Source organism: Bidens hawaiensis, unplaced genomic scaffold, assembly GCF_021521415.1.
Source record: "Bidens hawaiensis isolate Kalapana, Puna unplaced genomic scaffold, B.hawaiensis_p1.1 tig00419568_1, whole genome shotgun sequence".
Classification (NCBI taxonomy): Eukaryota; Viridiplantae; Streptophyta; class Magnoliopsida; order Asterales; family Asteraceae; genus Bidens; species Bidens hawaiensis.
The window spans coordinates 109,089-172,781 of record NW_027504904.1 but is presented as its reverse complement, the minus strand read 5'-3'; the positions used below and the strand labels follow the sequence as shown (position 1 = coordinate 172,781).

General features: G+C 35.3%; 2 protein-coding genes across 3 annotated transcripts; both read right to left on the bottom strand.

Moving 5' to 3' along the window:
• Positions 1–18,082: 18,082 nt before the first annotated feature.
• LOC143609356 (14-3-3-like protein) lies at positions 18,083–20,364 on the bottom strand. 2 transcript variants are annotated; one of them, XM_077084126.1, is made up of 5 exons: positions 20,292–20,364; positions 19,007–19,503; positions 18,790–18,912; positions 18,449–18,565; positions 18,083–18,323 (listed from the first exon to the last, which is right to left on the bottom strand). In XM_077084126.1, exons 2-5 carry the CDS (start codon positions 19,490–19,492, stop codon positions 18,270–18,272), a joined length of 780 nt encoding a protein of 259 aa, XP_076940241.1. In that variant the 5' UTR covers positions 19,493–19,503; positions 20,292–20,364; the 3' UTR covers positions 18,083–18,269. The 2 variants fall into 2 exon arrangements, with proteins under 2 accessions (XP_076940241.1, XP_076940240.1); XM_077084125.1 differs by lacking the exon at positions 20,292–20,364 and having other exon boundaries at positions 19,007–19,537.
• Positions 20,365–22,290: 1,926 nt separating this feature from the next.
• LOC143609352 (T-complex protein 1 subunit zeta 1-like) lies at positions 22,291–27,043 on the bottom strand. The gene is made up of 15 exons (XM_077084123.1): positions 26,816–27,043; positions 26,683–26,746; positions 26,509–26,598; positions 25,098–25,280; positions 24,967–25,014; positions 24,790–24,882; positions 24,593–24,699; positions 24,372–24,486; positions 23,801–23,887; positions 23,396–23,600; positions 23,226–23,320; positions 23,084–23,152; positions 22,900–23,007; positions 22,702–22,820; positions 22,291–22,621 (listed from the first exon to the last, which is right to left on the bottom strand). Exons 1-15 carry the CDS (start codon positions 26,947–26,949, stop codon positions 22,546–22,548), a joined length of 1,593 nt encoding a protein of 530 aa, XP_076940238.1. The 5' UTR covers positions 26,950–27,043; the 3' UTR covers positions 22,291–22,545.
• Between the last annotated feature and the right edge of the window lie 36,650 nt (positions 27,044–63,693).

The window sequence follows — 63,693 nt, the reverse complement described above, 5'->3', positions numbered from 1 at the left end:
AAATGGATGTCAAGACGCTTTCCTAAATGGATATCTTGAGGAAGATGTCTATATGGTTCAGCCTGAAGGTTTTGTCGATCCGAAACATCCTAATAAAGTATGCAAGTTAAAGAAATCAATCTATGGATTGAAACAAGCATCTAGAACTTGGAATCATCGTTTTGATGAAGAAATCAAAAGTTTTGGGTTCATCAAAAACGCTGATGAGGCTTGTGTGTATAAGAAAGCTAGTGGGAGTATAATTACCTTCTTAGTATTGTATGTCGATGACATTCTACTATTTGGAAATGACATTCCAACCATGGAAAGCGTTAAGGCTTGGCTTGGAAGTAGATTTTCCATCAAGGATCTTGGTGAAGCTGCCTATATTTTGGGAATAAAGATCTATAGGGATAGGTCAAGGCGCTTGATAGGTTTGAACCAAAGTACATACATTGATAAAATCTTGAAAAGGTTCAAGATGGAAAACTCCAAGAAAGGTTTTGTACCTATTCAAAGAGGGACTATATTGAGTTCAGCTCAATGTCCAAACTCAAAGGGTGAGCAAGAGATAATGAAACAAATCCCATATGCTTCTGCTATAGGATCCATCATGTATGCGATGATATGTACTAGACCGGATGTGTCATGCGCTTTGAGCATGACAAGCAGATACCAACAGAATCCAGGAAACAGTCATTGGATGGCTGTTAAGAGCATATTGAAATACCTTAGGAGAACTAAGGATATGTTTCTGATATATGGATCTGGTGAGGAGGAACTCGCTATAAAAGGTTACACGGATGCGAGCTTCCAAACTGATCGAGATGATTCTCGATCACAATCTGGGTATGTGTTCACTCTTAATGGAGGAGCTGTCTCTTGGAAGAGCTCAAAACAGGAAGTGGTAGCATTGTCCACTACAGAATCAGAATACATCGCCGCTTCATTGGCAGCTCAGGAAGCTGCATGGTTGAAGAAATTCATTACTGATCTAGGGGTGGTCCCTACCATTCAAGACCCCCTAGAAATCTTTTGTGACAACGAGGGTGCGATTGCACAAATCAAGGAACCTCGTTCGCACCAAAAGACAAGGCACATAGAGCGGAGATTCAACTACATAAGGGATGAAGTTGAAAAAGGAAAGATATGTATTCGCAAAGTTGGAACTGATCAAAATCTTGCGGATCCATTCACGAAGCTCCTAGAAAGACCGAAACATGAGCGTCATGCGAGTGGCTTAGGACTTCGATATTCTAGTAATTGGATTTGATCTATTTTGTATTTACGTTTAAAAGACTTTTGTAATTTAACTCTTTTATATGATTATGGAATCTTGAGTTAAATTCTAATTTTGCATGTTTAATCCATGAATAAGTTATCTTATTCTAAAAGTCCGTAGTCGATCACATTTGTGGGAACAAATATGAAGCAAGACTATTATGAACTAGGATTGGTGGATATTCATAAGGAATGAATATGGAGCATAGGTTTGCTGCCAAGGTTCATAGATATTTGTGGGATACGAATATTGGACTGACCCGCTCTCAATATTACTACATGGAGTCAATGGACCTGATCATTAGTAATTTTGAGTAAAGGAGAATTTCATATTATCCTTAGACCTGAGATGTATACTGGGTCTTGATTTTCACCAAGTATTACACTTTGACTCTCCCCTTCGCTATTCGTAAAAGATGGTACATAAGGATGAGCTCAGGTGGAGTATAAAGTGATAGTGAGAGGCGTATACAGTCAAGATGGAATTTGTTCCTCTTATGTGTTGAGAGTTTAGATGTCTAAGGCCTGATAAAGTTGAATTGTAAAGAGAATGATCGCCTATGTCTCTTAGATCCAACATGACATCTAGTAACAAAGGGATATAATGATAGATTCACCTAAATCATATCAAGTAAGGGACTTGAAGGGATGATGTTATTGAATGGCACTTCGTCAAACACATTAGGGGTGGTGAACTGTTGTTAGGCGGTATTCACCACTTACATTAATTTTCTATGTATCTCGTGCAAGTGGGAGATTGTTGGAATTACGTATGCCCGAGACACATACTTATACTAATGTGGCTAACTGTGTTTGATCCAAGTCGGGTCATACCCAATAACAAGCTAGACGACACCAAATGTATTCTTTTAATGATTTGATCAATTAAACGAATACCGAACACTACATGTTTAGAAAATTGGTTTTCTAAACAAACACACTTGAGGATTTAAATAAATTATCTGGATAATTTGTTTATATAAATTAATTATTTAATTGGTTAAATAATTATATAAATGTATGTACATTTTATAAAAATGAGTTTTATAAAATGAATGGAGATGTTTTAAATGGTTAAAACAAAACAAAAAAAAAAATATATATATATATATAAAATAAATATAACCGGCCACCCCATGTGGGTGGAGGTTTTGGTCCAATCAAAAGTTTTGTCTTCTTGTGTTGACCATCTTATTTATCTCCATTCACATTACATGCATTTTGGTCTTGTCCCTTTTGAATTCTCAAGTAATTTTGAAGTTTTCTAAACTCTCTCTTCTCTCTCAAAACTCACGGCCATATTGGCCTCAAATTGGGAGTTTTGTGAGTCTAAAATTGGTGTTCAAATCCTAGCACAAATTGGTGTTGTTGCTACAAAAGCTTGGGGTATACAAAGCTTGAGGGTTTCTCCTTTGCAACCTTGCCATTTGAAGACATCATCTTCTTCATCCACCTACATCTTATTATAAGGTATAAGAAGGTACAACTTACATTATGTGAGCATTTTGTTCTTGTAATATTGATCCTTGTTCTTCGGGTTTTAGTTTTAACATAATGGTATGTTCATAACAAGTTTTAAAATCTAAGCTTCCGTTGCGTTTTCTTGTTAAATATGGTTAACTTGAACTTTGATAATCTTGTATAAAACCCAACAGATTCATCAAAGGTTTCTCCAAGATAGCCGCACCGTTGACCGGTATGACCCGAAGGTCGATAGTATTCAGTTGGGGTAAGTTTCAAGAAGAGGCTTTTCAGGAGTTAAAAAAGAGACTCACACAAGCTCCAATCCTTGCTTTACCCGATGGTGACGAGGATTTGGTTGTTTGTACTGATGCTTCGCATTGTGGGTTAGGTTGCGTGTTGATGCAACGAGGAAAGGTGATAGCTTACGCATCTAGACAGTTGAAAGTCCATGAGAGTACTTATCCGACACATGATTTGGAGCTAGAAGCAGTAGTGCATGCTCTCAAGATATGGAGAAACTATCTGTATGGTACTAAGTGTACCATTTACACAGATCATAAGAGTTTAAAGTACTTCTTCGAGCAGAAGGAATTGAACATGAGGCAGAGAAGATGGTTAGAATTGATAAAGGATTACGACTGTGATATTAAGTACTACCCTGGTAAGGCTAACGTAGTCGCTGACGGGCTAAGCCGTAAGAATGCGGAAGTCATTGCAACAGTAAAGTCATATCAGCTAATTATGAACTCAAGCTTATTTGAAGAAATCATCAAGGTGCGGTCAGAAGTGCTAGTAGATTAAGGGCTAGTAAAGAAAGAAATGATTTTTGGTCAGCAAGACGAGTTGATGGAAAACACGCATGGTGTTAAGACTAGGTTTGACCGTATGTGGATTCCACGCCATGGAGATCTCAGAGGTCGAATCTTAGATGAAGCTCATAAGTCAAGGTATTCGATTCATCCAGAAACTATGAAGATGTACCAAGATTTGAAAAGAGATTACTGGTGGCTAAGAATGAAGAATGATGTAGTAGATTATGTCAGTAAGTGCTTAACTTGTTTACAAGTCAAAGACGAACATCAGAAGCCTTATGGAAAGATGCAACCCTTGGAGATACCTGAATGGAAATGGGAACACATCACCATGGATTTCATAACTAAGCTACCTCGTACAACTAAGCATCATGATATCATATGGGTGATTGTGGACCGTTTGACCAAAAGTGCTCACTTTCTGCCTATATGAGAGGCTATCTCGTCAGAGACGTTAGCAAGCTTGTTCATTAAAGATGTTGTATCTAAGCATGGAGTACCGTTATCGATTGTGTCTGATAGAGATACTCGGTTTACTTCGAGGTTTTGGAAGAAGTTCCATGAAGCTATGGGAACAAGATTGAACATCAGTACGGCGTATCGTCCTCAAACAGATGGACAGTCTGAAAGGACGATCCAAACCCTTGAGGATATGCTACGTGCTTGTGTTTTAGACTTTGGTGGAAGTTGGGATGATCATCTACATCTAGCAGAATTCTCCTACAACAACAGCAACCATTCAAGTATTAGTATGCCACCATTCGAGATGTTATATGGAAGACGTTGTAGAACTTCGGTATGTTGGGGAGAGATTGGTTAAAAGGAGATGGGAAGTGTGGAAGTTGTTCAAGAAACTTCTTCAATGTTTGATCAGATTAAGGCAAGAATGAAAGCTGCTCAAGACAGACAGAAGTCGTATGTCGATAAGCGGCGACGACCGATTGAGTTTAACGTTGGTGACAATGTGATGATCAAGGTCTCACCTTGGAAAGGAATTATTCGTTTTAGGAAGAGGGGAAAGTTGAGTCCGAGGTACATTGGACCGTTCAAGATTTCAGATCGAGTAGGTGAAGTGGCTTACAAGTTAGATTTGCCAGAAGATTTAGAAGGAATTCACTCAACCTTCCATGTTTCTCATCTGAGAAAATGTCTGGCTGATGACACGTCGCACGTGCCATTAATGGACACTGAGGTTGATGAACGGTTGAATTACATTGAGCAACCAATCGAGATAGTTGATCGCAAGGAGAAGCAACTCCGACACAAGGTTATACCCTTAGTAAAAGTGATATGGAAGCATCGCAAAGGATCGGACGCCACTTGGGAAGCTGAGGATGAGATGCGCAAGTTTTACCCGAATTTGTTTATGTAATAGTTAGGTTTCGGGGACGAAACCTCTTGAAGGAGGGAAGACTTGTAACATCCTACTTGTGGTTATAATAATAAAATAAATTTCGTCTATTTTATAGTGGGTCGTTATCGGTTTTAGATAAATAGAATATGAGTTGGGCTATTGTTGGGTTAAATGGATATGGGTTATGGACTTGGGTTATGAAAGAAAGAAGGTAAGACCATGGGCTTAAGCCCATGATCCCACAATTATATAAACCATTAATCACCCATTTAATTCATTTTACACACATTCCATACATCTCCCAAAGCACACACTTGAGTTCTCTCTCTCTCTAGTCTCTCTCTAGCCGAAAGATAGAAGAAGAACCGATTCTGACCTATGTTAATGATACTATGACATTGTATGAGCTTAAACCGTTAGATATAGTGACTAAACGACGAACCGACACCGTTTAAACCGTTTATGTCACGAGATCCGGGTAGATTCGGGTATAAATAGAACCTAAGATGAGCTTAGGGATCACCCTAGCTCAGATCTGGATCGAACGGGGCGAAAAACGGTGAAAAACGAGTCAAAACTCGTTTTTTCCGGCGAAACCGCGTTTTTCCGGCGACGGCGCCGGAAAGTTAGGTACGAGGTAAGAGATGTCAGGGAATGTTCTGACATTCCCTGACCTAACCCTAGTTCGCTAACGGAAAGTTAACGAATCAGGGTTGATTCGCTAGCTGATTCGTCTAAGGGAGCGTAACGAACTAGCTCTAGTTCGCATCCATTTCGTTAAGGGAAAAAGGTAGAGATTTACCCTTGATTCGTTATAGCCAGTTCGTTAGAAGAGATAACGAATTAGATGGACCGATTTGTTACCTGGACTGGTTCGCTATGGACTGATTCGTTACAATAACTGATTCGTTATAAGAACCAGTTCGTTAAGAACCAAGTAACGAATTAAAAGTTTTGACAAAATGATAGAATGGTCCCTGGACTTAGAAAAAGAATGATTTAATTACAAAGAAGCCCTTGAACCTTTTTTTAAGTTAGCAAATTTTATGATGATTCAAAATTCTAATGGAAAATGTGTTAAGTCAGTTAATGGAAATAAAATTTTTCCAAGCTGACCTGGCAGCTCGACCCCAGCCAGGGGCTCTGCCCCTTGGACTCTGCTACGGGCTGCCGCCCCTAGACCCCGCTGCCAGGGGCGATGCCCCCGGACCCCCGTTCGTTGAGGGTTATAATTAGACTAGAAACGCGAGATGCGTAGTGATAGTTAATTGATGCATGTAATTATTATACAGTTAGCCGTGCCCAACTGAAGAAAGGAATAACTGTTAACGGTGAACGTAACCGACTTCAGGTGAGTTTCTAGCCCCACTTCCTTGTTATGTTTTCGGGGCTATGTGCATACTCGATGTGATAGTTAATACATTTACCTTAAGTGGTAAGTGTATGCCTTATATGAATTATGTATGATGATTGCTTGACGGTTCATGAACGATCTTCGAATATGGCATGGACCGTTAGGTGGTAGCTAAAGATATGAATGATATGTATGGTGTATGATTGATGTTTGAATGAAGTATGTATGAGGTATGAGTTATATATGTATGGTATATAAATAGTACATGAACGATCTTCGGATATTGCATGTACTGCTAGGTAAAGGTTATGATAAAATTATTATATATGAAGAATGAATGATGTATGTATGCATGAAACATGCAATTATGTATATAGAAAGGTATGGTATGAAGGTATGGAAGAAAGGGTGACCGGACCCTAATAATATCTGAGGATGAAGGGAGACCGGAACCTAATAATATCCGAGGATGAAGGGAGACCGGACCCTAATAATATCCGAGGATGGAGGGTAATAATATCCGAGGTATGTAGGGTGAAATGCCCTTTATAATGTAAGGTTAGCTATGAATTTATATGAACAGAAGATGAACAGATTATGTATGTAATGCGTACCTTCGGGCATGGAACCGAAGATACTGGCATCTCGAAGAAATGTTGTGATGTTTTAAAGACTATGTTTTGATTTAAATGACTATGAATGTTTTATAAGACAAGATTTGATGGTCATGTAAAATCTTATGGTTGAAGTTTTATTATTCCGCGAAAGTTTTAATTAACTCTGATATCTAGAACTGCGTTTATGAGTGAATCCAACGTCAAAGTGAGGCACCAGTAACGGGGCCTTACATTTATTAAGTGATTGAAGTTCAGGGTTTGTTTTGTTAAGTTTTATATTAATATTTGTTTAGTATGGTAAGAATATTATGGATTACTCTAGAATAAGTTTGTCTTGTTTTCAAGTTAGGTATGTTTGGATAACCAGTATAGTAGGTCTATAAATAGGGTCCAGATTATTAGTTTTATTTGAGAGAGTCAAGAGAGGTCTCTTCTCCTTGTATGTTCGTGAAGTTATGTTCGTTTGGTTATATGAAAAGAGTCGAGGGTTGTCACCCCGACATCTCGTGTTTGTTTGTTTGATAAGTTCGTTTGATTCGAGTGCTTGATCCGTTTGGGCCAACACTGATAGCCATATACGGATAAACCCCAATACTTTTATCACTTTCAACTTTGGTCTCATATACTTTTCATCTTTACAAATGTTTCGTTTTATGTTTCATTTTAAAATTTTGAGTTAACACGTTGCAGCGTGAGTATATGGTTGAACATATTTACTTTTATTATATTCTCTAATTATCGCGTTGTTTTTTACGTTTCGGTCTATTGTTTGTTCATTAACAGGCCCAATAGAGGTGCATTATTTAACACTTTTACATCCAAATGATGTTAGGTTTTATTTGTACGTTTTTTTTATTTCTTATGTTTTACGAGTTTTCCCGACGTTGATGGTCGCCGGCAACGGTGTGGCATTGATGCTACTTCGCCCAGTTTTACGCCCCGCCCGTAATGTTAGACGGGTAGAGGTGCGGCTTAATACTAGTATGTATTTATAAATAAACAAATGAACCTACAAAAGGGGATATATATATATATATATTATATATATATATATATAAGTACATGCATACGCAGGTATGAATGCATGCATGCATGTATACAAAGAGACCAAGTTTTAGGAATAATAGTTACGAGATACTCAAAGAAACCTCTATACTTAATTAACCAATCTCATCATCGATTTTTCTATATCATAAGACATAAATGGAGTTAATTATACTTAATTTTACTCTTGTAGAATTGTGTTTTTAATTTCTTAAATACCTTTAAGAATAAATATAAATATATATATATATGGCCATCATTATCATTTATATAATATTATATCAAATATTAATTATACCTTATTATATATTAGTTTGGTAATTGTTGATGGGCCACATTACCTTTAATTAACTAATAAAGGGTTTTCCATTGGGTGTATATAAATAGAGATAAATATTAAAATCATAACCTAATCTCGCACACACATACAATTTTATGTGCCTCTTCTCTACTAAACCGAGTTCCTCTCAAGAACACTAACACCATCCTTAACTATACTTCCTAAAGGGGAACTCGATCAAGCTGACAACTATGTCGTCTACATCCTTCTCCGATGCGGTTGCTACTCTCCATGCTATAACATGTACACATATAATTATAGATTTATCATATTATTCATTTTTTCCATTATCACCATGAGGAATTGATCAACATGTGGTATCAAGAGCAATGTTGTTTAATCGGTTCTTCATGGTTTTTCATTAAATCTGGATTTAAACCGGAAGACTTGAATCTAAAGTCTTGATAAACCCTAATTTTGATTTTTATTATACTTGTACTTATTGATACCGGTTAATATATAAACTGTTTAAAACTTTTAGAACCTGATTTCACATTAAAAACCTGTAAAAAATTTATGGTTTTTCGATAATGTTCTTCGTGTTCATCATGGGTTTTTTCGACAATAATACATATTGTGGTTAAAATTCGGATTTTGATTGCGTTTTTTCCTAAAGTAACTGGATAAACAAAACTCCAAAGATTTTTTGAAATTTGAATAATTATTAAGAATATAAATTTCAAAATTAAACAAATCTTGTAGATAAAATTAATCCCTAACAATTTGAACCAAAATATTATTACCTTAAATAATTTTTGGATTTTAATGCTTACCGAAATCTCAGTCAAACCGAGATCTCTTAAAACTGAAATCTCACAAAACTGAGATTTCATCAAAACCGAAATCTCGTTAAAACCAAGACCCCATTAAAAACCGAAAACTTATTAAAAATCGAAAACCCAATAAAAACCGAGAACTGAAGTGTTGGTCGAGAACTCATAAGTTGACCAAGAACTCATACGGGTTGACCGAGAACTCATAATTTGACCGAGAATTCATGACTAGAATCGAGAACTCATTACAAAAACCGAAAACCAAAACTGTTCTAAGCTAAACAGGTTATTGTTAACTAATTAAATGTTTTGTAAATACTTAAAATTTAAAAACCTTTTACAAAACATAAAATTTTTACTTGAATGAATTTTTATGTATCACTTCTGCCCAAATGTGTGTTACATCTACCCCTTATTCAAGTTTAATTAAAACATTTTGCTACTTTTGCCTAAATGATTTAAATGTATCATTTCTGCCCAAAGGTGATGTGTTACTATTGTTTTGCATACATATACTTAAATAAATTTTAATTCTATCCAAAGGTGATTTTTTTAAGTAGAACTTTTCATTATAGTTTATTACTTTGATGTTAATAATAAACATATCACACTTTCAACAAAATACAATGATCCTCACATTAATGATCATTCATTTATCTAATGATTATGAATTTTAATCTTTCTTACCTTGATATCCCATAGCATTACTCATTATCATTTCTTCCTTGAAATTACTATCTCATTCAAATCATCCACTCTAATCTCAAACCCAAATATGTTATGCTTCATAAAGAGTTTCATTAACTTTTAGCTCTTCTCGTTTTTTTATTATCCTCAAGACATGACCATCTTGTTGCTCCTTCTAATAATAGTAATAAAGAATAAACATAGAGCAAGAAAAATGGGATGAGTCAAACATAATGTCTCTTATGATGATCAATAAACTCATGCTATCAAATAGAGTTATTCTGGATTTAGTTTTTCCTAAAACTAATCTAATATCAATAAAATAATTAAAATAACTCCTAAGATGCATACGTTCCTTGAAAATTCTAACTATAAGGTTAAATGACATTACTGAATATATCATAATTTACAATATCATGACCCATAAAATTAAGGGCTCACACATGAAAATAAGTACAATTTTCTAGCACATTACATACTAAAATTTTCAATACAAGAATTTGGTGCCATAAGAATAAACTATAACACTCAGAACTACCAAAGCAAAATGAGTGTGTTGATCATCAACATATACAAGAAAAGAAATGTCTGATACCGGAAAATAAGATGTTATTCAACTCATTACCATTAAAGCCTAAAAGAGGATAATTCTAAGGTTCATAGACAAAATACAAGTATTACTTCCATCTTTAAGTTCTCTAAGGAGAAATCTCATTGCAAACATATGCAATTAGATTAGACATAAGCAACAAGACTATCCATAATTAAAAAAGAACAGTCGGCTAAAATTGATAGTTGTATAATATTAATGATATATAAGTTTGTTAATCCTAATATTCCCATTAACACATGATTGGTTGAGTCTACTTCTATATGTTTACCCGAAATCAACAAATAACTAACATGAGTGTTAGTGACAAATAAAAATGTTAAGGTTATTAGAAAGCATGAAAATTTGTCTTCTAATTACGCTTTATAATAACTTAAATATTCTGGAGATTAATCAGAATTTAGTATCAATACTTAAGCTACATTAAGACAGTTATGAGGTTTACATAGCCTACATAAAGTCACTCTTACCTTAAACTCTCATATTATTTGTTATCAATATCTGGATTGAAACATTTATAAAATAGAATTAGATGATACTATATACTTTCACGACTTTTGTTATCTTGTTGATGTGTTGTAAAACACACTTACTTTCCTTATCGTTTTATCATGATTTAATTGCTTTTTAGTTTAATTATTAAGAGGTATAGCTTGTTTTTGCTTAATTTTACAAAGATGGATGTTTACTTGTAGGTTATGAGTTTTAATGAAGAAAAGTGGCAAGTTTGAAGACTCTAGGGGCTTATTTGAGCAACTTTGAAGACTACAACTCAAGGCCCGACCCAAGCCCACAATTTAGAAGCCTTACATGCATAATATATTAATTAAAAAAGAAAAAAGAACCCTAACAGCCCAAAAAATCCCGAATTCAGCAGCCCCAAATCTGCCCAAAACTTGCGATCGGCCAGCAAGGAAGAAAGAAAGAAAAAAAAAGTGTGGCGGCTGAGTTGGTGGCTATAGTGACAGCTGGAGAAGAAGAATAACACCAAGGAGGGCTTGCTACAGCAGCTAAGGGCTATAATCATCATAATCTCAGCCATATAATCATAAGTATTCATCCATAAACTTTGTGTTTTTGTTCAAGAACCCTAACTAGTTAAACTTGATCTTTTTGTTGGATTGTTTTGCAAGTAATTTGAAGTTTGACTTGTGTTTGATTGTTCTTGATTATTGAATGAGTTTACTTATGTTTATGTTTATGTTTATGATGTTTAATTTGAATATTGGCTGCTGTCCAAAATTAATGTGTAGCTAAACTTGTTAGTTCTACCTAGGTTAGATGATTATTGTTAGGCTTTAGTAAGTAGTTTGGATTGTTGATGATCATGACTTGATTTGTTAATGTAAAGTTTGGTTTAACATTGAATTAGGTTGTGTTTAGTGGCTGTGTTTTGATTAATAATACTCAATTACCTCTTGCTTCGATTGATTGAATCGGTTTTAGTTGATTTTAGCTTGTTTGAACTCTTTACTTTGTGTTTAGAGATTGTTTGCGGGGTGTACAACCGTAGGGTAAGTTTGGGTATATTAATTAGTTAAAATCAGCGGGTAGACACCTTCCTTGAGACCGAGAGGTGATAGGAAGTAAACTCGTCTCATAGCTTTTACTTGTTAGGACGCGCGAGAGCGGGTTCGGTTCTTGTCGGGTTTGGGTTTGTGAGCGATTAGTTGACCTAGTTTAAGTTAAACTGAATTGTTCCTCTATCCTTGGTTGCGTAGTATTCGTCTCTATTAGGGTAGTGTGTCGGTGAGACCGAGAGGAGAGTCTGCATTAGAGCACGTTAACAATTTGTCACCCGGTTTGTTCTTAAAATCAACTAAGTGTAGGTGAGGGCTTGTTAGTGAGACCGAGAGGTAATCTAGCTTCCTGAGTGAACCTTAATTGTGTCATTCCTTAGGAGCCGGTGTCGTGAGATTCTAAAATCCAGTAGCTTATTATACCTTCAATAGGATTCTTATTTAGGTAGACGTTTTTCCCATTGATAAAACTTATTTTCACAGTTTCGTTTAGTCTTCTCAAAATAAGTCTTTTAAGTTAATTAAATTAAGTTAGGTTAAGTATTTAATAATATAATAATCAATTTAAAATATATTATTCTTAGGTGAGTCTTATTTAGGGTTAAGTATTAGATACGTGTTCACGTGTCCTTGTGTTCGACACTCGGACTTCCTTAGTGCTATGCTATTAGTGATCGGTACACTTGCCGGTTTTGTGTGGCTTCTTTAGGAATTCCGTTTAATAAATTTAAAGCTTAGTTGTGAGAGCATCGTTAGACACACATCACTTGTAAATAAAAATTTAACAAAAGACAAATGAGACCTATAAAATTCATCCATTAAAACCAAATTTCATGAGAAATCATGTTGATGAGGGTGATTTTTCATAATCTCATTCTTAGTGATTTTAAATCATGTGTTAGATTCCCGAAACATTACTTGGCTTAAGAAATAAATATGGGTAAATATGGGTCCACCAGAAGTTATATTTCACTTACATTCATGAAACTTATTCAAACAGAATATTCAGACATAACTCTTTATCATTTAAAAGGCTATTTACTTGTATCTAATCTGTCTTCTATGGTCCATGGTCTTAAAGAAATCCATTCATATATACTTAATACGATTTATTCTAAATATGTCCCTAAGTTTACTATGACATCTGGACGTTAATGACATCAAATCAAGTCTAACATATATATAACATATTCCCACGTCACGACATCAATGAAACTTCTCTTGTATTTTTCCTAGAGATATTAAAGATCTGTGGGATCCTTAAGTGTCTCAATCATAACTTACAAAATTTGCAAGAGGCGAGGGAGTGAAAACTTGATACTATCTCAATTACACCTATTGTACAAGACACATCTCCATAACAACACTATTCCATCAAAACTTATCTCTTTAGAGTTTACTACTACTCTTACAAAAGTTTCATTGTTGCTTAAACATGAGCAAATTCAGATTTCTTACTAAACTAATCCTCACCAAGAGAAACTGCAACAACTTATAGTATTGATTTGTTTCTCTGTTAGAATCTATTGGTCATTAAATATTGACCCTAAGCATGCTAATTTCCTAAAGGTTTCTAAGGTCAGTGGGAGCAATAAAAGTCCTTATAATGACTTGACAAAAGTACAAAAGGCGAGAGGAAGAGACTCATTAAATTTTACTCCAAATTTAACTCCAATTACACCTCTTGTACACCATGCTACACCAATTCTTACACACTTAGAATCCTAAAAATGATAGCAACCTAACCAAGAGCTAATCCATAAAACCGAGACTTTGAAAATTACCCAATAATCAACTTAGGGGGCCATCTAGATTTTTGAAACCTACTGACATTGATGATTATGTAATCTCCCTAACTAAAGTTAAAATAGATGTTGGAAAGTTTAATGATTCTACCCCTTCTAATTAAACCATTAATATCAGTCAGTCTTTTGAATGGAAAAAAGCTATTATTAGCAAAATTGACACCATAAGTCTAAATAACATTTGAGATTTGGTTGAATCACTTAAGAGTGTTCATAACTAAATAAATCCCAATAAAAAAAGGTTAAGACACTAAGAAGCACGATTGATTGTTAAAGGTTATATTCAAGGAGAAACCAATTATCAAAGAATCTTCTTACCAATATTACAAAAGATTTCTTTAAGGATCATTATTATTTTAGTAACGTATAATAGTTAAGAGCTACATTAGATGAACATTAAACTTTCCCTAACAACCGGCTTACATATTTATATATTCATAAAACAACCTAAAAGTTATACACTGAAGGTCAGAGAACATTTAGTCTATAAATCAATTAAATACGTATATAGGTTAATGCAAACATCAAAATGTGATGAAATCTTTATACAAATATTTTCATCAAAAACCAAGTGGATTAATGTACCTACCTCAAGATGAGTGAGAGCAACCAAAAACAAACTTGTCCTTTTATAAATGACATTCTTTTAACAAGTATATGTTACATAAGTCAAAGCATTGTTCGTACATACTTTGATATGATAGATCTCATGGATATCCCTTACGTAATAGATATCATAACATTCTGAGATAGACCTAGTTTTGTACTATAAGTTTTACCTTAAATGGGTCCTTACACATGTAACAAACAATGTTGCTCTATTTTAGAGGATAATAGGATCATTGAGATTATTATCTTATGCTTCATTAAGTAGAAGCCTTATGTATGTTCAAGTCTATACTCATTTAGATATTACTCAAAATTGCAACACACTAGATATGTTTAGGTTAATGTGAAGCATTTAAAAGAGTATTAAAATTTCTTTAAAAGAAACGAAAGACTATAATTTAAAAGAAGAAGTGAGAATTCAAACCGGTAAATTACTCTAAACTTTGTCATATTCAGATATAAGAAAATGTAATTTTCGGGATATATTCTTATGTCAGTAGATAGATCTATCTCATGGAGGAGTCATAATAAGCTGATAACAACAACCTAAGTCATAACGACATAATATGTTGATTAATTACGCTATATTGTCACTAAATGTTGTTGAATATTTATTAGTGGACTCATAAGTTTTATTAAACTTCATATAAATTAAATATTGAAGACTTATTGTGATAAAATCAGCTACCATGTTTTCTCAAACATTAACAGTTTGAGATGTGTTGCATTAAAGTTTGAAATGAAATTAATTATTCATTTATGAACGAATTGAGGAATCTAAATTTTCATATCGAATACATTCAAGATATGCTTAAGGATCCTATAACTAAAGGTCTATTACCCATAAGTATAATGAAAGCTCTTATAATCATGAGGGGTTTATTGATGACCATGTACAACTGCATATCGTACTATGAATGATTAACTATTAATTTTCCTCATCAATTTTGATTTTGTATGCCTCTTAATATGTTCTGCATGCATAATGACATATAGACAAATTATTATACAAATCAACGTTTGAAGGGCTTACTTGAAAATTTTGATCATAGTTAACTAGGTTTTAAATAAGGACTACAGTAAGATTAATGGGGTCTTGAGCTGATGTTCAATTCAATGATTGTATATATCTGCTCTAGTTGAGTTTAAAGCTAAAATGAGTATTAACTTGTGATCAGACTAAACTAATACTCACAATAAATGATTATTCGGCCAAATGGGAGAATATAAGTATAAATATAATATATATACATTTATTTATATGGCCATAATTATCATTTATATAATATTATATCAAAATATTAATTATACCTTATTATATATTAGTTTGGTAATTGTTGATGGGTCATATTACCTTTAATTAACTAATAAAGGGTTTCCCCTTGAGTGTATATAAAGAGAAATACATATTAAAATCATAACCTAATCTCGCACACACATACAATTTTATGTGCCTCTTCTCTACTAAACCGGATTCCTCTCAAAAACCCTAACATCATCCTTAACTATACATCCTAAAGGGAACTCGATCAAGCTGACAACTATGTCGTCTACATCCTTCTTTGATGCGGTTGCTACTCTCCATGTTATAACAAGTACACATATAATTATAGGTTTATCATATAATTCATGTTTTCCATTATCACCATGAGGAATTGATCAACAATACAATGAAGAAGCATTAGTCCATTAGCTGGTGTAATGCAATGATTAATTTATGGTGGATTACTAGGCGCCAGTCCCCTAACGGTCGTTTAGTAGCGGATTACTAGTTGTGAAAATGTTGATTTAATGGTGGTGGTGTGATATGATGCCGGTATCACGAGTCGAGGCAGAGTACACGATCAAATCTGAGAGATTTAAATTGATCGAGATGGAAGGGATGGATAATCAAACTTCAGATCTCGTGTTAATATATTGCTCGAAATAAGTCATTTAAGAGTGATTGCAAAGCAAGGGTGTGTGTCATGGGTCAATTACATAGGTTGGGTGATGATCCGCAAGTTTTATTTTCAACGTGCTTGTTTGTTATTATTAGATTTTTTTTCTAAATAACCATTCTTTTATATTTGTCTAATTATTTTTTTATCTGTATTGTATACTATTATATTTATTTGAATTTTAATTGTTGATAAATTCTGAGTATTACAACTCTACCTCCTTAGAAAAGTTCGACCTTGAAATTGTTAACTGTGGCCGGGTATAACCAAGGAGTTTGAAAAATAAGAGACGCAACCTAACTTCCAACTTCTCAACTTAGTTATGCGAAACTTTAAACATACTAGAATAAGAAGTTTATGATATATAAAAGATAAATGACAACTAATATGACACTAAAAATTAATACTTGATCTCTAAAAACAATTATTGATATGAATATTTCACAAGTATTCTAAAGATCATGTACTTAGTTTGAATCGACAGAAAATCATGTACTTAGGTTGAACCTTAATTAGGTATCTACCATAATACACGTAACAGTTGAAATTTAATCTAACCTACCCACATTAAAACTAGCATACACAAATATTTATATACGGCTTCAATTTCTTCTACAGTGGTTCATGTGTAGGCTGCTTAGTTCATGTGTAGGCTACTTAGTGTTAACCGGTGAGAATTCTTTCATTATATAAGACCTCTAATTGATCAAGAATTTTATAATTCTTCACCAACATCCCATCCACACTAGTATCCAAAGTTTCAGCTATCTCTATATTGAAATTACAAAACTGCATAAAACTTGTCTAAACATCATCATATAGTATATGCAAGGCAGCAATTGAGCAACTCTTAGTTGGATGGTGCGACCTATATATAAGTTTTAACATAGATTTGTTCTCTTTTTATCCACATCTTTGAAAATTAAAAAAAAAAAGAAAAAAAAAACTCTTTGAACCTCTTATATTTGTACCATAACCTAAAAACCGAAAACCAACTTTAACCAAACTGGCTAGTGCCGCTAGTTGGTAGTTCCCCATACTCGATACCTTCGTTTATGGTACAAATTAAAGGTAAAACCAACATGCACACTTCTAGATTACAATGATCACACCACACACCTAAGGTTGCAAAAATCGCTATGTGGACCCTATGCGGTCGACTGGGGAGTTGGATGTACTCAGAGTATTCGGGGAATAATTGGAGGGTACTCAGACATGGTAAATATAAAAATAAAATAAAAATTGGGTATTATATATATGTCAAGTATTATAGTTACTAATATTCATAATAAAATACGTGAATATCATATAAATAACATAAATACATTTTTAAATAATAAATTAATGTAAAAATTTCTAACAATTAATTAAAAAATTGATATATGTTCTTTAATATTATAGAAATACGAATTATATTTTATTTTTCTTAAGTCTAAATCGGCCCAAATTTGCCAACTAGATGCGATTTTTGCTGAGGGTGACCACATCGATTCTTAGTAACTATGCGGATTTATAGAAACTCGTCTTGGCGACATAACTTATAGCGAATACTCGGAGAGTACTCGGCCTTATAAACCTACTCTTACAACATTGCACACGCCTAATCTCTATCACTGTGAACCATATATAAACCTTCATGGATCCAAGAGATCTTAACCTAATTTGTGTTAACTCGCGGGTCAGGGTTCGTGAAGGGAGAGAAGACAGAGACGGTAGGATTAAAACAGTAGGAATAATTTCGTCTCTCATTCAGGGAACAAGTTATTTAAAATATTATAAAGAAAATAAATTTATTTTTGTATTAACAAAGCCCAGATACATGATACCTGGAAATTCAAATGACCAGTAACTTATTGGGTACAAGATTTTAAAAACCAACTCAAAACAGCTCAATGATCCAGAATCTTAATTAATTGAAAAGAACCAATTCAAAAGTCATACTCGGATAACAATCAACAAGCCACAATTACTTCAACACCCGACTATTGTGCAAATCATTCCGTCCGTTGATGAGAACAGAACACCTATAATAATAAAATACACGCAACTGTTTCCTACAAAGAAAACTCCCGTAGATCAATCACTGTGTTTCCTCGGCCTTTGATGATTCCTTGATCTCGTCCCCAGCCTCATCCTGCAACAAAAACCAGAAACATTAACCACACGTTCCCAATAAAATTGCAGATTCAGTTTGTCATGTGAAAGTGTGTATTTTCATAAAATATTAGGAGACAAAAAACTTGTAAGAAAAAGTCTAACCGCAATATCAGATGTCCACAAAGTGAGATTGTCACGGAGAAGTTGCATGATCAATGTGCTGTCCTTGTATGAATCCTCACCTAATGTATCCAGCTCAGCAATAGCTTCATCAAATGCCTGTCACACAGAACAGTGTTTTAGTGCAGGGCATTACCAAATCAACGCGTATGGCTAAAAGTTTAGTCGCTAAACACAGAAACACAAAAAAATAGTACGTCTATTTAACCATGTGTGTGTTTATACTAATATTCAAATACACATATAAACACATTACAAATGCATCTCTGCAAACACAATAGACAGTTTGTACAATGACATTGTACAAAAAGTAACAGCATTACCTGCTTGGCAAGGTTGCAAGCACGGTCAGGGGAGTTGAGAATCTCATAATAGAACACCGAGAAGTTAAGTGCAAGGCCAAGCCTTATCGGGTGAGTAGGTGCCAAGTCAGATAGAGCAATATCCTACAACAAAACACCATGGTCACAAGTCAACATAAATAATCAACTCAAGTTATAGCAATATTCAGCGCATATAAATTAAAAACAAATCACTCACTTGAGCAGACTTGTAAGCTAACAAAGTACTCTCAGCAGCCTCCTTCCTATCAGAACCAGTCTTAAATTCAGCCAAGTACCTAAAGTAATCACCCTTCATCTTCAAGTAAAAGATCTTCGACTCTGCAGATGATGCAGATGGAACCAGATGTGAATCCAGAAGTCCCAAAATACCATCACATATCTTGCTGAGTTCAGTCTCGATCGTAGCCCTGTAATCCTTGATCAGCTTAACATGATCTTCATTCCCACGGCTCTCTTCCTTCTGCTCAATAGAAGAAATGATTCTCCATGACGCCCTCCGGGCTCCAATCACGTTCTTGTAAGCAACAGAAAGAAGATTCCTTTCTTCCACGGTCAACTCCTCGTTGTCAACAATCTTCACAACCTTTTCCATAAACTCAACCATTTCTTCGTATCTCTCGGCCTGCTCTGCCAGCTTGGCCATGTACACATTTTCTTCGCGTGTAGCTTCAGTCGATGCCATTTCTGTTATATCTAGATTTACAAAAAGTTTGACGAAATCAGTCAAGATCGTCAAACTGCAGATCTAACACATCTAAGTTATCAATGTATGTTCTTTGTAGACCAAATTATACTAATTCAATAAATTCTCACAATAAACAACTGAATGCTTTAGTCAACTGCTACGTGCAGATAAGATTCATACACGATGACCAAAACTACACATTTTCCCCAAAATTTGACACCACATGCATCATGACTTGTACACGGTTGACAGATCTCTAAATCTATAACACTAGACATTTCACCCAATTTCAACATCGCATGCATCACGAATTGTACAGTACAAGCAACCAATGCACAGTTGACAAATTTCTAAATCTATTATCGCTAGACATTTTCCCCAAAACGTGACACAGAACGCATCACGACTTGTACAGTACAAGTAACGGAAGCACAGTTGACATATGTGTGACCAAATCAACTCATCGATCTACAAATCATCTCAGTGTTTCGTTCATAAACGAATCAACTTACTCTATGAATCAGTACATATAATCAAATACCTAAGCAGTTATTAGCTCAATAAGACAGTTACTACAGATCCTGAAGCTCCAGATTCACAGATCTTAACAGCTTACGATATAAACTCATTGTTAGAATCAGTTTACATGAATCTAATAGTAACAGATTCAGTTATGAACACATACATAGCAACAGATTAACAATCGACGGTGCAGATACAGCTACATTAGAGATAGAAATTAAAATAATAATAATAATAATAATAATAATAATAATAATAATCAGATGAAGAATACCTAAAGAGAGTAGCAGCGTTTGATTGATTCTGTGTGATCGTAAGGAGGAGGAGATGAGAAGAAGCGGATTCTAGGGGTTTATATAATAGAAAACGCGTGAAACAGAGGAGGTGCTGACCAATGAGAACGTGACACGTGTACTCTCTTAGTTTTTTAGGGCGGAGTTGGCTACAGGCGATATACACGAGTTTCACCCCACCCTTTGCTTGACGTTGACCGTCAAAAGTGAAAACTTTACTAGAAAAATAAATCAAATAATAAGTTATCTTAAATTCAAAAATCAAAATTAGGGATGATCGATATTGGGTTGGGAGAGGAGTCAGTTAAGCGGGATGTACGGGATCAGTATTTGATCGTTGATTGTTTATTTATGTTTGTTGTGGTTAAGCGATCTAAAAAATATATATTTCTTTTATCGTACACGATAATAACTCAGCTTTTTATATACTTTATAAGTCAACTGTTTATAAAACTTACCAATATTAATATTAAATATAGAAAATAATTTAAAGCACGTTCGTATTGACATTAAATGTTTGGATAAGATCTTTCTATTATGTCATCATCATCGTACTCAGTATATCCCACCAATAGCAAAGCTATAGTAGGGTCTGAGGAGGGTAAGATGTAGACAGCCTTACCTCTACCCCATAAGGATAGAGAGGCTGCTTCCGGTGAGACCCCCGGCTCGATAGTAGTTTTGCATCAAGCCTTGGACATAAGGCACATAGCACTCAATCATCGGGACACCGGCTGATCGGTGCATGTACCCTTGTCTTTCGGCTATCAACGCCACTACATGATGCCTAATTAACCGTCCGTCACTTTTAACGTTATTTTCACGAGATTAGTAAAATAACGTCAAAATTAGTGCAATTTCACTTTTGCCCACCCGAGGGTTCACACATATATACATCATATGGGCGCACCGCAAGCAGGGCTAGATCTTTCTATTATGTATTTTCCATAAATTGACTCAACTATTTACATTAATGTATATATACTACAACATACCTAACATATATATAACATGTCTGGGTAAGATCTTTCTATTATGTATTTTTCATAAATTGACTCAACTATTTACTTTTAGTCATTTACACATATAAAATGTACCTAACATATATGACAACTATAAAAAAATTCTAAATTATAAGAAAGGATATAAAACTATAACACAAAAAAAAAATTAAATCACAAAAGACTCGTGTAAGCCGCCTATAATGAACCAAACATCCACTGAATTGTTTTGGTTTGACTACATCTTTGTTTATTTAATAAACGAACGAATGAACATTAATAGAAAATGTTAGTTCATTTAGTTAAATGAAAAAAACATGAACACATCTCTTGATCGTCCATTTATGTTCAGGAGCATGTGTGTATGTTGGCTCACTTAAATTCGTTTACCTTTGTACATTTGCATTCATATATGCTTGTTAGTTTGCGTTAAGTTTGTTAATATGTTTATTTAAGTATTTTAGGTCCACTACATTTAGACTCTTTTTAGGTCCAACACTACACATTTACTCTAACTGATTTAGCTCTTTTATGTCCGTTTGTTCGTTAGACTGTTAATAAATGAAAATAAACAAACACGTTCAATTTCTTAGCGACAAACACGAACAAGAAAATCCCATTCATTTAGTTGTTTGTGTTTAGTCATCTGTTCAACTAAAGCTACAAGAATGAACACAAACACTCTATATTCATGTCCTTTTGGTTAGTTTGCAAGCCTAGACTCATGTTACAAAAAAATTACTGCTAAAGTCATTTTCGCCTGTTTTATGCCCCATTATTATGCTCCTTAAATGCATTCTCTACACTATCTCCTTTATCACCTTTCAGTTGCTTATTTTCAAATCCCATTCAGGAAACATACACCCGTGACAAAGTGGTGACTTCTTTCTAAATCACATTTTAAAAGTTGCTCAACTTGGTGATTCTCAACCTTTATAAAGTAGTCCAGCCATAAATACTGGATAACCATTAAAAAATAAGTTTAAAAAGAACTGTATTATCAATGCAGAACAGTACTTCCATAAAAACCATATTTGAAATAAAAATGTATATCCCCACTGCAAATTAAAATGCAACACCTCAAACTAGAGTTCACATCAAAAGAATGTGGCAGACAACCTAGGTTGGTCAAAATCTAGAAATTAGAAACAAATATGTCTAGTCCATTCACCACCAAAAACAAACCTTAATTCTCCACCTGCAACATCATAGGCTAAATGAAGTAACCAACCAACTAACTCGGCTTTCTCATGTTGCGGCCCGCACGAATCACTTCATCCACAAGCAGCAGCTGTGAAGCAATTACAGGTCTGCAAAAAACACAAAACCCAAACAATTTCACCCAATGATTATAAAAAAATCCAAATATATTTTCTAGCTATGTCCATACGCTGAGTTGATGATTTGGCGCTTGACCACGTAATTATCATAAATTCCCTCCATCTGAGGGTCAATCGGATCCCCCGTTTGTTGATTTAGTCCAACAACATTCCCTTTGTCATGCTCGCCCTAATCAAGTGATTTTAAGTGAGCATACTATATTAACATACTGTAAAAAAATAATAAAAAAAATTAATAAAGAAATTACAGTTAAAGTAATTATAACGTCTTGAGTGTCAAGCCCGGAATTTTCAGCAAGAGTCTTTGGTATAACGAGAAGTGCATCCGCGAAAGCTTGAACACCAAGTTGAGCACGCTGGTCGTAACAATAAGAACCAAAATATTAAATATATTAAAAAGTAATAATAAAAGTATAGAAAAGTTAAACTTACCCCTTTAACAGTTTTTTTCACTTCATTAACCAAATACTGTCGAGCAGCAATCTCAAAAGCACCCGCACCCTAATACATATAAAAATATACAGCTTATATAAAGTCAGAGTCAACAACATAATCAAATATATAACAAACTTACTCTAACAACTGCCTTGTCTTCAATTGTATTTTTGACTGCTCGCAGGCCATCTCTAATAGCATCCTTGATTTGTGCAATCGTGTGGTCGTTTGGTCCTTCAATAATATATAAAAAATAATGTAAACCGAAGCTAATTGATATCATAGAAAGCCAAAATATTTTAACTTTACCTTTGATTAAAATTGTGCACGAGTTTGGATGCTTTACATTCTCAACAAATGTATACTTATCCTCACCAAGAACATGCTCATAAACAAGTCCAGCCCATCCAAGGCAATCGGGGGTTAGATCATCCACAGAGTTCACAGCTTCCCCACCACATGCCAAAACTAAACGCTCCATATTTCTTCTTTTAGCTCTTCGAAGAGCAACTATCTGCAAGATTACCAATGTACAACTAAATAAGCTTTACTTACAACCAGAAGTTGCATCTGTCTCATATATTTTACATGTCAACTTTATATCGAGTAAACCTTTTATAACTGTCTTTGTTCTTTTGGTTGTTTATACATGTAAGCGGATAAGTCTCCTATAAACCCTACTTTTGACCAACTTTGACTGAAAATCAGACTTACCCCTGCCCTAGCAAGAAGATCCAATGATGGAGGGTCGATTCCTTTCTGATTTATAACTACAAAGTTGTCTTCAGTACCTTTACACACCTGCAAACCATGAGATCTATTAGAATTCAAACTTCGAACAAAAGCCACGTTAATTGAATAGAAATTATTAAGCCTGTAACTGAACCGGACATTCTATGAACAGTTCGAAACTGTTACGCGGGAAGTTCATTTATTTAACGAACATGAACGGAAAATTTTGTTCATTTAATTAAACGAACGAACATGAGCACATCTCTCGTTCATTCACTTATGTTCGTTAGTTTGCGTTTAACTAAGTTTCTGACTTTCTTCGCTAATATATTCATTAAATCTTTTTGTCTAATTAAAACATTGCATAGTTTTAATAACTTTTAGGCCCAACACATTCATTTTCATAACGAACGAACACGACATAATAAAACCCTGTTCTTTTTAATTGTTTGTGTTTGATCGTTTGTTCGGTTAAAGTTAAACGAACCAACACAAAGACACGCCGCTCAAGTTCATTCGGTTCGTTTACGGTTTACAAGCCTAAAAATAATACCTTATTTTTCAGATCAATGATTTTTTTCACTCTCTCATCAACAGAACTTCTCTCTGCAGCAACCATTGCCTCTCTCTGTTCAGCATTTGAGTAGAAAAATCCAGAATTTATTTCACTGAAAAGCAAATTAAATAAAATTAACATCAACTATTAAAGTTTAACATACTAACGATTGTACACAGCAAATTATAAAAATGTCAAAATTCAACATATAATTTTACCTTTTTTCATACTCCAAAGACACATTACAAGTCAAAATGTGACAATTCTCTGCTCGCCTCTTCATATCAGGATGTCGGGACCCGTGGTCAAGAACAAGACCCTCCACCTATTTTACAAAATAATAAAAAATAATAACAAATTAAATGATAATGTCAATCTTAATAAGTCGAGTAATCAGTTAAAACTTAAAACATACCAAACGCGTGTCTACATCAAACTTGTGGCGCATGTGCATAATCTCAACCATGAAAAGATCAAGAGCCTCTTCCGGCTTGCGGATACAAAGCACCTAGTAAACAAAAAAAAATGCTTTTTAGCTACAAAAGTTGGCATATTCATCTTTCTTGAATATTAAAAACAGTCGAAATCTCACCGCATTCACAACAATGTCAGTTAATTGATCTGCTAAACCTTCATACAACTGCACAACAATTAACAATAAAAATCAACCCAACAACAACTTAATGAAAGAAAGAATGTGTAAACAAAATTTAAAAAGAACACCTTAGTTCTCAATGTTGTTCTTGCTACCATCTTCAGAATCTCTATATCAGGCTGATCACCCATCACTACAGGAGTCTTAAACTTTTCAAGAAATTCCAGTAAGGCCATCTTGGCTATTCCAAGACCATCAGCCATGACCCTTGGATGCATCCCTGCATAAACAGCAATACAAACAAACATAATCTTTCACTTTCCATGATGTTCAAATGATGATGTCAGCTAAAACAACTCACTTAACTTCAGAATATTTAAATTAGACTACAATTTTGAACAATAAATACAATATTATGAGAGTTTGGATCTCTTCAGAACTCTGAACAACCGATCATTTTATCTATTTATTGATTTCTTTTGTATATTAAATATTATTTGAAGGTAGTTTTGTCACTTATTATATATGTAATTTTGTGATTACATGTATGTAATCACAAGTTTACAACTTTGCAAGTGTAATACGAATTTACATAAATGTAATTATAAAATTATATATAATAAATGACAAAATTAACATCAAATAATCATCTCATCTACCTAATAAAAGAATAAATTTACTGCCACATGTCATTCTCCGGAACCTCCTCGCCCTTATTTTCCAACCTAAAACACACTTAGCTATTTTAAGTGGCTAAATTGGTAAAAGGACAAAACTTTAATTCTGTAGTTAGTTTGGCTATTTAAGGTTAAAATTAAAATTATCATTAAAATTATTTATAGTAAATTATTTGGTAAATTATTAACTTAAATAATTTCATTTTTAAATTAAAATATTTTGACCAAAGTTTACCAATATAAAGCCTATCAAGAACCTACGTGTTGAATGACAGTGGATTCTTCAATAATAATGGCAAAAATACTAATTCTGCGATTCTGTCAATAAACTATTGTAGAAGAACGGCAAGCTATATGTCAAAATAGGAGTTTGTGAAACTGTCAACTGTGTCGATCATTGCAATGAAACTATAACCTAAATATTGCCTTTGTCTTGCTTATATATTGATCAAATGCATTCATATTTATAAACTTGGTAAACATCACATGTTTTGATCATACACGACATAAAAGTTATTCAGACACTTAAAAAGTATCTTATTAATTAACTATTTAGTCATCCCGTTCAATACGCGGGTTTATAACCCAGTATTAAACAAATAAAATGATCGGTTGTTAAGAGTTCTTAAAAGTGTTTAAATTATTTGATTAGAAAAGCCGAATTAACTAATAACACGGTAGAGAAATAAAAGACCTTCACAAACCGGAAGCAGCCTCTCTATCCCTATGGGATAGAGGTAAGACTGTCTACATCTTACCCTCCTCAGACCCTACCATAGCATTGCTATTGGTGGGATATACTGAGTACGATGATGATGATGATGACGACTAATATGAAGTTCAGACTGTTTCATGATCTCGCCAATAAAAATGACCATGGAAGTGGTTCCATGGTATCATCCTGTGCCACAGCTGTTCTCGCAATCATAATCACAGTAGGATTTTGAATTTGCTGCAACCATATCATAAATTAAAAATGAATCAGTGTAAATAAAACACAATGCAAAATATATTAATATTAATATTATGAGGTAACCATTTCTTTGAGTAAGGTGTTGCCGTCCTTGGTTAACTTGATATCTCCTGCTCCTCCAACAAGCCTGTTAAATGAATAACAACAATTAGTAACAGAAATATAAATAAAAATAAAAAAGGAAGGTAACTATTACATTTTAATGGTGCCTTTAGGACCAAGGTTGCTTTTGAGGACGTCCTGTAAGCCCTTGGCGGCATTGATGTTCATGTAAAGAGCAGCGGATTTGTTAAGGACTTCGGCATTAGGGTTGAGAACACGCACGGACATCTTAGATCCTGAAATTGAGGAACGAAATCACAATAATAATTGTTAGTGTGAGAAGGTGAAAATAACTTTGATTAGCGAAAAGCTAATTGGATCTTACAGGTGTGATGACGAAGAAGAATATTATTGGTTTTTATTATTTAGGGCTTTTTGCTTTATTAATAAAACTTTTGGGACCTATACGACGCCGTTTTTATCTAGCTCGTAACATTTACTATGTATGGGGTCACGAACCCGACCTCAACCTGCATTGAGGTTGTGCTTTCATCTTTAACCTTGGACTAGGATGTCAATACCGTTGTGTTCTCGAGTTTTATTAAAGGAGAGAAAATAAAGAAAATAAAATTATGATATAAAAGAAAATATTTATGTTCCTGAGTTTAATGATGAAAATGAAAGAAAAAAAAAGGGAGTTAAACATTTTATGTATTCTCAAGTTGGGAGGGGAAAAAAAAGTTAAAATTATACTTTTATAGCCCTAAGTAAAACATACACTGTGATTGTCTAATCGTTTCATTCAAACCTCTATTTAAAGAACAATAGAGCAAACAAACATTTTCTTTAGGAAGATCGGCACTGGTAGTTTGCAACATATGAAGGTGTTCGAGTGTCTTGTTCTCTTGAGTCAACACTCACACCATTTCATCCATTTAACTCTGGGCTTTTATCAACACTAAACTCACCACATAATAAGTTGCCAAACAATAATGAGCATGCATACTCCGCAACATATCTAACTTATCCTTGCTTGTCACAACCAAAGCAACAAAAAAAACTTACTGTAAAGTAACTAAACTTATTATTATAACCATTTTGAACCTGCTTATATAAACATCAAACATTACTATATACAACTGCAGTTTCAAAACACACACTCAATACCACACTATAAAATTGTTGTAGGATCCACTGTACATCATCATTTTTTTAGTTATGATTGTGTCTACTAAACTAAACTGAATCTGAGTTAGTAAAATTCATTTAGTTGCTGAACTAACAGTCAGACTTCGACTATTCTAACACTCATATTATAACTCAAAAGCCAAATAAGAGGTTATATGGGTTTCAAATATGACCCAGAGCCCGTAAATGGAAGAGATATAATACAACATGAGTATGTAAGTTTCTTGGAAACTGGACTCGTGAAAGTGATAAAATCAAACTTGTAACCTGGACCTTTGTGATGGCCAGTTAATTTGTATATACTTTGGTTCGTTAATTGCTTACTTTTAGTCGTTTATTGCATGAACTTTGGTACTTCATATGTGTTTGTTATATTTCAGGACACAGGTGTTTAAAGGAGTTAATATAGACATGTACGAACACGGGATGAAGACCTGGGATGACCAGCATGCGAAACGAGACAAAGAAATGAAATTTGCTGGTGAGGAGACCCGTCGCGCTACGCGACGGGGTGGAAGGTAGTCCATCACGTATCGTGATGGGCTTTAAAATAATGAACGTTGACTTTTGGTCCATAAAGATACGTGATGGACCTGTGAAGACCCCATCACGTACCGCGATGGGTGGCAGAATTGGGAAAATTAGGGTTTTGTTTAAAATATCATTATGACGACCCTAGGTTAATTGGGTTGAGGCGATAGCCACTAGGACGAATGATCATCTTGTCGTTTGCAACTTTGTGCAAACTAATATTTTCTCGAGATTTGGAATCCCCCGGACCATCATTAGTGATGGGGAATCCCATTTCAAAAATTTTAAATTCGGAAAGTTGCTTAAACGATATGGGGTCGATCATAGAATTGCAACTCCTTACCATCCACAAACAGTGGACAAATTGAGGTATCCAATCGGCAGATTAAACAGATTTTACAGAAAACTGTTCGGACGGATCGTAAGGATTCGTCAACTAAGTTAACCAATGCTTTGTGGGCCTACCGGATGGCTTATAAAACGTTGATTGGTACTACTCCTTATAGACTTGTGTATGAAAATGATTTCCATTTACCGGTCGAAATTGCATAAATAGATTATTGGACCACTAAACATGTTAACACGAGTTATGATGATGCATGCAAAGCTAGGAAGTTGGCCTTGTGCGAGATTGAGGAGTTAAGGGACAAGGCATACGGGTGCGCATCGGCATACAAGGCAAAGATGAAGAAGGTACACGATGCAAGGATCCGGTTGAAGAACTTTGAAGTCGGTCAAAGAGTTTGGCTTTACATCACAAGGATGAAACTCTTCCCGGGCAAGCTAAAGAGTAAATGAACGGGCCCGTGCTTGATTGTTGGAGTAGGAACCATGGTCAATACGAGATAGAAAATTTTGACGACCATGTAAGGCAAGTGGTGAATGGCTATAGGTTGAAGCCGTATTTGTAAATGAAAGATATCCACAACATGGATAAGGAATTGATGAGCTTCTTGGTAACCTCACCAGTTTATGAAGATAATTGACACTCGAGTTGATGTTTGTAACATTCGTCAATTTTCGGACCCGAAAACCCGACTCGTTTAAAATTTTCGATGTGATTCAGTTAATTATACATATACCCATATGTTACATATTTCATACGTAATAGTTTTTTCTTTCTTAAAGTTATTTAATAATATTAATCATTAATATGTATATAAAAAAAAATTATAACACTCATGATTTTTTCTTTATTCAAATATCACATAAATAACATTATTGATGCATAACCAAAGTACCTCATTTTGATCTAGTTATGTCACATTTATTTTTACCTAAATTTATTTATTTTTAAAAGATGAAAAATATATTCCTACACCATTCAAATTTTGGTCAAACCTCCTCCCCCAAATCACTCTCCAAATCAATTTTATCATTAAAACATTCTAAAGAAAAACATCCTTATTTTAATATAAATAAGAACTCACTCCCACCCCTTTCATTCTTGCACTACTCTTTGACAAGTTCAAGAGATTATTTTTTTTCCCATTTCAAATGTAGGGTTTTAACTATTCAAATCTTCTTCATCTTATTTCTATTTATGTTAAATTATTGTTCATACTAGTTAATCAAATGGTCATATAACCATAACACAATCATGTCTAGGAATCCACATAATCCATATACCATGGTGTATAGGGTGGATGAGACAAAGAACACAAGGAGATGATCGATTACACGAAGGTCACACTTGAAACGTTCTTACATCTTTATTTTTCTGCTTTGGATCATTATTTTTTTGTTCAAAGGGCCCAAGGTTTTTTTATGATATATGCTAATAAATGTTATATAATCATATCCAAAAAAGTCCATAATTTTATTTCATCAAAATCCTTTTCGAAATCATTATAATATTGCTTTTAGCAATATTTCAGTTTTGACATTAGATATATCCGTCAAAGAAAGAGGCATATCTTGTTTATAACAAACTGAAAAAGTGCAACAACAAATTCTATGATGTACTTAAATGAAATACGGTTCTAAAAACTATTTTTACGCATTTTAATTCATTCCTATGAATTCGCAATAACTATTTTAAAAACAGTGCGCAGATTCGTACCCTCTGATTTACATGGCTGTTTTAGCCTATTTAGGTTACGAATTTGCAAAACTTTTCTAAATTAAAGTTGATCAAAACATTCTAATTTAGTAGACTGGAAAGTCTTGATTTATAATAAAATTGTTTGATGTTTTAAATACCTTAATCAAAACAGAACAGTTTGTTGTCCAAAAACTAATTTTGTATTTCATCTTCCTTTTTGATCTTTTCCTTGTTTTTATCTTAATATTTATACATTGGATTTAGTATTCTTTAAACTTTCCAATCCCATTAGTTAGTATTTAATTATTATATTTTATTTATTTATAATTCGTGAGGTTCGATCGTTCATTTTCTTTAACGTGCTTTCGGTTGTCATTTCAAGTTTGGCTTTAATCTCAAAGGTGAGTTTACATATCTCCCTTTTTCATCTTTTAAAAATTTTAGGGGTGGCATGTGCACCCTATTTAAATTATTCTTTTTTATTTACTTATCTATTCATAACACAATTTAATATATGTTTATGTGTGATTATTGCATGCTCTATGATAATGCTCTATGTGCTTTATTGTATATTTTATGTTTTGGTGGTTGGTATCTCATCCTCATCTAGTATGATCATAAATTTACCCAAATACTTTGATTTCATATCAATAAGAACGGGTCCACATCTATTTAGTTGTTTACATTTTCATAGGAATTGTAATACTCATCATTTACATACGAATTGTGATTTATATATATATATATATATATATAAACTAAAACTTATGTATTCTCACCAACATTTGTGTTAAAAACTCTATTTTCTTACATGTTACAGGTACAAGTAGTTGATATTATTCAAGTTGGAAGACAATAGTTTGACGTTAGGATATTATTCAACATACAAGATTATGATGTAATTGTTATAATTATTGAAATTGTGTACGTGTTTAATGTTAATGAAATTAAATATTTATTGTCGCTTTAATTAGTGACTTTTGAGCTACTGTCCAATCAATACGTTACACCCCGACATGTTCCGCCGCCTTTGGTCGAGGTGTGACAGATTGGTATCAGAGCCGAAGGCTATAAGATAGGTGGTTAGATATAACAGCCTAGTAGCACGCTTAGGGTCCCTATACGTGATATGCCTTTAAGTGTTTACACCCTGAATTATATTGCTGATTATAGTAGCTTAAATACTATTTAATGATTTAATATTATTCTTGTATACAAAAGCACACACTTTATCCGAAGCTATGGCTCACTCTCAAAATTATTTTCAAACTTTAGAAAAAAAAATGGGAAATTCCTTAAGAAATCTCGTCTTTTCACTCCCCTCTCCTTGAGGAAGATTCGTGTGACGGATATGTAGTAAACTGTAAGAGTGACACATTTGTTTACCGAACACTTGACACCAAGGCTTGCGAGCCTAAGGAAGTGCAATGCGCATAAATCTCAATCAACCGCGAGACCCGGTTGTCTTCCTGGAGTGTTTAGTAAGGGTGTGGAGCTTATTAAGCCAAAGCATATCACACCAAACGAAACCGAATTTATTACCCTCATTTTATCAAATGTGGTCATGTGATGATCACACTCTTAAATCAACGATGAGGTTTTTGTCTAAATTTTTTTTATTTTGTTAAGAATGAATATTTTCTCAATATCAATTTCACCAATACTCTAAGTTAAGGTTATTAAAATTTTATCTTGTATTCTCATGAATTTCACAAAACTAGAAATTTCACATAGTTATACAATTTTTTTTCTTTTTCCAAAACATAATAAGTTTTTCACGTGTCGTTATTGTAGCATGTCTTCTTCCTGCCTTATCAACCGTAACCGACGCACCGGCACCTCGGGCCGTAGCATGTCATCCCGCATAGCTAAGGGAATCGTGGAAGCCCTCCCAACAATCATCTCTCAACTCCAAACTGTGAATGCCCCTACATCATCCACAACTCCGAACCCAATTTCTTGCTTCATCAAATAATTCAAGAGTGCCAACCCGCCTGAATACTTCGGTATCGACGGTGCTACTATTCTCCTCCAATAGTTCGAAGAAATAGAGAGCGTATTCCTCCACTGTGAATGTCCCGAGGACAAAAAACCACTTACGCCTCTAGCATACTCAAGAAGAATGCCCTCAATTGGTGGAACGGTAAGAAGCGCACGCTTGGTGCTGAGGTTGTCATGGGATGAGCTCAAGAAACTCATGCTCAATAAGTTTTGTCCGAAACATGAGCTTCGGAAGTTGGAAGAGGAGTTTTGGAATTTGAAACAAGAAAGTGGTAATGACACCATCTACAACGATCGTTTCCATGAACTAAGCCTTCTCATCCCCCACATGGTCACTCCCCTTGAATGTTCAATCGACAAGTACATCTCGGGTTTGCCTACGCAAATCTGAGATTCCATCCTAAGTCGTGACCCTCAAACCCTCCATGATGCCATCACCTTAGCCGGTACCCTCACCGAAAACCACGTTAAGGCCTGAACCTTGACGCGGAAAAATTTCAAAAAGCCCAATGATAAGCCTGCATCCGAGCCCACCGAAAAACCTAAGCCCGAATCTTCTAAACCCGAGTCTTCTAAGCCCGAATCCTTCAAGCACAACAACCCCCCTAGTACCGCAACAATAAAAGAAAGTCCAATTCCCAAAAATATGTATTGGCTCAATCGCAAGCCCAACCCACCAAGAAACCCTACACAGGACCCCACCCATTATGTGATACGTGTAAATTTCACCATTCGCCTAACCTCAAGTGTCGACAATGCACCCATTTCAATCAATTTGGTCATCTCTTTACCACATGTCATGAACGCAACCAACTTTTGATGCAACCATTTGCCTCACCCTTTACCCAACCCCAAACGTTACCCTATGCTCAACCGTTTACTCAATCACCCTCAGCTATTAGAGCTTGCTACAATTGTAGAGACCCTAACCATTATCGCAATGCATGCCCAAGACTCGCACACATGAACCAAATTCAATCCTACCCGACCCAAACCGCTCAATATCAAGCTTACTAAGCCCAAGTAAATCAACTTCAACCAATCCAAGCTCAACCCATCCAAGCAATTCAAGCCCAACCCATTCAACCAATTCAAGTCAACCAAATCCCAATCAACCAACCAACCTCAAGTGACCAAGCTACTTAAGGACAAGTGTGTTACATCAACGGTTCCCAAGTCTAAACCTAACCCTTTATGAAGACATGCTACGCAAAAGACGTTTCTTTTATTTAGTTCTTTTCATTTGAATCTAATGTATTGACTTCATTAAATCTCCAGTTTTGTTATGAATGAGAATTATGGTTATTTATAATGGTGTTCAATCACTCATTTATTCCTATGTTGTCGTTTAGAGCACTATATAATATTACACAATTTATTATCATGATTTAAGTGGTCTATGACTGGTTAAATACCAGGACTATGTGCATGGTGATGTGCATAGTTATCTAATATTACCGTATTTGTATCATAAACTACCTATGACCGATTGCCTATAAACGTGTTGGAAATTGGGACTATGAACATGTGTTGTACATAGTTATCTAATAGGAGTCACATGTACAAATTTTATTTTGATATTTTAATACATGGCTACCCAAACCCTCCAAACTCACCTCATCCTCATGGTACTCTTACCTAATCTCATCGATTTATAATCTTGGTTTAAAACCTTATATATTATTATATTCATAAGTCATGTGATTCGTTTGTTGTGTGAACCTATTTATTATTACGTGAATTTTCTCGTCGTCTCAAGTATTTTCTCTACATCGTATGTGTAAGTTACTTATATAATTTCAAAATTTTCCTCTATCTGTTTATTTCATTTTGTTGTTATTACTCTCGATGGTTAACTTCAACAATTTCGTCACTTTTTTTTTATTATTTTACTAGTTAATTATGTTCATCAATTTTCATTCAATTTTTAGTTCATTGATCTTGATCAAATGATATCGATTTAAAAAAAAAAGTTTTTGTTTACCTTTGTTTTCAAACCGCACAACGGGACGAACCATGTGCATCATGCGACGACCTAAATAAATATGAGTGCACACATAATTATCGAAATCCTCGCATGAAACTCATAGTAAATACGGTTGTGTGTCATAACTCATAACCGAGGGTGATTTTGGGTAACGATACAAATGTCGTTGTGATAAGGGTATGGTGGATACGCCGCCAGTACATCCTATATATAAGTGTCCTTATCATAATTTTCCATTTATAGCGTTATTCGGGTCATTCGAAGGTCTGCGTTATATTTAAAAAAAAAATCTTTCTTAGACTTTTACTTTCTTTCTTTATGTTATGGTTTTTCTATAATTACGAGACGAAATTTTCAAAAAGTTGTGAATATTGTAACATTCGTCAATTTTCGGACCCGAAAACTCGACTCGTTTAAAATTTTCGATGTGATTCAGTTAATTATACATATACCCATATGTTACATATTTAATACGTAATAGTTTTTCTTTCTTAAAGTTATTTAATAATATTAATCATTACTAATATGTATATAAATAAAAATTATAAAACTCATGATTTTTTCTTTATATCACATAAATAACATTATTGATGCATACCAAAGTACCTCATTTTAATCTAGTTATATCACATTTATTTTTACCTAAAGTTATTTATTTTTAAAAGATAAAAATATCTTCCTACACCATTCAAATTTTGGTCAAACCTCCTCCCCCAAATCACTCTCCTAATCAATTTTGTCATTAAAACATTCTAAAGAATAACCTCCTTATTTTAGTATAAATAAGAACTCACTCACACCCTTTCATTCTTGCACCACTCTTTGACAAGTTCAAGAGATTATTTTTTTTTTCCCATTTCAAAGGTAGGGTTTTAATTATTCAAGTCTTCTTCATCTTATTTCTATTTATGTTAATTTCTTGTTCATACTAGTTAATAAAATGGTCATATGACCATAAAACAATCATGTCTAGGAATCCATATAATCAATACACCATGGTGTATAAGGTAGATGAGACAAAGAACACAAGGAGATGATCGATTATGCGAAGGTCACACTTGAAACGTTCTTACATCTTTATTTTTCTGTTTTGAATCATTATTTTTTTGTTCAAAGGACCCAAGTATTTTTTATGATATATGTTAATAAATGTTATATAATCATATCCAAAAAAGTCCGTAATTTTATTTTATCAAAATCCTTTTCGAAATCGTTAGAATATTGCTTTTAGCAATATTTCAGTTTTGACATTAGATATATCCGTCAAACAAAGAGGCATATCTTGTTTATAACAAACTGAAAAAGTGCAAAAACAAATTCTATGATGTACTTCAATGAAATACGGTTCTAAAAACCATTTTTAAATACTTTAATCAAAACAGAATAGTTTCCTGTCCAAAAACTGATTTTGTATTTCATCTTCCTTTTTGATCTTTTCCTTGTTTTTACCTTAATATTTACACATTGGATTTAGTATTCTTTAAACTTTCCAATCCAATTTGTTAGTCTTTAATTATTATATTTTATTTATTTATAATTCGTGAGGTTCGATCGTTCATTTTCTTTAATGTGCTTTCGGTTGTCATTTCAAGTTTGGCTTTAATCTCAAAGGTGAGTTTACATATCCCCCTTTTTCATCTTTTAAATTTTGGGGTTGACATGTATACCCTATTTAAATTACTCATTTTTATTTACTTATCTATTCATAACACAATTCAATATATGTTTATGTGTGATTATTGCATGCTCTATGATAATGTTCTATGTGCTTAATTGTTTATTTTATGTTCGGTGGTTGGTATCCCATCCTCATCTATCCTCATCTAGTATGATCATACATTTACCCAAGTACTTTGATTTCGTATCAATAAGAACGGGTCCACATCTATTTAGTTGTTTACATTTGCATAGGAATTGTAATACTCATCATTTACATATGAATTGTGATTTATCTATATATAATTATATAAAACTAAATCTTATGCATTCTCACCAATATTCGTGTTGACCAACTCTTTTTTCATACATGTTACAGGTACAAGTAGTTGATATTATTCAAGTTGGAAGACAATAGTTTGACCTTAGGATATTATTCAATATACAAGAATATGATGTAATTGTTATAATTATTGAATTTGTGTACGTGTTTAATGTTAATGAAATTAAATATTTATTAGTGTCTTTTGAGCTACTGTCCAATCAATACGTTACGCTCTAGCATGTTCCGCCGCCTTTGGTCTGGGTGTGACAATGTCGAGCTGTAGACACACAATTAGCGCTGACCAGGATGCAACCCGGGGTTTGTAAGTTTGTTTTCAATTTGTTTTTATTTTATTGAGTTGTCTATTGATTGTTTGCCTTGAGTTGTGTAGCAAAGACCAAGTGTGGGGAGCCTTGTTGGTGAAGTTGCATATCAAAGATTTCGGTAAGATTTTGGTCATTTATACGTGTTTCCGGGCACGTAAAGTATGTTTTGAGCTCGGGAGTGTGTTCAGGGTGATTTCAGGATGACAAAAAGTGGTCGGGTTAGAAAATTCCCGGGCCCGAAATTGGATAAAACTTTATGTTAACTTCAGCGCCACACAACAAAGTGCATTGTTTCATAATTGCGCACCTCTTCGAGAGGTACGTGGACATTTCCCTTGGCTAGACATTTCTTTAGCTTAGAGACATGAAACGTTTGATGAACGTTCGAAAGTTATTGCGGAAGCTCGAGTATATAAGCTACACTTCCGACACATTCGAGAATCTTAAAAGGTTCAACAAATCGAGGAGATAGTTTGTCTTTCTTGCCAAAACGGACAACACAATTCCAAGGGGATACCTTGAGAAAAACAATATCACCAACATTAAACTTGAGAGGTCTTCGTCGATTATCAGCGTAACTCTTTTGGCGACTAAGAACGATTCGATCAATAGTCTCTTGAACAAGTTCCGGGTCGGTGATTTGGGTTTCACCAATTTCATTCCAACAGATGGGAGAACGACATTTACGACCATAAAGTGCTTCGAATGGAGCCATATCGATACTTAAATGAAAAATGTTATTGTATCAAAACTCAATCAATTGAATATGAGAATCCCAATTACCACCGAAATCCATGACAAGTGACCTAAGCATATCTTCGATCGTTTGACTCGTTCTCTCGGATTACCCATCGGTTTGAGGATGATAGGCTGTGTTTAGATACACTCAAGTTCCCAACGCGGTTTGAAGTGATGACTATAAATGTGAAGTAAAACGGCTGTCACGATCGGAAATGATACGCAAAGGTATACCATGACGACAAACTATGCTGAACATAAATCTAAGCGAGTTAATCTATCGAGAACTTTTCGTTAATCAGAATGAAATGAGCGGACTTAGTCAATCGGTCGACTATAACCCAAATATCGTCATGGAGGCTTCGAGTAGTCGGGAGTTTAAACACGAAATCCATAGATATACCAGGTGATCGTTGATGTTCACCTCTAACTTTAGCGCAAGTAAGGCATTTTGCCACATATAACGCGATGCCGTTCTTCATACTGGGCCACCAAAATGTGGACCATAGATCGAAATACATCTTATCCACACTGGGATGAATAGAATATCGAGACTTATGAGCTTCGTCCATGATGAATATGCGAAGATCATCACAATTTGGGACCCACAAACGATTGAGGTAATACAACAAACCAACACGCTTGGTTTCAAGTTGATTCTCAGCACTACTGGACATTTCATCGTGCATATTACCCTCAGAGACAGAGACATGTCGGGCTTCAAAGATACGAAGTTGGAGATCAGTTTAAACGGTCACACTATGAAGCATAATTTATTTCACATGGGTCTTTCTACTAAGGGCATCGGCTACAACATTCACTTTACCAGGGAGCCCTGAATTTCACAGTCGTAGTCATTAAGTAGTTCGGTCCATCGTCGTTGCCGCATGTTTAGATCTTTTTGGTAGAAAATATTGTCACACCCTCATCTTAGGCCTAGGAGTGTGAATCAATAGTTGGTACCACATTTGTAAATAAATCAGAGTTACGGGTTTAAGCGGAAGACTTTAAAACATGTGGATTAAAGTTATAAATATTTACAACACAAAAGATGAGACAAAAGTCTCATTTAAGTTTACTTGTTTATAAATTTACAAAACCATCATTATATTTAAGTTTAATAAAATATCCGAGCCATAGGAATCATGAGCCTTCGTCTTCACAAGCCTATTCTTGATTACCTGCAAAATGTTATAAAATACGTCAGCAACAAATGCTGGTGAATATGTTGACGCTAAAATATTTACTTTACTTAATCACCCCTCGAGACCACGTAAGCCTCGGCCCATCTTGGCTTAAGAATAATCAAGTTATAGCAACATCATTATAAACTTGAGTCTCTACCCTAGGTCACCCCAGCAAAACACCGCAGCGTTTCGACGTACTTAGGTACCATAAATATACACAAGGTCATTATCACTCGAACATACTTTGATTCGGCCCATAGTGGCTGGAGGTCGTGACCAGACGTGGTGCGATATGCCCACCGCATTTAACAACATATGTAAGGATCCAGACAAACATATACTACAGTCTGAGGGCTAGGCTTTTACTCTTATTCATAATGTTTTTAGAGACACTTAGTCTCATGTAAAGTTTTACACATAACATGCTTATTTGTTTGAAAACAAGTTTGTAAAAGTGGGGCGTATTCACCTTTTGATAGGGATCGGTTTCCAACACCGTCCGTGAGCCTTTCTCTTGCTATCTCGCACCTATAGTACGAGTATAACTTTTATTAGTCGGATATACAATCCGGCTTACGACCTTTAGTATTATTTATCTCGATGAACCTTTAGTTCAATATTCTTTTACTTTAAAACCTTTAGTTAAAAAGTAATGTTTATAAACCTTTAGTTTATTATAAAATCCTACGTTTCTTCTTCTTTAAGAAACGTATTCTTTTCTTTATTATTTAAGAATACTCATTAGTACTTAAATAATATTTATTACAAAGAATATATATATATATATATATATATATATATATAATTACACACACACACATATATATATATATATATATATATATATATATACTTTTATAATTCTTTCTTTTCTTTGTTATTTATTTTCTTTTTCTAAGCATCGAATATAATTCCGACTTAGGGTATTAAGCCTTTATAATATTTTATTATTATTTCAGTCGGTCATTATGCCTACCTTCGTTGGCATAAAATCCCTAGACACTTGGGTAGCACTTCGACGCCGCTTGATCTTTTCAACTCTCACTTGATAAATACGTTACTTCGGCACGCAAAACGAGACACACTTCCACGTTGGCACGCTTCTTGAGGTAACTTGTCGGGAAGTCACTCCAATGCTATCTTCTTGTTTAACATCAACGGGATGTGGCACGATTATCGAGGTATGGCACGGGAATCGAGGAATCATGTATGGTTATCGAGATGGATCGAGGGCACGAACTTCGAGGTGCAATGAGATGTTAGAGAGAGAGTAGTATGTGTAAATTTTGGTGTGGGATTGTGAAGACCCGGACCTTGCTATTTATAGACATGATTTTGGGTCCCATCGCGATACGCGATGGGTCTTTTGGCTAGCCCGTCGCGTAGCGCGACGTAGGCCTGGTCAATCACCCAGTAGACCTGCCACGTGTTGACACGTGGCCGGCGCAGTGCCACGTGTTGACACGTGGCGTGACCTCGTGCCACCGGCTTACACGTGGCACACGTGTCACAACTTGTCAGACCACGTTATCGCGTATCGCGATGACATGGGTTCAACCAGCGATCGCATATCGCTGTTGACCCTTCCAGAAGGTTTGACCAAAGCCTCATCGCGATACGCGATGGGCTTGTATTTTATCCCCATCGCGTAGCGCGATAGGACAAGAAAATAGGTTTTTCATTTTTAACCTTGGAGTTTGGAAATTGGCAGATGTGATTCCTACGCTTTGGAAAGTTTACATTTTTGGCCCGAAATTTCCGTGATGTTACATCCTCCCCACCTTGAAGTAAATCTCGTCCTCGAGATTGCTTCACGAGAATAAGTGGGGGTATTTCTTCCTCATTTCCGACTCGAGTTCCCAAGTATACTCGGGTCCTCGTCGGGAATCCCATTTTACTTTCACGATTTTCAAGGTTCGTCTTTTAAGTTTCTTTAATTTTGAATCTTCGATTTGGATTGGACGTTCTACAAATTTTAAGGTTTCATCAATTTCAACATCTTTTAATGGCATCGCTAGAGATTCATCGGCTAGACACTTTCGCAGATTTGAGACATGGAATACGTCGTGTATTCCTTGCATTTCCTCGGGTAGTCACAAACGATATGCGACGGTACCAATTCTTTCGAGTACCTCGAAGGTTCCAACAAATCGAGGACTTAACTTTCCTTTCTTGCCGAAGCGAACTACGCCTTTCCATGGCGAAACTTTCAAATGCACTTTGTCATCAACATTAAACTCTAACGTCTTACGACGGACATCGGCGTAACTCTTTTGGCGATCACGTGTCGTCTTAATTCGTTCTTGGATTTGAATTATTTTGTCGGTGGTTTCTTGGACTATTTCGGGTCCATATAATTGGTTATCTCCAGTTTCAGGCCAACACATGGGCGTTCTACATTTTCGACCATATAATGCCTCGAATGGTGCGGCTTGAATACTTGCATGATAACTATTGTTATACGAAAATTCCATTTGGGGTAAGTGGTCATCCCAATTTCCACCTAGGTCTATCACACAAGCTCGGAGCATATCTTCCAAACGTTTGAATTGTCCTTTCGCTTTGCCCATCAGTTTGTGGGTGATAGGCGGTGCTAAGGTTTAATTTTATACCAAGCGCTTGTTGGAAGCTATTCAAAAAATGAGACGTGAAACGGCTGTCTCGATCAGAAATTATGGACAGTGGTACTCCATGTAAAGAAAAAATGTTGTTAACATAGATACGAGCTAATTTGTCCATCGAGTACGACTCATTGATGGGTATGAAGTGTGCGGACTTTGTTAATCGATCCACAATCACCCAAATTTCATTATGTTGTCGAGTCGTTTTGGGGAGTTTAGTAATGAAATCTATAGTGATAAACTCCCACTTCCATACGGGAAGTTCGGGTCGCTGGAGCAGTCCCGAAGGCTTTTGGTGTTCAGCCTTGACTTTCAAACAAGTAAGACATTTCGCAACATGCGAAGCGACATCCCTTTTCATTCCATTCCACCAATAATTTGTTTTCATATTATGGTACATTTTGTCGCTTCCGGGATGCATCATATATATGGACTTATGGGCTTCGTTTAAGATTTTCTCACGTAATCCTCCAACGATTGGTACCCAAATTCTATTGCCAAGTCTAAGGATACCATCGTCACCCTTGACTTGCAAGTCAATGGTGCCGTTACGTTTTTCATCGGAGATTTGGTTTTCGTTGATTGCTTGAGTTTGCGCGGATTTGATTTGTTCGTAAAGATCGATTTGAAGTTCTAGGCGCAACGCTCGAACTCTTTTGGGCTTCTCATGTTCTTTGCGACTTAAGGCATCGGCCACGACGTTGGCTTTGCCTTCATGGTAAATAATCTCACAATCGTAGTCATTGAGTGTCTCCATCCATCGCCGTTGACGCATGTTAAGCTCTTTTTGATCGAAGATGTGTTTCAAGCTTTTATGATCAATGTACACGATAAATTTTACTCCATAGAGATAGTGCATCCATATCTTAAATACAAAGATTATGGCGCCTAACTCTAGATCGTGAGTCGTGTAATTCTTTTCGTGCACCTTGAGTTGACGAGAGGCGTAAGCGATTACTTCCTTTCATTGCATTAATACACATCCCAAACCGAAATGAGACGCATCGCAAAAGACAACAAAATCTTCAATACCTTCTGGCAAGGCCAGTATCGGAGTTTGGGTAAGCTTTTGTTTAAGTATATCGAACGTCTCTTGTTGCTTTGTCCCCCATTCATATTCGATGTTCTTACGAGTTAAGGAGGTTAAGGGAACAGCGATTCGAGAAAAATTTTCAATGAATCTTCGATAGTAGCCGGCCAATCCTAAGAAACTTCGAATCTCGGTTGGCGACTTTGGAATCTCCCACTTAGAGATAGCTTCAATCTTAGCGGGGTCCACTTGAATTCCCTTGACGTTGATGATGTGACAAAGAAATTGCACTTCGTGCAACCAGAACTCGCATTTCGAGAACTTAGCGTACAACTTCTCGGTTCTAAGAATTTCAAGTAAGGTTCGAAGATGGACTTCGAGATCATCCTTAGACTTAGAATAAATTAATATGTCGACGATGAATACGATCACAAATTTATCCAAGTAAGGCTTACAAATTCGGATCATCAGGTCCATGAACGCGGTTGGCGCATTAGTGAGTCCGAATGGCATAACGGTGAACTCATAATGGCCTTACCTCGTTCGAAAGGCAGTTTTTGGAATGTCCTCGGATTGGACCTTGAGTTGGTGATAGCCGGAACGAAGATCGATTTTAGAAAAGAAGCTAGCACCTTGAAGTTGGTCAAACAGATAGTCGATTCGAGGGAGCGGGTAATGATTCTTGATTGTAACTTTGTTGAGGTCTCGGTAGTCGATGCACATTCGCATGGATCCATCCTTCTTTTTGACGAAAAGAATCGGCGCTCCCCATGGTGATGAACTTGGTCGTATGAAACCTTTCTCCAGAAGCTCGTCAAGTTGTTTCTTCAGTTCTTTCATCTCGGTTGGCGCGAGGCGATACGGGGCTTTGGCGATCGGAGCAGTACCGGGAATGAGATCGATCCTAAATTCTACTTCACGATCGAGAGGAATACCAGGAAGTTCATCGGGAAAGACATCAACATAGTTGGAAACAATGGGAACGTTTTTGATTTCCTTGGGTTTTGATTCTTCGGTGACGTAGGCCATGAATGCTAAGCATCCTTGATTTAAACATTTGTTAGCCCTTATCATGGAGATTAGGCTAACTTGGCCAGCATCTTTATCCCTTTCAATTCGAATAGTTCGTTTATCAGTGGATCGAAGTTCAATAGTCTTGCTATTGTAAAGGATTCGAGCATGGTTGTAGGATAACCAATCCATACCCAATACTACATCAAAACCAGCAAGAGTCATGGGTAGCAACTGAATAGGCAATACGTAACCAGCTAATAAGATTTTTCCGTTTTCTAAGGCTTCAGAGATTTTAAAAATTTTGCCATTGGCGGTCTCGACGCTTAGAGTTTTATTAAGTTTGATTAAAGGTTCGTTTAATAGACTACAAAATTTATAATCTATAAAACTTAAATTGGCACCTGAATCAAACAAGACTCTAGCATAGGCATTGTTAACAAGGAACGTACCGGTAATGGTTTCCGGCATGTCGGGCGCTTTCTTAGTATCCAAGACAAAGACTCTTGCATTGCCCTTCTTGGGCTCATTCTTTTGACCGCTACCTCCCGCACCACCAGCTGCGGGCTTGTTCTTGGGGCATTCGAAGCTAAGATGTCCCATTTCCTTGCAATTGTAGCAAGTCATTTTCTTTTTCCAATAATCGGCCGTGTCGTGGCCGGGTTTGTGACATGATTCACAAAGTCGTGGAGTTTGATGGCATCGACCCCTATGGTATTTCTTACAAAGTTTGCATTGCGAGATGCCAGGGTTGAAGCCAGACCTTCGTTGGTCAACTCCCTTACCCTTGAAACGGGTATTTCCTTCCTTCTTTGGGTCTTGTGTTGTCACGACCCTCTTGTCCTCTTCTTTATTGCGGATCATTCCGCCCATCAAGTACTGAGCCAACTCCATCGCGGAGTCAGCGGTTTGTGGTAAGTGTGACCTCACCATGTCCCGAATCTCTCGTGGTAATCCCCAAATGTAACGTGTAACTTTGCTGGATTCCGGGGTAACCAGCTAGGGAACCAAACGACAGTATTCGTGAAATTTCGTGTTATATTCACGAAGGTTTGTTCCAACAACCTTGTGAGCCATGAATTTAGTTTGAATTTGGTCCGTTTCATGCATCGGACATAATTTTGACATCAATAACTCCTTGAACTCGTTCCACGTCATGTTGTACATCACCTCCCTTCCTCTACTCAAGATTAATGTGTTCCACCACTCTAGCGCCTCGCCTTTAAACATAAGGGCAGAATATTGAATCTTTTCTTGTTCGGAACATTTGCTTGTTATCACGATTGTCTCCATATCTTCAAGCCACCTTACTGTTGTGATGGCTCCTTTATCACCATGGAATTCTTTCGGTCCATAGTACTTAAAATCTTTAAATGAACATCCACTTATCTTCAATCTTTTAAAATCTTGACGGAATCTTCCATCCGCGTTTGACTCGTGTACACTTTCCTCCATATGAGAAGGTCTAGAACGAGGTTTAGAAACAGATTTTCGAGAAGGATTAACAGATTGGGAATGTTTAGTTTGTCTAGATTGAGATCTAGCTGCAGATTCTTCCCTAACAGCATCTTTGATCATTCGTTGAATTTGACTCATATACTTTTCAGGGATAGGTTCGTCTTATTTATTTTCAGGACCCTTCCCTTTTTCTTTTCTTATTTCCTCCTCTTTTCGTTTATTCTCAAAGTTGTTACTTTGTTGAGACATTTTGTCTTTTCTTTTATCAACTTTTTATCTGAAATTTAACAAATTTCCTTTCTTAATATACAAGTTTTATTTATTTTACATATATATATATATATCATAAAAATGATATATATTATTTTACAACATTATATATATCATTCACTCGATATATATATTCACCTATCCTTATTCTTTATTACAACATATATTACATATAACACACGAACTATCTTAACACATAAACTCTATTTCTTTGCAATTTCACCGCCATCACCATCATCTCAATCCTTCATGAACTTCTTCACAGCCCTCGTTAACTTGTTGCATTTGCGAAGAATTGTTTCTCCCATCTTTTTCTTCTTCTTCTTCTTCCCATCAGTGGCTATTTTCTTTCGGAGGTCGTATGTCTCATGTAAAGCATGATCGAGATGCTCTTCTTGTGACTGAGGGATGTCATTGGGATAACCGTAACGGGGTGGTGGATCACGGTATCCCATCATAACAACATCGTAGTGATTCCTTGGATCTGGATATGGTGTTGTAGTCACATCCGATTGGTAGTTGAAGAAAACTTCGGCAGCCTCATTCTGCTCCCGAATCTTATTGGCCTGGTCTTCAATTGATGGAATTTCTCCTTGATATGGTGGGAAGCTTGATGATGCTTTGCCTTTGAGTTCTTGAAGAAATTGCATGTAGGGATCAACGGAACCATAGCTTGTATGAGAAAATGGTTCTTCAACTGGCGTTGTGACTTCATTCGGATTGTCGGGGTATTCCTCTTCTGGATCTTCCTCTGTTTCCTCTTCTTCTGGGTCCTCTTCTTCTTCCTCCGGTTCTTCTTCCTCATCCTCATGTTGAATATTATCTTGCACAATTGCGGGCATTCGAAAACTTTCATATGGCATTATTACCCTCATCTTTGGTTTGCGAGAGGGTCCTTCATTGTTGAGGTAGGAGTCGACAGCATCCATGGTAGAATTTCCAGTATGCCACCTTCGCTGATCTGAGTGGCATTGCATCCAATCGGATGAAGGAGATTTGGGTTCCTCCTTCACTTGCTTGTTTGCGAGAAAATAATATGACGGGCGCGGATTTGGTGGTACATATGTTGGATCTTGTGACGGGTAATATAATGGAGTCTCCATTGGTTGATATGTTGGTACTTCCGACGGGTGATACATTGGTGGGTTGGATGGATAGTAACTTGAGTGCCTTGGTGCTTGGTATACTTGATGTGATGTGTTATCTAGATGGTAGATTGGACTTTGCTCAATGTCTGTATTTGGCTTACTTTGATTATGATCCATATTGGAATTGAAAAATGCTTTGAAATAGTCTTTACTCATGACGTCCTTTGGGAATTTGTAATACTTCCTTTCTCTTCTTGCTTCACGGTTATAATACTCCATTAATTTCTCGTAAGACATCTTTGATGGTGGTTTAGAATGTAAAGAGGGAAAGAAAGGGTTATCAACCAATCTTATCCCTATTCAAATAAACAAGTAAATATATTTTCCTATGCTTGGATCAAAGCTTGGGTATTGTTTTATGATACCCAATTCGCTAAGATCGATGGCTCTGATACCAACCTGTCACACCCCCATCTTAGGCCTAGGAGTGTGACTCAACAGTTGGTACCACATTTGTAAATAAATCAGAGTTACGGGTTTAAGCGGAAGACTTTAAAACATGTGGATTAAAGTTATAAATATTTACAACACAAAAGATGAGACAAAAGTCTCATTTAAGTTTACTTGTTTATAAATTTACAAAACCACCATTATATTTAAGTTTAATAAAATATCCGAGCCATCGGACTCATGAGCACTTCGTCTTCACAAGCCTATTCTTGATTACCTGCAAAATGTTATAAAATACGTCAGCAACAAATGCTGGTAAATATGCTGGCGCTAAAATATTTACTTTACTTAATCACCCCTCGAGACCACGTAATCCTCGGCCCATATTGGCTTAGGAATAATCAAGTTAAAACAATATCATTATAAACTTGAGTCTCTACACTAGGTCACCCGAGCAAAACACCGCAGCGTTTTGACGTACTTAGGTACCATAAATATACACAAGGTCATTATCACTCGAAAATACTTTGGTTCGGCCCATAGTGGCCGGAGGTCGTGACCAGGCGTGGTGCGATGTGCCCACCGCATTTAACCACATATGTAAGGATCCAGAAAAACGTATACTACAGTCTGAGGGCTAGGCTTTTACTCTTATTCATAATGTTTTTAGAGACACTTAGTCTCATGTAAAGTTTTACACATAACATGTTTATTTGTTTGATAACAAGTTTGTAAAAGTGGGGTGTATTCACCTTTTGATAGGGATCGGTTTCCAACACCGTCCGTGAGCCTTTCTCTTGCTATCTCGCACCAATAGTACGAGTATAACTTTTATTAGTCGGATATACAATCCGGCTTACGACCTTTAGTCTTATTTATCTCGATGAACATTTAGTTCAATATTCTTTTACTTTAAAACCTTTAGTTAAAAAGTAATGTTTATAAACCTTTAGTTTATTGTAAAATCCTACGTTTCTTCTTCTTTAAGAAACGTATTCTTTTCTTTATTATTTAAGAATACTCATTATTACTTAAATAATATTTATTACAAAGAATTATATATATATATATATATAATTACACACACACACACATATATATACATTTATATTTCTTTCTTTTCTTTGTTATTTATTTTCTTTTTCTAAGCATCGAGTATAATTCCGACTTAGGGTATTAAGCCTTTATAATATTTTATTATTATTTCAGTCGGTCATTATGCCTACCTTCGTTGGCTTAAAATCCCTAGACACTTGGGTAGCACTTCGACGCCGCTTGATCTTTTCAACTCTCACTTGATAAATACTTTACTTCGGCACGCAAAACGAGACACACTTCCACGTTGGCACGCTTCTTGAGGTAACTTGTCGGGACGTCACTCCAATGCTATCTTCTTGTTTAACATCATCGGGATGTGGCAAAATTATCGAGGTATGGCACGGGAATCGAGGAATCAGGTATGGTTATCGAGATGGATCGAGGGCACGAACTTCAAGGTGCAATGAGATGTTAGAGAGAGAGTAGTATGTGTAAATTTTGGTGTGGGATTGTGAAGACCCGGACCTTGCTATTTATAGACATGATTTTGGGTCCCATCGCGATACGCGATGGGACTTTTGGCTAGCCCGTCGCGTAGCGCGACATAAGCCTGGCCAATCACCCAGTAGACCTTCCACGTGTTGACACGTGGCCGGCGCAGTGCCACGTGTTGACACGTGGCGTGACCTCGTGCCACCGGCTTACACGTGGCACACGTGTCACAACTTGTCAGACCACGTCATCGCGTATCACGATGACGTGGGTTCAACCAGCGATCGCGTATCGCTGTTGACCCTTCCAGAAGGTTTGACCAAAGCCTCATCGCGATACGCGATGGGCTTGTATTTTATCCCCATCGCGTAGCGCGATAGGACAAGAAAATAGGTTTTTCATTTTTAACCTTGGAGTTTGGAAATTGGCAGATGTGATTCCTACGCTTTGGAAAGTTGACATTTTTGGCCCGAAATTTCCGTGATGTTACATCTTCCCCACCTTGAAGTAAATCTCGTCCTCGAGATTGCTTCCCGAGAATAAGTGGGGGTATTTCTTCCTCATTTCCGACTCGAGTTCCCAAGTATACTCGGGTCCTCGTCGGGAATCCCATTTTACTTTCACGATTTTCAAGGTTCGTCTTTTAAGTTTCTTTAATTTTGAATCTTCGATTTGGATTGGACGTTCTACAAATTTTAAGGTTTCATCAATTTCAACATCTTTTAATGGCATCGCTAGAGATTCATCGGCTAGACACTTTCGCAGATTTGAGACATGGAATACGTCGTGTATTCCTTGCATTTCCTCGGGTAGTCACAAACGATATACGACGGTACCAATTCGTTCGAGCACCTCGAAGGTTCCAACAAATCGAGGACTTAACTTTCCTTTCTTGCCGAAGCGAACTACGCCTTTCCATGGCGAAACTTTCAAATGCACTTTGTCATCAACATTAAACTCTAACGTCTTACGACGGACATCGGCGTAACTCTTTTGGCGATCACGTGTCTTCTTAATTCGTTCTTGGATTTGAATTATTTTGTTGACACGTGGCCGGCGCGGTGCGACGTAGGCCTGGCCAATCACCCAGTAGACCTGCCACGTGTTGACACGTGGCCGGCGCGGTGCCACGTGTTGACACATGGCGTGACCTCGTGCCACCGGTTGACACGTGGCACACGTGTCACAACTTGTCAGACCACGTCATCGCGTATCGCGATGACGTGGGTTCAACCAGCGATCGCGTATCGCTGTTGACCCTTCCAGAGGGTTTGACCAAAGCCTCATCGCGATACGCGATGGGCTTGTCTTTTATCCCCATCGTGTAGCGCGATAGGACAAGAAAACAGATTTTTAATTTTTAACCTTGGAGTTTGGAAATTGGCAGAATTGATTCCTACACTTTGGAAAGTTGACATTTTTTTGCCCGAAATTTCCGTGATGTTACAAATATGATGAAGACTCTTGTGGTTAGTGAATACCACACACTTAGTGTCGTGGAGGTAATGTCTCCAAATTTTCGACGTGAATACAACGACGTCGAGTTCGAGATCGTGCGCTGTATAATTCCTTTCATTAACCTTATGTTGTCGAGAAGCGTAAGCGATAACTTTACCTCGTTGCATAAGGACACATTCGAGGCCTTGATTAGAAGCATCACAATAGACAACAAAATCCTCATTACCCTCTTGGAGTGCAAGGATCGGTGCATCACAAAGCATACACTTATGAGTTTGAAAAACTTCATCTTGCTCTAGCCCCCATTCATAAGGTTTATCCTTGTGAGTTAAAGCTGTTAGGGACGAAGCGATCTTGGAAAAATTTAGAATGAAGCGACAATTGTAACCCGCAAGACCAAGAAATGAACGAACTTCAGTAGTAGAGGTTGGAGTTTTCCAATTCTTAATGGCTTCGATTTTGGCTGGGTCAACGTGGATACCCTTTTCGTCTATCATATGCCCTAAGAATGGAATTTCTTTCAACCAAAACTCGCACTTTGAGAACTTAGCATAAAGTTGTTCATTCCTTAAGAGATCAAGGATGGAATGAAAATGTTTCTCGCGCTTGGCTCTGGACTTAGAATAAATAATAATGTCAGCAATAAAAACAATTACGAATATATCTAAGTAAGGTTTGCATGCACGGTTCATGAGGTTAGTAAACATTGCAGGCGCATTGGTTAGCCCAAAAGGCATAACCCTAAATTCGTAATGCCCATATCGAGCCTGAAAAGCGGTTTTAGGTATATCATCTTCATGCATGCGTAGTTGATGATAACCCGAATGGAGATCAATCTTTGAGAAGCATGAAGCTCCTTAGAGTTGATCGACAAGGTCGTCAATACGAGACAATGGATAACGATTCTTGATTGTGAGCTTGTTGAGCTCGCGGTAATCGATGCACATACGAAAAGATCCATCTTTTTTCCTACCGAAAAGAATGGGGGCGCCCCACGGAGACGAACTAGGGCGAATGAACCCTTTATCCGAAAGTTCTTGAAGTTGATTAGACAATTATTGCATCTCGGAGGGTGCAAGACAATAAGGAGCCCTAGCAATCGGGGTTGTACCAGGCACGAGATCGATTCAAAATTCAACTTCACAAGTAGGTGGAAGACCAGAAACATCATCGGGAAACACTTCGGGATACTCACGAATAACAGGAATGTCTTCAATTTTTCGTTCCTTATTTTCCACCACATGAGCTACGAATGCTAAATACTTCTTGCGTAAGTACGTTTAGGCTTGGAAATAAGTGATAAGATTTAGGCTCGAGGGAGAAGGCTTTTCACCAGAGACACGAAGGATTTGACCATTGGTAAGCTTGATACGAATGAACTTCACGAAGCAAACAATTTCAACACGATGAACGGATAACCAGTCCATGCCTACTATGATGTCAAAACTTCCTAATTGCATAGGATTGAGATCGACTGAGAACTTATGGCCATTTAGATCTAACTTAATATTTCGAATAACCGAGTCAGTTGATACATATTTACCAATAGCTACCTCAACAAAATATGAGTTTCTAAGCTTAGATCGGGTTTTAGCAAGCAAAGGTTCAAATTCAAAAGACACAAAGCTCATGTCGGCATCGGTATCAAATAAAATAGATGTGAAGTGGTCGTTTACGAGGAAAGTACCGTTCTCCACGTCGTCGCTTTGCTAAGCTTGGTTGGCGTTAATCATGAAAGCATGCCCGTGAGTATCTTGAGGAGCTTGAGCAGCTTGAACGGTTTGACCAACTTGTGGTGCATGATCTTGAATGGTTGGATGTGGCTGAGCTAGGGCTTGGTTAGCCAACAATTTTGAAACTTGTGGCTGGTAAGCTTGCTGAGTTTGGTACATCTGGACCTAATACAATGGGGTTGGAGCAAGCTGAAGCGAGTTCACATTCGCGAGTAATGGATACACGTTGCGGAAGTGGCTAGGGTCACCACGGTTATAGCAAGCTCGCATCTGGTTAATGGGTTGAACATACGGTGTAACATTCGTTACTTTTCAAACCCGAAAGCCCGATCCATTTTAAAATTTTGGTTTTATAAATATACATAAATATATATTTCAAATTCCGTCTTATGTATTTTATAATATATTCGCTAACCGACCCGTTTTTTCGTTCCAATAGGTTCTTATTTGTCGTTCATCATATTCCTACCGATTTAAGTTTATTATTCCTTCGTTTTCTAATTCATTTTATTAAAATAACGAAACACCGAGATTTAAAGTTTTATTAAAGTAAATGAGTTCCAAACAATCCGGGTATAGTATGATAAATATCTAAGTTTATTAACATTTATTACATTTATGTAACTTGTAAAAGTTTAAGGTTCATTATGTAAATATAGTTTAAAATCTATTTTAAAATAATATGAAAGTTCAAGGGTCTTAATGTAAATACATATAAATATGATGACATAATAATAATGAAAACATGCACCAGCAGCCCCACCTCGTCCCTAACCCCGTTTTTCCGATGTCCACCACCGGCGACGGCTCCGGTGAGCCATTTCCACCATTTTTTAACGCGTTTTCGACTTTAATACTTGATTCAACGTAATTCTCCACTAAGGGCAAACCATAATCAACAATAATAACTCGTAATAATATGTAATCACACGCGAATTTAATCTATTAACGACCGGAAATAATTAAGATGTCATTAACTATCAATTAACCTCAAACGTTCCAATTAGCACTATAAATAGAACCCATGCTTCGTCTAAACTCACTCACACTTTCACATCTATCTAAAACCCTCTATAAACCTCTAAATTATCCGGAAAAACCCGTTTTCCGGCGATTCTTGTTCTCCGTCATTCCGACACAGTTAGAGGTAAAAATTACATGTATTTGTATTGTTTTTAAGCGACTAATAAAACCCCTAAACTTAATTGACCAAACATGGAACGGATTAACGGATTGAAATCTAGGGTTTTCATTAGGAAGATGATGAACTTGAGTGTGTAATATATATTTTCTTTTCTGGTTAAAATAACAAACAAATTAGCTAGTTTAGTTGGTTGTGCCCATGTGTTGTCACAATGATGACCCGGGTTCGAACCCGAGTCAATGCAATGTTTTTTTTTGTTTGTTTTTTTAAACCTTTTATGCTAACTACTATATAAATCATAATAAATAAATAAAATTATTTTAGGTTAAATAAAATTATTTATAATCTATATTTATCATTTTGTCAACAAAAACCCAGTCTTTCAAACTCGTCAAGACTCGTTTAAACTCGTAAAACATATGTATATTTATTTATCGTCCGTTAAACTTTATAACTCGTTAACACTTTCGTTTTCAAAATAAAATATATCGTTAACACCAATATTTGCATAACCCTTATAATATTCAAACTTGATATCAATCTCATAACCTAAACTAATATTAAATTCTAATTTTTTAACAATTCGTTAAAACTTAACAATAATATTAAATTATCAAAACACCATAAAATGATAAAATATACATTTAAACACTTTTAAATACCGACAACCCGAGTTATTTACTTTTTATATGTCGTTAGTTAATATTGATTTTGTACTTTTAATTCTAGTTCGTGAAGTTAAATTGCATCGGTTTCATTTATGCACTTTCGGTTTTATTTCAAGTTTGTCTTCAACTTCAAGGTGAGTTTCTCACACCCCTTTTTACGCTTTTACTTTTGGGGGTAGCATATATATCCTATCCAAATTACAATTTCGTTTATTTATTATTTACAAACTACAATTCGTTACATGGACTTGTGTGTTTAATTGCTTACTTGCTCAAAGATTACGTGCTCATGGTTTCCTCATTAAGTATGATCATACGCTACCCTATGCACTCAGGACCTCGATGTTATGAGTGGAATATGGAACCCCGATCCGAGTACGTTGGTTGTTACCAACGGAAAAGACACTTACTTGCGCTATTTCCGAGTACGTTTGTGCACAATCCCAACCGAAAAGGACCTTACTTGCTCATTTACACTTGTTCATGGAATTGTATAGTTTTTATGTACATATATCAAAACTTGTGTGAACTCACCAACTATTCATATAGTTGACATTATTTTATATATATGCTACATGTACATCTATTCAAAGTTGACACATGAAGAAGACATTAGAACTTAGGGTATATCAAAAAATGGACAAGTTGTGAAATTGTTCTTGTAATTTTCCATTTATTTCTTGTTATAAACTTGTGTACTTGATGTTTAAATCAATTAATGATAATATTGTCACTTAATAGTGTCACATGTGTTTTGGGCAATCTGTACGTCACACTCAGGCGTTTCTGCTTTAGCTGGTATGTTACAGTTGGTATCAGAGCCGTGACTATAAGATAGGACATTAGACGTAGTGTTCTAGTTGATTATAGTTTATTTGCTTAATTGTTTAGGTTGCATAATTAGAAATTATGTGAGCCTAATTTGATTGTTCAATGCACATTATTTGGTTATTATTGATTTGTTTATGCCTAATGTACGAAAATACTATTATACTGATGATTCAATTACTTCAATTACACAAGCACACACAAGTCCAAGGCTTATGCCTAAAAAGCAAAGATTTAACAACATTTTAAATTATTGATTTTCATTGTGGTGTTCCGATATTTATTCTTCTTAAAGATGGTTCTTTATGGCGGGTATGTAGTAACTATAAGGGGGACGTGCCTGTTTTCCGAAACTCTTGACACCAAGGTTATTGAAACCTAAGGATAAACAATGCGTATAAATCCCAATCAGACACAGGACCCGGTTGCTTACCTGGAGAGTTAGGAAAGAGCATGAACTCTATTAAGCCAAAGCATACAACTTTCAACGCCATATGAATCACAACTTTAAGTTTTCAAACGCGACCATGTTCTCTTTGTGAAAAGAATATGGTTGCACTCCTCTCTGTTTTACAATGTGTTTTAACAGGAATTCTGTACACAAATACCCAGCTTTCGGTTCGATTTAATTACGCATTTTTTATACGAGAATAGTTAAGTTTTAAAAGAATTTTATGACACGTTTTCTTTATTTATACGCTCATTTACGGCTTAAAATTTTAAAAGTTTGCAAAGTAATAACCGGATTTCAAACAATTCCTTTGTTATTTTACTATTATGTGTTAGAAGTGAAAATTTTAAAAAGTCATGGTGGTTTATGAACATTCGATTTTCAAATCGATTTCACTATTTATTGTTAAGTTTAATACTTTTTCCATATGATTATTCAATAATTTTTGAGGTTTTCGTTTATTGAAAGGCGAAAACTCAAGACGTTTTATGGGAATTCCAATTTCAATTTCAAATTTGTTTCATGCAATTTCTTTTCTTTACTTGTTTTCATTGATGTGTCTATTAGCCCTTTTTATACTTACGTCCCAAGTCACGCAAATTCTTCATGTTTCGTATCACGCCTTCTCGTTTTCCTAATTGTCGCACTCAACCGGCGAAATGGCAATCCAAGTTATCAAGCAAATGGCATCTGTGATCCCGATCACCCCACGTTTTACCACGCCTTCTTCATCACTATAGTAAATTCAAACTCAAACCCAACACAATTCTTGGAAATTCAAACCAAACCTAACTAAAGAGCCTCGCACAGAAACACGTTCTTTGTATAATATGTGTAAATCCAACCGCTTTACTTCACTGACTCGTTGATATACTTCAATCTGTGGTAGATTCAATTACCACATAATGCCAAAACCTACCCAAACTCAACGCCCCCATCTGCAAGACATGTACCTAACCATTTGTCTCAATCACATGTTTAACCTCATGCTACAAGCCTACTAACATTGTGGTGACCTTATCACACTTGCCATACTTTGGAAGGCCTAACTTATTTCCGCCATGCAATATCCTAACCCCGCATCTTTGTCGACCTTACACGATTTTTCGGTTTCAATACTTAGATTTTTACAAAACTAATCCAACTTGTCTATATTTTCTTTTGCATACTTTTCTACATTTTATTTCTTGTACTATCACCTCACGCCTAATGCCAAATCCTTAGTTATTTTAACCTTCAGTCAAATGGATTTTCTTTAAAAAAAAATTATCACCTCTATTATTATTATTATTATTAAAGTTATTAATATTACCATCATTATTAATATTACTACTACTATTGTTAATAGTACCATCACCGTCATCATCATTATTATTATTACGGTAATTATCAATATGATTATTATTAGAATTGTTATTATTATTATTGTTTTTTTATTATTATTGATATTAGTAATATTATTATTACTAGTATTATCGTCACTACTATTATATAATATTTGCTTCAAACAAGTTTGAGCCATTTTGAAACTATTTTATTTATTTAATAATATTTATTATGATTTGTAATGTTATTATTACTAGTATTATCGTCACCTCTAATAATAATGTAATTATTATTTCAAACTGTATTTAAAGTAAATTTCTTGTTTTAAACAAATCTTAAGCCTTTTTGAGGCTATACTTCATTCAACGAGTCAGGTTATCTGACAATCTTTTTCCTAGGCCGCTGGCTGAAAGAAAACATTTATTTTTACGTTAAGAATTTCATAAAATTCTCAGGTTTTAGCGCTAGTTAAAACCGTTTTGCCTAACTAAAATAAAATAATCTTATTTCACCATGAGATATAAAAGCATCACGATTTACAACCGATTTTCATAAATTATGATATACTATATCCCTTCCTTTCTTTCCCCTTCGTTAACGCCAATGAGTTTTGGCTAAGAAATCATGGCACCATCTCTCACGTCAACTTTCATACCACAAACAAACCGACACTTGAGAAGACAAACGTCGCAAGCTGCATTTTCTTTTCTATAATTTCTCCTTTTCGTGTTTTTTTTTCGGGCTTACCCAAAGTGATTTTTATCCACTTCTTTAGAATATTGTTTACGAATTTTATTCCGATTGTTCATTGATCTTTGATCCATATTCGTTTGTATTTTACGAAACTCAAATTCGTGCATCATTCTTAGTCACACTTTTGAATTAGTTTACGTTTGTTATCTCGGGGTCTATGACCAATTTCCCATCAACGTGTTAAGTGAAAAACGGGACTATGAACATGTGTGTGTACATAGTTACCTAATAGAAACCGTATTTTTATTTTATTTCTACACTGACTATCAGTGACCGGTTCTCTCCAAACGAATTCGTTTACTTAGAACCGGGATGGTGTCCCATGTACATGCCGAGTTTATGTTATGTTATATTTTTACACAAATTGTTTTGTTTATTCGTGTACTTCTCTTTCACTCGATGTTTTAATTAGACCATTTTGTTGTTCTTGATTTCATCAGTCTGGAACAAATGCTTTATTTTGATTTCGAAATTTCAATTGTTTACTTTGATAAACTCAAGGTTGCTATTTGAAACTTTTCTTTCACAAACTTAATGGATTTTAATATTTTGATAATGGAATTTCGTTTATCTGTTTCATTTCAAACTATTAATTTGTAAAATGTTCACTTTATTTCATCTCAATGTTACAGTTAATTGCGTTGCAATTCATTCAATTTTTTAAACATCATGATATTTTGATACTTAAAAGTTTCGTTTATCAAATTTATTCTCGAACCCTATGCGCTATTGAATTACATGTTCATATTTCGTTAGTTAAATGCTACGTTTACTTGCCACGTTATTCTCGACCCCATTATTTCAATTACATGTTACGATGTTCATAATTCTAAATGTTTCATTCTTTAACTTCATTAACTCGTTTATTTCGTTTTCAACATCGTTTACTTGGTTTAGACACGATGATCTTATTTACTTGACTTGGTGTTTTCGCGTTGTACTTGGCCTGAATGGTCTATCAATGCGTTTGTAATGTTTTTACCCTTTTAATTCATTATTTTTTTTTATTTTCAATGTTATATATGAGAATTTATTTATTTTTCTAAGGTCTATGTCTGAAAACCACACAATAGAGCAAGTTATATGGATCATCCGACGATAGAGGTAATTATGGGTCGACACGTAATTATCAAAGTCCTCGCATGAAAAATATAATAAGTCCGGTTGTGTGAAATAACTCAGAACTTGGAATGATTTTGGGTAACGGGACAAATACAATATGATAAGGGCATGGTGGATACGCCGCCAGTACATCCTATATATAAGTGTCCTGGTCATATTTTCTATTTGTGGCGTTCTTTCGGGTCATTCAAAGATCAGCGTTATTTGATTTTAATGAATAAAATCGTTAAAACTTCTAACAACTCCGCATATTAGTTGTTCTCTTTTAAATTTTATTTTTATTTTAATTTCGGGACGAAATTTCCAAAAGTCGTAAGTCCTGTAACATTCGTTACTTTTCAAACCCGAAAGCCCGATCCATTTTAAATTTTTGGTTTATAAATATGCATAAATATATATTTCAAATTCCATCTTATGTATTTTATAATATATTCACTAATCGACCCGTTTTGTCGTTCCAATAGGTTCTTATTTGTCGTTCATCATATTCCTAATGATTTAAGTTTATTATTCCTTCATTTTCTAATTCATTTTATTAAAATAAAGAAACACCGAGATTTAAAGTTTTATTAAAGTAAATGAGTTCCAAACAATTCGGGTATAGTATGATAAATATCTAAGTTTATTAACATTTATTACATTTATGTAACTTGTAAAAGTTTAAGGTTCATTATGTAAATATAGTTTAAAATCTACTTTAAAATAATATGAAAGTTCAAGGGTCTTAATGTAAATACATATAAATATGATGATATAATAATAATGAAAACATGCACCAGCAGCCCCACCTCGTCCCTAACCCCGTTTTTCCGATGTCCACCACCGGCGACGGCTCCGGTGAGCCATTTCCACCATTTTTTAACGTGTTTTCGACTTTAATACTTGATTCAACGTAATTCTCCACTAACGGCAAACCATAATCAACAATAATAACTCGTAATAATATGTAATCACACGCGAATTTAATCTATTAACGACCGGAAATAATTAAGATGTCGTTAACTATCAATTAATCTCAAACGTTCCAATTAGCACTATAAATAGAACCCAGGCTTCGTCTAAACTCACTCACACTTTCACATCTATCTAAAACCCTCTATAAACCTCTAAATTATCCGGGGAAACCCATTTTCCGGCGAGTCTTGTTTTCCGTCATTCCGACACAGTTAGAGGTAAAAATTACATGTATTTGTATTGTTTTTAAGCGACTAATAAAACCCCTAAACTTAATTGAACAAACATGGAACGGATTAACGGATTGAAATCTAGGGTTTTCATTAGGAAGATGATGAACTTGAGTGTGTAATATATATTTTCTTTTCTGGTTAAAATAACAAACAAATTAGCTAGTTTAGTTGGTTGTGCCCATGTGTTGTCACAATGATGACCCGGGTTCGAACCCGAGTCAATGCAATGTTTTTTTTTGTTTGTTTTTTTAAACCTTTTATGCTAACTACTATATAAATCATAATAAATAAATAAAATTATTTTAGGTTAAATAAAATTATTTATAATCTATATTTATCATTTTGTCAACAAAAACCCAGTCTTTCAAACTCGTCAAGACTCGTTTAAACTCGTAAAACATATGTATATTTATTTGTCGTCCGTTAAACTTTATAACTCGTTAACACTTTCGTTTTCAAAATAAAATATATCGTTAACACCAATATTTGCATAACCCTTATAATATTCAAACTTGATATCAATCTCATAATCTAAACTAATATTAAATTCATAATTTATTAACAATTCGTTAAAATTCGTTAAAACTTAACAATAATATTAAATTATCAAAACACCATAAAATGATAAAATATACATTTAAACACTTTTAAATACCGACAACCCGAGTTATTTACTTTTTATATGTCGTTAGTTAATATTGATTTTGTACTTTTAATTCTAGTTCGTGAAGTTAAATTGTTTCGGTTTCATTAACGCACTTTCGGTTTTATTTCAAGTTTGTCTTCAACTTCAAGGTGAGTTTCTCACACCCCTTTTTACTCTTTTACTTTTGGGGGTAGCGTATATATCCTATCCAAATTACAATTTCGTTTATTTATTATTTACAAACTACAATTTGTTACATGGACTTGTGTGTTTAATTGCTTACTTGCTCAAAGATTACGTGCTCATGGTTTCCTCATTAAGTATGATCATACGCCCCCCCCATGCACTCAGGACCATGTTATTAGTGGAATATGGACCACCAATCCGAGTACGTTGGTTGTTACCAACGGAAAAGACACTTACTTGCGCTATTTCCGAGTACGTTGGTGCACAATCCCAACCGGAAAGGACCTTACTTGCTCATTTACACTTGTTCATGGAATTGTATAGTTTTTATGTACATATATCAAAACTTGTGTGAACTCACCAACTATTCATATAGTTGACATTATTTTATATATATGCTACAGGTACATCTTTTCGAAGTTGACACATGAAGAAGACATTAGAACTTAGGGTATATCAAAAAATGGATAAGTTGTGAAATTGTTCTTGTAATTTTCCATGTATTTCTTGTTACAAACCTTGTGCACTTGATGTTTAAATCAATTAATGATAATATTTGTCACTTAATAGTGTCACATGTGTTTTAGGCAATCTGTACGTCACACTCAGGCGTTTCCGCTTTAGCCAGGGTGTTACATACGGCACAAGACGAGGGTTGAGTTAAGCAAACCGCTGAGGAACAATTGGCACCATAACGTTCTCTGGAAAGTTGTTCTAAGGTGCCCAAAAATGGTTGCAAAGGGTGCATTGGCGGCAAGCGACATTGGCGGGGTGATGACGTCGACAAAAGTTGCAAAGCAGATTGGGTCCGTTTGTAGGGTTTCTTGAGTGGTGGTGAAAGGTTAGGTTGGGGTTGAGTGTTAGTTGCATTTTTTGGCATGTTTTATAAAACCTTAAACCAATGTTTTAAAACCCGGCCCGGACTGAGACTCGGTACAAACACCGGTCCGGTCCTGGTGTTTAGCCCGTTTGCTAAAAACCCGGCCGATTCTTGTGGTTAGCAGTCAACCCGGACCCGGTGAACCATCAAATGAACCGGTAAAATGTAATAAAATCTATGATTCTAACATATTCCGGCCGCAATTCCGATAACTCTAAAAATAGGCGGGCTATAAATGAGAAAATAGAGTCCGAAGTTGGAAATTTTGTATGTTTGGGTTTAATACAGGTGAGGATGATGGGTGAAATGATGGAGTGCACTGTGCACATTCCCTGGCATAACTTATAAACCATTTTGATTATTTAACCTTTTTCTTTTATAAAGTTACATTTTTCACCTTCAAAGTTATAGTTTAATTAAAATTAACCCTAAACTTGTTTCTAATAACGTGTGTAGTTGTTTTATTTTCTTGTTATTTAAGTTATATATATATATATATATTATATATATATATATATATTATTTATGACATCATCCGGGTCAATGACCGTTCGACTTCCGGGTCGGTCCGACCTGTGACCCGGTAAGACGTCCGGGTCGATGTCCGGTCCGGGTCTGAAAATATTGCTTTAAACACTCATTTTCGCCATATATAATGCATTTATGATACATATATCACACTATTTGTGAATCCATTGTTTTGTGGAGTGGAGTCAACTTTGGATCGTTTTTTATTGTTTTTGTGGGTGCGGAGCGGTTACAAGACATGATGGTTAAGACGAGCGACTATGTTGACGATTATATAAACTTTTAACCCTTTAGAGTTAGAGTGTTAATTAAAGTTTATCGTTAACTTTGAAAAGATATGTTATTACTGGTTAAATTGTTAAACCATGAATAAAGCTTCTTCAAAGTTAAATTTAATGCTAACTTATGTTAGAAACATATAATAATTATTAGAAAAAATCTATATAAATTGTTTTGCATGCTATATGATGTACCAGATTATATGGTGCACTGTACCGTGTACTGAATTGACGTTCCAATGAACCTACCCTGTACCTAATTTTTTAAATTCATGAACCTGTACCAGTTCCAGTACCGTGTACCAGACCGTATAGTGATCCGTGGGATTATAAACCCAAGTTTTGGGTAAAAACCGAGTAAACCCGAACACTTGTTTTAACAAGTTAGTCAATGTTCAAACCACCAAAGTTCAACCTATCTTTTTGGTTATGTTTTACTTTATATTTCCCATATTACTTAAGATTTTGGAAGTGTTGAACAAGTCTTGGCCTAAACCAAGTTTCGGGTAAAAACCGAATAAAAGTCGAACTACTTGTCTAAACGAGCCATTCACCGTTTAAACCACCAAAAGTCTTTCCAAACCTTTTAAACTCATTTTGCACTTTATATTATATATATTTCTAAGATTATGATATGTCGGAACCAAACTTGTTTGAGCTGTTGATTTTATTGAAGTCATTCATATATAAATGTTTTGGGAAGTTGGATGTGGATTTGTTGCTTTATCAAGTCCGAACCGACTAAGCTGAACAAGTCTTTAAAAGTCAGATTTTGTTGCTTACATTAGCGGGATCGTGCACATTAGCACTAAACCAACTCCCCTATGTAAAACTTAACAAAGGTTGAGTAAAACTAAACATCAAATACCCGGTTTCATGCAAAACCCATTTTATGATATACTTACTTTATTTAACCGTATTTTGTAAAGTATAACTTAAACTCCCGAAAACCCAAACCTTGTTTTTTATGCACTTTTATATCATTTATTATTCATCTTCAAGACTTAATATTAACTCATGATCTTTCAATATAGGACACACTCGTTAAACCGTCGGCTCACTTTATTGAAGATTATTATTATTCTAAGTTTTCTTCATCAACGTCACATTGTCCAAATGACTAATTGTAACATCGTGAAAGTTTCGGGTTGAAAATATTAAGTTTTCTAAGTTAAGGGACCAAAACTGTCAAAATCCCAACCTTAGGGTTTAAAATAAAAATTCTGGTTTTCCTGACCCATCGCGATACGCGATGGATCATAAGGAAAACCCATCGCGTATCGCGATGGGTTGTTTGACAACAAGGCACGTGGCCTGCCACGTGATCACACGTGGCAAACCGTTCGCCACATGGCCATGTGGCACATCGCCCGCCACGTGTCAACACGTGGCACAACGTCCGCCACGTGGCGACACATGCGGACCTATATGATGACAGTGCAACGCTATGTCGCGATACGCGACGGTGTGACCAAGGAGGCCATCGCGTATCGTGATGCCTTTCATGGTTTGCCTATAAATAGCAACTTCGGGTTTCATTCATTTTCACACCAACTTTCACATACCACTCTCTCTCTAGTATCTCTTTAACACCCGACATTCAAACCCTCGATCCATCTCGAAAAGTGTGCCCTGATTCCTCGATTATCGTGTCGTTTATTTGATTGTTCGTACCACATTCCACCGACGTACCCACTAAGAAGAGTTTGTTATTCCCCAACATCATGACGAATGGTCTCGTAAAGCGTGCCGACAAGTAGTGAAATATTGGAGTTCATCGGTTGGCGTGCTAGTTCATCGTTCGGCGTGCTAAAGAAAAGTGACGAGAGAAGAAGTGGAACAAGAAGGTAAAAAGGTGTTGAGGTGTTGCTCGAGTATTTAGGGTTTATAAGCCGATCAAAGGTAGGCATAATGCCCGAATAAAATAATAATAAAATATTATAAAAGGCTTAAACCTTAAGTCGAAGTTATACGCGATACCTTGATAAAATAAAAGGAAACTAACAAAGAAAAGAAAAGGATAGAATTATGAATATATATATATATATATAGGATGAGTATCATTACAGAACTGTTAAATTATTTAAGAACTTGAAAGAACCCATGAAAACTAACGTTTTTTATAAATATTTTTGTATGTTAATATTAGTTGAGTGTAGCTTTATCATTATTTATATCTATATTTACAATTACAATTTTGAAAATTAGTTTTTATACATATCTATGTTTTGTTTTACACCTATGTAAATTTGTTAGTACATAAATTTTACACATATGTAAACTTGTTATTTATATATGTAATAAAAATTTTTTATATAAAATACGATAAAACTACTCTTAAATAATGTTATTATATAAAAAAAATTAAAAAATACATGGCTACAGATACCTAAAAGATGCTCG

What these genes read in the sequence shown, in the direction of transcription:
- LOC143609352 (XM_077084123.1), bottom strand. Translation starts at nt 26,949, where the DNA reads ATGTCCGTGCGTGTTCTCAACCCTAATGCCGAAGTCCTTAACAAATCC. An exon ending in ACACCTTACTCAAAGAAATG is followed by an intron (nt 26,599 to 26,682) that starts GTTACCTCATAA and finishes ATATGGTTGCAG; the next exon opens with CAAATTCAAAATCCTACTGT. An exon ending in ACGTTATAATTACTTTAACT is followed by an intron (nt 22,821 to 22,899) that starts GTAATTTCTTTA and finishes TCACTTGATTAG; the next exon opens with GGCGAGCATGACAAAGGGAA.
- LOC143609356 (XM_077084126.1), bottom strand. Translation starts at nt 19,492, where the DNA reads ATGGCATCGACTGAAGCTACACGCGAAGAAAATGTGTACATGGCCAAG. An exon ending in CTTGCAACCTTGCCAAGCAG is followed by an intron (nt 18,566 to 18,789) that starts GTAATGCTGTTA and finishes TCTGTGTGACAG; the next exon opens with GCATTTGATGAAGCTATTGC. An exon ending in TGTGGACATCTGATATTGCG is followed by an intron (nt 18,324 to 18,448) that starts GTTAGACTTTTT and finishes TTTTTGTTGCAG; the next exon opens with GATGAGGCTGGGGACGAGAT.